This window comes from Neomonachus schauinslandi, chromosome 5 (genome assembly GCF_002201575.2).
Source record: "Neomonachus schauinslandi chromosome 5, ASM220157v2, whole genome shotgun sequence".
Lineage (NCBI taxonomy): Eukaryota > Metazoa > Chordata > Mammalia > Carnivora > Phocidae > Neomonachus > Neomonachus schauinslandi.
In genome coordinates this window covers 42,318,517-42,379,464 of record NC_058407.1, presented here as the reverse complement: position 1 = coordinate 42,379,464, position 60,948 = coordinate 42,318,517, and the positions used below count along the sequence as shown (strand labels likewise).

General features: G+C 39.8%; 2 protein-coding genes and 1 pseudogene across 2 annotated transcripts; 2 read left to right on the top strand and 1 right to left on the bottom strand.

The window, feature by feature from the left end:
• The first annotated feature begins 388 nt into the window (after positions 1-388).
• Positions 389-22,103, top strand: GLIPR1 (GLI pathogenesis related 1). Its single transcript, XM_021678562.2, has 6 exons — positions 389-651; positions 1,881-2,123; positions 11,856-11,968; positions 18,660-18,742; positions 21,647-21,673; positions 21,777-22,103. The coding sequence occupies exons 1-6, from the start codon at positions 460-462 to the stop codon at positions 21,929-21,931; spliced, it is 813 nt and encodes a 270-aa protein (XP_021534237.1). The 5' UTR covers positions 389-459; the 3' UTR covers positions 21,932-22,103.
• On the top strand, positions 12,655-13,284 carry LOC123324833 (annotated as a pseudogene).
• On the bottom strand, positions 22,006-37,158 carry KRR1 (KRR1 small subunit processome component homolog). Its single transcript, XM_021678561.2, has 10 exons — positions 37,007-37,158; positions 34,092-34,264; positions 31,876-32,010; positions 31,572-31,697; positions 31,397-31,480; positions 30,217-30,273; positions 28,305-28,475; positions 26,025-26,102; positions 25,825-25,918; positions 22,006-23,086 (listed from the first exon to the last, which is right to left on the bottom strand). The coding sequence occupies exons 1-10, from the start codon at positions 37,092-37,094 to the stop codon at positions 22,944-22,946; spliced, it is 1,149 nt and encodes a 382-aa protein (XP_021534236.1). The 5' UTR covers positions 37,095-37,158; the 3' UTR covers positions 22,006-22,943.
• Positions 37,159-60,948: the final 23,790 nt, after the last annotated feature.

Sequence of the window (60,948 nt, the reverse complement as noted above, 5' to 3'; positions counted from 1 at the left end):
ACACCCCATCGTGAATGAATTCTATGTCAAGTTAAGATGTTAGCCAGATATTCCAACCGATACGACTCTTACAAAGTTTTTGAAAAGCATTTTGCAAGACGTTTATGGAAGAAATATGTTTTTATTTAACCACCAGAACCTCCGTAAAAATTGAGACTGTTATTTCTGGAGATTCTAGAATTTCCCTTGGAAATATCCCCTAACTCAAAAGAAAGTCTGATGCAGCCTCACAAAAATCTATGTTATAATAGGTGCTGTGTTACTGAGAACCACTGCAAAGGCGGGGTTAAAAGCCCCAAAGTGGCGGCAAACCATATATGGAGAAACCCATTTCTTTAAACTTGTGATGAACTCATGTTCTGCTTTTTGTTTTTTTCTCGAAGCTGAAGTCAGTAAAACCGAGAGAGGCACCCACGTCAGGACCAGCCGTGGCTCTGGGGTCCACCCTCCCGGGGCTCCATGCCAGGCAGACCGAGCATGCGAGTCACACTTGCTTTGACAGTTTGGATCGTTTCTGTAGTTCCCAGTCACGCATATACAGCAAGCAGTTTGCCGGATATCGAAAATGAAGATTTCATCAAAGACTGTGTTCGGGTTCATAACAAGTTCCGATCAGAGGTGAATCCGACAGCCAGTGCTATGCTATACATGGTAAGGAAAAGAGCAGTATCCGTGGCATAAGTAAGTAAAAGACAACTAATGTGCACTGATGTGGGAGGTAAATCCTTGCTAACCCGGGATGCTCTTTCTTTTCATCGTGATTCATGCCTGCAGTAAATTCATAATCTGTGATCAAAATGAATCCGGTTCAGCTCTGTTGACTCATCTCTTGCAAGCAGGCTCAGCAAGTACATTTTATTTCTCTCTTGTAGATACTTCCTTTCCTCTGGTCATAGACAGATTTTTCTTTTTTTTTTTTTTTGGTCACTTTCTTCCCTGTTAATTTTTGAAGGTTTTGTTGTTTGTTTATGTTGTCTCTAAGTTTGCCTTTTTTTTTTTTTTTTTTTTTTTTTTTTGCTGCTGGCAGAGTATTGGCTTTCTCAGGAAGGCAGCATGACATCTCAAGAAAGGATGTAATTTTGAATCGGTCAGGCTCGGGTTTGGGTCCCAGCTCTGTGGCTGTGAGCAGGTTTTTAACGTGTCTGGGCTCTTTAGGGTAGGGCCTACTGTGCTTATTAAATTATATCAACTGTGTGAAACACAGCATATAATATTCTGCGCGTAATAGGCCCGCAGTGAAATGTTGATCTGTGTCCCTCATTTAGATTCTGAATTCCACAAAACTCCATCATCAGCTTTCCCACTGGCCCTATAGGGTAGCGGAAGACCAGAATGAGACCCCTATTCCAGTTGTCACCCTCATCACACCTCATTCCCTTTCAAACTCTCACTTTGCTCACTCCAGTTACATTGTTTGGTAAGAATTTTCATTCTTTTTGAATGGAAAGGAATAAGAGCTTCATTCAGGAGGCTGGCCACCCGGGGAGGAGGCCCCCTCTGGTCCAAAAGCCGGCTCTACACTTTCTGTCCACGGGGGGGGGGGGGGGGTTTTAAAGGGACAGGATGAGGTTAATCAGCGAGGGGGTGCAGTGGCCTGTAATGTTTCCTGATTCCCGTAGGTTTGGTGGTACCTATTTACAGCCTACAGGGCTTGAGGGTTGTGCAAGAAGTGTAATTCTTGTTCTGCGACGTGTGAGGGCTTCCTGTTCTCTCATTAATGGTAGGAGGCTGAGTCACCCGCTGATCAATCCGCTTTCTCATCTTCCAGTGTCTGCGCTGATCGCTCTTCAACTCTTTTTCCTCACTGTAGTTTGAAAGATCTTTACAAAATCCAATTTTCATTCTTGACCCTCCTATTGTTTAATGTTTTTTTTTGGCAGACGTGGGACCCAGCACTAGCCCGAATTGCAAAAGCATGGGCAAAAAACTGTCAGTTTGCACACAACGGACAGCTGCAGTCGAACAAGCTGCACCCGAATTTCACTTTCGTGGGAGAAAATATCTGGACTGGGTCTGTATCCATATTCTCTGTGTCTTCAGCCATTACCAAATGGCACAGTGAAATTCAGGACTATGACTTCGAGACTCAGAAATGCACCAAGGTCTGTGGCCATTACACTCAGGTAAGCATCTGCCCTGTATTCTCTTTTTTTAAGATTTTATTTATTTATTTGACAGAGAGACACAGCGAGAGAGGGAACACAGGCAGGGGGAGTGGGAGAGGGAGAAGCAGGCTCCCCGCTAAGCAGGGAGCCCGATGTGGGGCTCGATCCCAGGACCCTGGGATCATGACCTGAGCCGAAGGCAGACACCCAATGACTGAGCCACCCAGGAGCCCCTGCCCTGTATTCTCTTGAAACCATCTTTTCAAGGGTAAAGAGAAAACTGGAATCGGGTGTTAAGAAAGTATATAGTTAAGCTGGTGCACCTGAAAATATGAAAGAGTAGGGGTTGCAAGCTTCCTTCAAAAATAAATAAATGGGGTAAACTTCCATAGCAGGGGAGGTCATGCTTGAAGAGTTCAGTTATGTGCGTGAACCTAAAACGTGAGGCTCACCGATCTGGACAGACTTTGAATGTTTCGGTAACAGCAACCCCCCTGGGGGACTTTATTCCATTTGTGAGCCATCAGAGGATGTGGTGAGTGAATGGATTTTCAGGGATGTGTCCTCTATGGAATTGGAGGCACTTGATTTGGGACTCTAAAACTGGGAGACATAAGCGTCTCTGACAGAAGCTTCAATTCCATATGCTCCCATTCCTCCGAGCGTGGGCAGAGAGCCTACCGTGTGTCACCTGAGGACGAGAGAAACAACAGTGGAGAGGCTAGCCTGTAAGCTTGTGTAAACCATCCTGTGGCTATTCTGCCCCCCAAATCTACAGGATTTAGTCCCAGTAGCCACATTCAGAGGCTCCCATTGAGATTTTTTTTTTTTTAATTGAAGCTGGTTTGGTTTCCTAACCCTAATGCATGTTTGCAACACGTGGAAACAAATCCCTCAGGTAGACCATCTTCTATGGTCTTCTTACTCTGCTGCCTCCCTATCCCAGCCACATTTCATTTATTTACTTTTATTTCCTGGCATCTTTGTCAAGCCAATAACTAACGGTGCTGAACCCACGCCTGACTGGTTCTAATGTACAAAAATGTGTTGAAATGAGGTATGAGGGCAAAAACATTTCTAACAAGGTAGTTAACTTGGAATAACAGGTGTTTTTTTTTTTTAAGATTTTTTTAAATTTATTTATTTAACAGAGATAGAGAGAGAGCGTAAGTAGGCAGAGCGGCAGACAGAGGGAGAGGGAGAAGCAGGCTCTCCACCGAGCAGGGAGCCCGATGAGGGGCTCAATCCCAGGACCCTGGGAGCATGACCCGAGCCGAAGGCAGTCGTTTAACCGACTGAGCCACCCAGGCGCCCCAGAATAACAGGTGTTTTTAAAGAGTGCGATGTTGTTGGAAAAACTCTCAATGTAGTTCAGCCATATAGAGCCTCTGGTCTCAATACAGGTAAAACAAGGTTGGCATCACTATTTATTATTATGATGTGAGGGGAATGGAAGATTTCAGTGACATTTTCACCTCAAGATTATTGTAAGCAAGGAAGAGTTATCAAACCACGAGTAGCATTGGTCCCTTTCTTGAAAATATAAATAAGGTTCCTCTAGACTTATCCCATAAACCATTCATCTTGGCTTATGTGCACAAAAAAATGTAACCAGAAAGTTGATTCCATCAGAATCCTGCAAGTCCTCGAGGGCCAGGAAGCTAACTCCAGGTTGTTTACAAGTGGTACCTGGTACCATTAAACATTGTGCTGTTTAAATCTCCAAAAATAATTGTCAGTTTGAGGGTACTGACTCTCACTCAGTCCGTGTTTAAGCTTCTACCTTGCACGCGGTACTGTTGCAAGGCACTCCCTGGTCATATGTCTTTGTGCAGACGCCTGCCAAACAGAGCCTGGGGCAATGGCTTTCTGTCCTACCACATTACTGAGGAGTACAATCACCAAGAAGTCAAAGTGAGGAGAAATGCGGGGTGGGGCAGGGAATGAGGGACACAGATGGCAATGGCCCCTGACCCTTAGGAGGCGAGCTTCTGGGAGGAGAGACGTGTGTAAGTGGATGTAATGTGGCGCACGGTCGGCACATTGTGGAGAAACTGACAAGGTGCCATGTGGGCAAAGAGGACACGGCAACGTATGTGGCCAAAGGGAGGTCTGGAGACGTAGGAGTTGTTCATACAGCAGGAGCCAAATCAGTTGGTTCTTGAAAACTAAGTGAGAGTTTATCAAATGAAAAGGAAAAGGAAGAGAACTCCTGGCAAAATTAACAAGGTGTACAGTGGGTACAAATGAGCCTTGTACTTCAGAAGAATGGCTAGGAGCTCACCACAGCGAATATCTGCAGATCAAAGGACTGTTAAACTGAACACAGACTCCTAAACCATGCAAGTCAGTACACTCCACATCCATGATTCCAGGGACTAAAAACAAGAGGAGGAAACTTGATTTTACGTCATCTAGACCTGAGATTTCAGAGATGGCCTTCCCCAAATTAGCTGAGCTTACTTGTAAATTTTTCCCTTCCATCTAGGACAAAAAAAGGAGGGCCAACATTTCGGACCTGAGAAAACTCATTTCCTTGCATACGGGTATCAGAGCCCAAGCTGAGTGATCCTAACCTGTTCTCTCTTAAGAGACCACTACATTCTACTCCCAATTCTGAAGAGCAAGCCTTATCCTGGAGAGGAAGTCCAGGGCACCCTGGGTTTGGGATAACACAACCCGCAGCAACCACTTTTAAGTGTGGTACTTAGCTCTCCGTGGTTTAAGATCTCATTCAAATCTCACCACAAACCTGTCAGAGAGCCGCAATCATCCATAGATGAGTCAACAGGCTCAGGGAAATGAAGAAGTTGTTTTCCTAGACCTTGCGTCCTTGCCTCTGTGCACCTAATCTCAGCTGGTCTGCAGGGGACCCCCTGAGCACCAGCCCTAATCCCCCCGCAGGGTCCCATTTCTGCTCCAAGATGAAAGAAACTATCATGAACCAGGAGAAACTCGCCAAACTGCAAGCACACGTGCGCATCGGTGGGAAAGGAACTGCCCACTGGAAGAAGGTGGTGCAAAGAACAGCTACAGCAGATGATAAAAAACTTCAGGTCTCCTTAAAGAAGCTGGGGGTAAACTATCTCTGGATTGAAGAAGTGACTACGTTCACAAACCAAGGAACAGTGATCCACCTTCACAACCGGTAAGTTCAGGCATCCCTCGCAGCAAACACTTTCGCCATCATAGGCTGTGCTGACGGAAATGCTACCCAGCGTCTTCAACCCACCTGGTGCAGACAGGCTGCCTAGTTCAGGAAGATGGGCTGAAGCTCGGCCCACACAATCTGTGGACGGAAAAGCATCACTTGCTATAGGAGAGGAAGAGGAGGAAGTTCCAGATCTTGTGGAATTTTTTTTTTAAGATTTTATTTATTTAGGGGCGCCTGGGTGGCTCAGTTGGTTAAGCGACTGCCTTCGAGTCCCAGGATCGAGTCCCACATTGGGCTCCCTGCTTGGCAGGGAGTCTGCTTCTCCCTCTGACCCTCCTGCCTCTCATGCTCTCTGTCTCTCATTCTCTCTCTCTCAAATAAATAAATAAAATCTTAAAAAAAAAAAGATATTATTTATTTATTTGACACAGAGAGAGAGAGAGAACAAGCAGGGGGGGAGACAGAAGGAGAAGGAAAAGCAGCCTCCCCACTGAGCTGAGAGCCCGACGTGGAGACTCGATCCCAAGACCTGGAGATCATGACCTGAGCCGAAGGCAGACGCTTAACCACGAGCCACCCAGGCGCCCCTGGATCTTGTGGAATTTTGATGAGGCTTCCAAGAATGAAGCAAACTGATCTGACTCATCTTCTGAAGAAGATAAAACTTATTACTGTGAGCTGCTATTTTATATGATGACTACTTTTTAAAATTTTGTTCATGGATCTGATGAAATCTGGATCGCTAATATTTTTTAAGCCCAAGCCTCTTGGACACTGTAGCTCTTTTCAGTTTTTGCTTAGACACAATTCATTCTTTGCAGCTATTAAGCTGAAGAAGCCTCAGGATAAAGTTTGAAACAAGGTTAATAAAGATCTTTGCCTAGTGGAAGAAGAAGAAGAAGTTGTTTTCCCCGTGTCACAAAGCTGGTAAGAGGAAGGGCTGGGATCCAGATATCAGGTATCTGGTGAGGATTAAATAATAGGATTTAGATAAATTATCTAGTAAAGTGCTGGTACTTAGCAGGCATTAAACAAAGGTTAGATCTCCTTCATGAGCTGGGTTTTTTTGCCAATTATATTGGAAGAAGATTTTGACAGCGTGGTTAAAGATGACTTCACATTAAAATATAATGTTTTGATCCTTGCAAGAAATATTACCGGGAGATTCAAGACTGCTCAGTTGCCATTTTAAATTCTTGCTGGAAATCACCTCAAGTGGATATTATAACCCCCCACTTATCCTCATCTTCTATTAATAAAAAGCAAGTTATTTTCAGATTTTGGCTGGTGAAGGATGGTTGTACAGAGTAAAGACGATAGATTTAGATCCAATTACTAACTCATAAAGATGTGGTATTTCTTGACACATTAGATTAACACTTTAGCTCGGTCTTCACTAGAGATAGATTTGCACTGTTTAAGAATTTTGGCATATTAATATGGAAGATTAGATATTTTGCGATCAGCAGTTCGCCTTTATAAAACGGGAATAGTTTGACTTCAATATATGGGCGGGGCAACAGCTTCGGTTCGGTAGTGCTGAGAATGCCCACTAGATGGCACCATAGATCTCATTTTTGGTTTTAATCCCTGCCACGCTGCCACCTTCTTGAAATCGTTATTTTTACACTCTTACCAAACAAATGGAAGTGGGACATGTTTCAGCTTCTCTACCTGGTTTTATATATGTTGCAGTGTCACCATACTCGTGATAATAGGGCCTGATAATGAGTCAGAAGGACTCATACTGAGACTTGAAAGAAGATGGTGGGAAGGGGGCATTAGCTCCAGAGGAGAGACATGCCCCTGCCCCTAGGTTCCCCAGATGCAATGTTTTTGTTATAAAGATGTAGAAAACATCCTCACTAAATAGTGAAGGAAGCTAAGGTCATGGTCACAGAGTGAGTGGCTGAGCTGGAATATGAACTCCATCTTTGTAGCCCCAGAGCCCACAAGTTGAACCCAGAACCTGAATGCTCATAAAGCTTTTTAAAAAGAGACCAACCTGAATGGAGAATAAACTGTGGGACATCCGTGCAATAAAGAAGTGAGCCCAACAGTACGAATGGGTCTCAAATGCTTATGCTTCGTGCAAGAAGCTAGAGTGGAAAAACTACATTTAAACTGATCCCATTTATGTAATATTCTGGAAAAAGCAAAATGATAGGGACAGAAAACAGATTAGAGATTGTCAGGGGCCAGGGGATGGGGGGAAGAGCTGACCCCAAAGGAGCACAAGGGAACTTCTGGGAGCGATGGACAGTGTTCTAGGTCGTGAATATGGTGGTGGCTACACAACTATGTTTTTGTCAAAATTCATGGAACTGTCCACTAGAAAGGATGGGTTTTACTGTGTCTTAATTACAACCTGACTTTAAAAAAAAAAAGAGACCAATTAAAACAAAATGAATGGTAATTAACATTGCATACCCTTGGAAACTAAGAGACCAGAAAAGAAAAGTAAAAGACGGTAAAACAAAAGAAACAGCGTAAAGCATTAAAGATGTGTGTGTGGGAAGCCCAAAGATTAAGAATACTTGAGATAAAACAACACCTGAAGAAAGTGTGCAAAGACCAAAGGATAAAAAATATAAAATGATTTACCGAGGTGATGGTAAAAGGAAAACACAGACAACATTGCACCCAGTTAGCATGCATAATAATCACCTACAGAACTTATTAAAATATAGATTTTATTCTTTTTTATGGCTGAATATTTCTATATATGTAACACATTTTCCTGAAGAAAAAATTCTGCCATTTGCAACAACATGGATGGACCTGGAGGGTACTATGCTAAGTGAACGAAGTCAGGCCAAGAAAGACAAATACCATCTTATATGGAATCTAAACAAAAAACAAACTCTTAGAAACAGAGAATAGACTGGTAGGTGCTGGGGTGGGGGTGGAGGGGAAAAATGGGTGAATGTGGTCAAAGGCTCAAACTTACAGTTATAAAATAACTAAGTCTGGGATGTACAGCATGCTGACTGACCATAGCTAACAATATTGTAGTATATATTCGAAAGGTGCTAAGAGAGTAAATCTTACAATTTCTCATCACAAGAAAAAAAAAATTGTAACGATATGGTGATGGATGTGTTAAATAACAAAAATTCATCTAAGTATGTTAAAGATCTAATTGGCTTTATTAACTAATTCATGAATCAGGCAGCATCCCATCTAGCAAGCAGAGGGAGCTCAAGGGGCTACAGAAAGGGAAAGGTTTTAAAAGGCAGGACAGAAAGAAACAGAAAAAAGGATTATTTTGAGTGAGGTGATCTTCCTTTGGGGAGAAAAGGGTCTTATTAGGTGGTTTACCTCATCTTCCTTTGGGGGGATGGAGAGGTCCCTCTGACGGATTAGCTTATTGGTGCTGACCAGGAAGTAAGTCCCTGACTGATCCGTTAAGACTGCATTTCTGGGGATGCCTGGGTGGCTCAGTGGGTTGAGCTTCTGCCTTCGGCTCAGGTCATGATCCCAGGGTCCTGGGATCAAGCCCTGCATCGGGCTCCCTGCTCCGCGGGAAGCCTGCTTCTCCCTCTCCCACTCCCGCTGCTTGTGTTCCTTCACTCGCTGTGTCTCTCTCTGTCAAATAAATAAAATCTTTAAAAGAAAAAAAAAAGTACAATTAGGTTAGGCCTTAGGCCCCAGTTTGGTGACATGGTCTAGCATAAGTCATGCCATTTTAGGCCTGTGATTTTCTTTTTGACACATGTTAACAAGATTTATTATGGTGATCATTTCACAGTGTATAAAGTTATTGAATCATTATGTTGTACACCTGAAACTCACGTAATGTTATATTATCAGGGATATCTCAATTAAAAAAAAAAATACAGATTTCAAGGATAATTCCAGTGACTCTCATTCAGCAGGACTGAGATAGGCCCAGAAACCTGCATTTTAAACAAAGCTTCCAAGGTGAAATCACCTTGAGATACAGTGAAGAGAAATTTAAAACTTTTTATTTTATTTTATTTTATTTTATTTTAGATTTTACTTATTAATTTGACAGAGAGAGAGACAGCAAGAGAGGGAACACAAGCAGGGGGAGTGGGAGAGGGAGAAGCAGGCTTCCCGCCGAGCAGGGAGCCCGATGCGGGGCTCGATCCCAGGATCCTGGGATCATGACCTGAGCCGAAGGCAGATGCTTAATGACTGAGTCACCCAGGTGCCCCTAAAACTTTTTCAATAAATGCAAAAATGATTGGAAAGTATACGTACAAGGGTCAAACCTGAGGATTCATGGCCATAAAGCTAGGCTCTTGCCCTGAGCTAGAGGCCTCAGTTCTCTGCAGGGGATTCTGGTGTGAGATGAAAAGGCAACCCCCGACATCGATCAGGAAGGGAACCGGTCCCTTGCTGAAGGAGAGCACGCCTCGTCCTCTGGAGGGGAGCCCGAGCTGCCTTCCCATAGTCTCCCCAGCTGCCAAACCAAAGAGGACAGAAGGCAGAGCGCTGCTCCCTATCTGCGGTTTTGTCCCTGTCCCTCCTACCCCCCATCAGCCTCCCTAGCCACTCCCTCACCCCCGACCCCACCTTTAAGCCTTGGAGAAGCGCAGACTCAGATATACATCTCCCGTCCCACTATACTCTCTCCCTCAGGCGTGGTTTTCACTGATTTTTTTTTAAAGTAAACTTGAACTTTTTTCTGTAGCCACACCAGCCTTGTGTCAGTTCGGTGAGTCTTTCTCATCTTGGGTTAGCATAAACTGCCCTCTCTGGAAGACTTCTCCCGGCTCTTAGACCAGCTCACCAGGCTTCGGTCCAGCCTCACTAAGGCAGAGCAGGCTCCCGCGCTGTACGCTCCCTTAGCCCCCTCTGTTCCCCGCACCACAGTCAAACCCTTGCATGAAGGCCCCACGGCAGCTTTTCTCTACATTTTGTAAAGGCACCCACCGGCTCCGGCTCTTTCACCTCTGTATCCCCCATACTGGGCTCAATTCTTGTCACAAAATTACTTTTGAAAAAATGTGTAAAAGTAATTTAATATGCAATTTGGTATCACTGTAAAAAGGAGTGCATTTGATCGCTGGCTTATCTCCAGACACTAGCTCTTTAAAAATTTTTTTCTTTAGGCTTCTGTGACATCAAACACTCTTGGTTAAGATGAGCTGTATAATTTGTGGGGCTTCGTGCAAAAGGAAAATGTAAAGTTCCTTGTTCAAAAATCGGGGGAAAAGTGCCACTAAATGTGGGAAAGTATGTGACAATGTTGAACTAAACCAGGTACGGAGCCCTCCCGACCTATGCGACTTCACAGGCCCCTCTCCCTGAGGCCGGCTCCGCCCTTGGTTTCCCTCCTATGCCGCTCCACACTCCTTTTCAATATGCTTTGCTGGTTGATTTTCTTTTTCTCTTTATCCCATGCTCTCATTTACTTGTTTATCTATTATCTTTGCCTACGATCTAATCCTGTCCCGTGTCTTCCAGATTTCTATCTCTAGCCTTGCTCTGTCCCCTGAACTGTAGATGGTCACTTTCAGCAGCAAAGTCACTCCACACTTGGACATCTCAAAGGTCACCCGACCTGAACAGAACCCCTGTCCATGCTCCCACCCACCCTCCTCCTTCCCTACTTTTCCTAATCTCACAAGTGTTACTCAGGCCCCAAATGTTCCCACTTTCCCCACACTAAAGCAAAAGCAAATCCTTTCAGCTTTAGCTAGAAGCTGAACCATGAACTTGATGGATTCCCAGGAACGGGCCACCACCACCCAAGTGTGGGCCACCATCTTGTCTTTGTTGTACCACTGAAACAGCCTCTCAAATGCCCTCCCTCTTTCTTCCTCTGCTCTTCTCAGTCCATTGACTTCATAACAACCGAAGAGATCTTTCTGAGATGGGAAAAAGAGTCTATGCTCACTTGCCTATCAGATTCCCCGAGACCTGCCCCTCTGCCTCTTAACTCAATGCGAATGACTCTCCCTATTACCTGGATCCCAGCTCTGCTGGCCTTCTCTCTGCCACTCTCACAAGCCGGTTGCACCGCGAGACCTCCACGCCTCTGCTCCCTCGGCCCGGGAGGCTCTTCCTCCCACATTTAGGTCTCCTGCACATTCTACCCTCAGTGCGCCTCCTCCATGGCCCCTTCTCTGGACACCCAAGCTCAGCCCCTCTTCCCCAGCACTCACTATTTTATTTCAAGTGCCCAAAATGATCTTAGTATTGTGTATATGTTTATTTCACACACACCCCAATAATAAAATTCCAAGCCTTGTTTTCAACTGAATTTTGAGCACCTGAGTGCTCCCTGGTAACAACGGCTTTCCCTGCTGGAGTGAATACACCTCACTGCGTTTAGGAAGGCCTACTCATACTCAAATGTTCACTTTATTGTCTTTCTCTCTCTCTCTTTTTTTTTTAAGATTTTATTTATTTATTTGACAGAGAGAGACACAGCGAGAGAGGGAACACAAGCAGGGGGAGTGGGAGAGGGAGAAGCAGGCTTCCCGCGGAGCAGGGAGCCCGATGCGGGGCTCGATCCCAGGACCCTGGGATCATGACCTGAGCTGAAGGCAGATGCTTAACGACTGAGCCACCCAGGCGCCCCTATTGTCTCTCTCTTGCTACAAATCCTTATTTTCTTTCAGGTTGTCTGGGCAGACAGTTATAAAGTTGGCTGTGCAGTACAATATTGCCCCACAGTTTATGGCATTAACAGCTTAACCAATGTAGCGCATTTCATATGCAACTACGGACCAGGGTAAGTACCCAAATCAACCTCTTTCTAAACTTCTTTTAAATCTACTTTAGAAGTATTTATTTTCATTATAGAAAATTGGGATAATAAAGAAAGTGTAAAAAAGAAAATTAATATCACTATTAATTCCTCTACCCAGAGATCTACTCCATTAACACCTGGTACATTTTTTTTTAATATATGTGTGTGTGTGTGTATGCACCCTTTACAAGTGCTATATAAATACACACATACATACACAGCACTTGTTTTTAAGAGTGGCAAGACTAAAATGTTTTTAGGGACATAGATCAATGGGAAATGGTAATAACACCACGAAATTGGAGGATTGGTGTTACTTTATATTTATTGTTTTTTTTAAAACTTGGCATGTTTTGCACAATTTTCAAAAAAAGTAACAATTAAATTTCTCAATTTATGTAATTTATTTCATTTACTTTTGAAAGTTTTGGTTTTGAAATGGATACAGTTTTTCTTCCTTTGGAAAATAGGGTAGACCCATGACATGCCCCCACCTTTCTTTAAACATATATGTGTGTTTATGCATCATACACGTTATTGAGAAAATGGAGATCATACTGGAAATGCACATTTTCTACTTTTTACTTAAAATTATACCATGAGCATTTTCCATGTCATTGAATTTTTAAACATATGAATAATTAGAATGAAAGTACTCTTTCACAAAGATGGCGTTGAAGGTGAAGAAGGAAGCCTCTGCCCCTCCCAAAGCCAAAGCCAAGGCTTTGAAGGCCAAGAAGGCAGGGCTGATAGGTGTCCACAGTCACCAAAAAAAAGATCCACACATCACATACTTACTGATGGCCCAAGACATTGTGTCTCCAAAGGCAGCCCAAATATCTTCAAAAGAGTGCCCCCAGGATAAACAAGCTTGACCACTATGCCATCATCAAGCTCCCCCTGACTTAACGAGTTAGCCTTGATAAAAGCAGAAGACAACAACACACTGTGTTCACTGTGGATGTCAAGGCCAACAAACACCAGATCAAACAGGCTGTGAAGAAGCTCTATGACTTTGGGTGGGGGGATGGGTTAGCCTGGTGATGGGTATTAAGGAGGGCGCGTTCTGCATGGAGCACTGGGTGTTATACACAAACAATGAATCATGGAACACTACATCAAAAACTAATGATGTAATGTATGGTGATTAACATAATAAAAAAAAAAAGAAGAAGCTCTATGACTTTGACGTGGCTAAGGTCAACATCCTGATCAGGCCCGATGAAGAGAAGGCATATGTTCGCGTGGCTCCTGACCATGACACTTTGGATGTTGCCAACAGAATTGGTTACATCTAGGGCTTCCAGTTGGCTCAGTCAGTTAAGCGTCTGTGTTCAGCTCAGATCATGATCCCAGGGCCCTGAGATCGAGCCTCATGTGGGGCTCCCTGCTCAGCAGGGAGTCTGCTTCTCCCTCTCCCTCTGCCACTCCTCCCCCTTTGTGCTCTCCGGCACGCTCTCTCTCTCTCTCTCTCTCTCAAATAAATAAAATCTTTAAAAAAAAATTGGGGATCATCTAAACTGAGTCCAGTTGGTTAAATCTAAACATACGTTATTTTCACGATAAAAAAAATAGAGTAATACTTATAAAATGCTTACTATATGCTAAGCACTTTTTTTAAAGATTTTATTTATTTGAGAGAGAAAGAGAGGGAACGCACGCTTGAGCTGGGTGGGGGGGGCAGAGGGAGAGAATCTCAAGCAGACTCCATGCTGAGCACAGAGCCCCACATGGGGCTCTATCCTGAGACCCAGGAGATCAAGACCTGAGATGAAACCAGAGTTGGTCACTTAACCATCAGAGCCACCCAGGCGCCCCGCTGAGCACTTTTCTAAGTGCTTCATACATATTAACTTACTTAATGTTCATGAAAGGTCTTGAGATGGGTCGTCTTACCACCCCTGTTTGGCAGTTAAGAAAACTGAGGTACTGACAGGGTGAGTAGCCTGCCCAGGGTTCCACCATTGGTGACACTATTTCATATGTCACCAAGTCATAGCTGGACTGTGACCTGGGCTGTCTGGCTCCCGAGTCTGTCCTCTAGATGGACACAACAGCTCATCCTACTGAAGAATTTAGATTGTTCTCTGTATTTTAATATCTGATGAACAACCTTGTATAGAAGTCTTTGGTCGCATCGATTTCCCTACAATTCCTAGAAATAGTATACTAAGTGATACATGTGAACATCTTTAAGTTTTTAAAAATGCATATGGCCAAATTATCCTCCACTATTATTTATACCAATTTATACTCCTTCATTAGGACTGGGATTATCATTTTTTAATATTTTCCAATTTGATATAAAGTGTTATCTCATATTTTCTTTTGCATCTCGTAGACTACCATTGATTATACATTTTCATCTGATTGCCTATTTACATTCCTCCTTCTGTGAAGCATATGGTCTGCTCATTTTTCTACTAGAGTGATGTTCTTAATGGTTTATGGTAGTTGTTTGTATTTTAAAGCTTTTAACCCTTTGTCAAATACATAACATTTATTTTAGTATTATTTTTTTAAGATTTTATTTATTTGCCAGAGAGAGAGAGAGCTCACACAAGCAGGGGGAGCAGCAGGCAAGGGAGAGGGAGAAGCAGGCTCCTCGCGGAGCAGGGAGCCATATGCGGGCCTCAGTGCCGGGACCCTGGGACCATGACCTGGGCCGAAGGCAGATGCCCAACTGACTGAGCCACCCAGGCGCCCCAACATTTTTTTTCTTTGTTTCCCTTGAATTTTGTTTGGATTTTTCCAATCTTTGGGATTCCAAAAGATTTGTTAGAAGCCTCTCTCTCTTTCCCTGAAGTAATGCTCAGAAGAAATGTTTGATAGTTTGACTGAGTGTAGGTGGGAGTGAAAAGACTAAAATCAGGTGTCATTCAGAAGAGAACAACTTTGACTTAAAATCCCAAAGTCAGAAAATAGGGAAAACCCAGGAAAAACCAGCCAAAGCCATCAAGCCAATCAGTGGTGACTTTTCATGACATTTATATAACTTAATGGTTAAGATACGGGGTCTTGAGACCCACTACCTTAGTTCACTTACTGTGTGACCTTGGATAAGTTACTTAATTTCTCTGAACCTCAGTTTGCTCTGCAGAAGATCAGGATAATAAAAGCACTGACTACTTATCAAGTAGCTATGAAAATTACATGAGAGGGGTGCCCAGGTGGCTCAGTCGTTAAGCGTCTGCCTTCGGCTCAGGTCATGATCCCAGAGTCCTGGGATCGAGCCCCTCATCGGGCTCCCTGCTCCTCAGGGATTCTGCTTCTCCCTCTCCCACTCCCCCTGCATTGTATTCCCTCTCTTGCTGTGTCTCTCTCTGTCAAATAAATAAAAAATCTTAAAAAAAAAAAAAGAAAACTACATGAGAAAAGCTAGGTAAAACACCAGGTATATGTAATACCTGGCAATGGTGATTATTTGAGAAGTACTCACAGTTATTGTTATGATGAGGCACAAATGTGAAGTCTTCTGGCTTATACTCACTTTACTTGCTTTTAGAGTTCTAAACAATAAGTTGTAAAACTTAAAACCAGTTATAATACTTCTATAGAGTAACATTCATTTATTCATACAAATAATTCATACATTCGATTGATATTCAACAAATATTTGTTTACTGAGCTTCAAAAGAGAACCAGCCCAACACAGTCCCCACTCTCACGGAATTTGTATTTATGGGGCAGAAAGACAATAAAAATACAAATAAAATAACTGCATCATGATAGGAGTAATGAAGGAAATACCAGTAACACTGTAATCGACACTATCAATAGGCAGGACCTTACTTGAATAAAATGATGTACTTGAGTGTAGGCATGAAGAATAGAAAGGAACCAGACATGTGAAGAACTTCATGAATGGATGTCTGCTGCAGAAAACACCTGCAAAGCTTCTGTGGAGAGGATTCAAGAATGGACGGAAGTGCAGAATGCGTGGACCACTGAATGAGATGCGACTCGGGGAAGGAGGCAGCTCAGCCTTGCAGGGCTGTGTAGGTCATGGCAAATTTAACTGTATTCACATCACAAGAGGAATCCTCCAAGTATTTTAAGCAAGGGAGTGACAAGACCTGCTTTAAATTGAGAGATCATTCTGTATGAGCTGTGGAAAATGGATTGGAGGGTATGGGGTGGGGGGCACAGAGGCCAGTTAAGGATGTCCTCATTTTCTACTGCCTTCTGAGCTGGTTTTTCTCCTCAAAGGCCCCCATTCCACATAATTCTAAGAAGTCCAGTATCTTCCCCATTTTTCTGAGATTTCCTAAGAGTGGGGTGAGGATGCTTAATTCTCCTGACACCTGTAACTCAAGCTCTGGAGTCAGTCATTGTCCAGGACAGTTTTGACTCCTCCTCCTGGCCGCTTCAGATCATTCTGATCTGCATTTTTTTGAACGTAGACACAACTCTCCCTTCATTCTCCTGGGCCCCTCTGAGCTAGGCTATCTTGTGATTGATTAGTGGAAGAGAGGATTATAGCACGTTAGAGGAAATGACAACCCTGACCATCAGATCCTACAAGACCTAGTGTGCTCTGCCTTAAGGACCCTTAACTCATATTTATCTTTTTCTTTAAAGATCTATCTTTTCTCAGGGCGCCTGGCTGGCTCAGTCAGTAACCCTTAGACTCTTGATCTCGGGGTTGTGAATTTGAGCCCCATGTTGGACACGGATTACTTAAAAAAAAAAAAAAATCTGTCTTTTCTCTTCCTCAGTCCTGGGGCCCTGACTTTCTTTCTCAGGCTACCAGGGGAAACACTAAAATTTCTTGCTTCTTTATGGACAGGATACTTTAGGGCTCTTGGTCTCAATTGTTCCTATCCAGACAAATGCAGGCCATTCCAGTAGCGTATTTCTCCCGGGATGAATTCTGCCATTTCCCTAGAATTCGTAACTGCCTTGTCTTTAGCCTGGTTTTGAAACAGTAATTTCTTCTTCTTTATAGTTTGGAATACACAATTCAACAAAGAATGAAACAGCACAAACGATTTTATTAAAAACATTCTAGAACTTGACCACTCAATGAGTTTTGTGCTAACAATGAAAGATATCCCCATAATTAATGTGTATTTTGGAGGTCTTTTATAATTGTTATCAGAATATTCCTTTGACTGTTTTCCACAGTGTAAAGCAAGCATGAGGATAAACTTAGTTTCTGAAACAACCTAGATTAATTTGGAGCCAAACATGATTAGAACATATATTTGGTGTTGGGAACGAGGTGTTAATAAAAAGTAATGTCTCCTTAACTTTGGAGGTAAAGCTATAGTGTTAGGGGAGGGGAGTTGAGTCTATGAACTTGGAGTTAAATCTTTATTTTCACTAACCTCTACTGAAAATAACATTTCATTATGTATGAAGACAACACTTCAGCCCCATCGGCAATACTGTAACTCTGTGTTAGTACTACTTTTTTCTTTGTAAATGTCAGATATTCTCATAGCACATTCCATTTGCTGCAGAGATCTCAAAATATGGTTGTAATCTATCATTAAAGGTACTATCATTAGAATTCTTGCTAGATCTTATTTAATATTTAATAGAGGACATATTGCTATATCAAAAATATTTTTAACATTTTGATAACTATTTGAACTTACTCGGTTTCCTTTATAATCTTACAAACTTTATTTTATGCACTTAAAAACAAACTATTTTGGGGCACCTAGGTGCTCAGTCAGTTGTGTCCAACTCTTGATCTCAGCTCAAGTCTCTGTATCAGGATTGTGAGTTCAAGCCCTGCATTGGGCTCCACTCTGGGCATGGAGGTTACTTTAAAAAAAAAAAGTAAAAATAATTTTGAGAGTCCATAGGCTCCACCAGACTGCCAAAGGTACCATGACACAAAAAATTAAGAACTCCTTTCCAAAAAAAATGAGTGCAATGGCAGAGTTACTGAAATGCATGTACAGTTCTCATCATTTCTACTCTGAAGATATTCATGGGGATATAAAATGCTTGGATATTATTTCACTTTCTAGTGTATGACCTTGGTCAATTATTTACACTCTGTGCCTCACCTCTAACTATACTGGGGATAAATAAATAATAGTATCTTCCCCATAGGCTATTGTGAAAATTAATTCATTCAAGGATGCTTAGTACAGTAATTATTATCCACATTACATCTTTTATGTGAAAACAAATTTAGAAATTCCCCCTCTCATTTTTTTTTTCTTTTTTTAACCCAGCCAAATGACTCCTGTCCAACTAAAACCAAGGAGGCTTGCTAAACTGAGAGGAGTAAATGTGGGTCATGAGACCTTAGGATGGGCAGTTTTTTGGATGGTAGTGATCATACAGGCCAGACAGTTAAATAGAGCCAAGTGTTGCCCTGGAGTCAGACCAATCCAGATTTCCTTGTGACTCTGACACGTAGACATTGTGATTTTTGACAAGTTAATTTCTTAGAGCTTTAGTTTCCTTATCTGTAAAATAAAAATAAGAATAACCTCCAGAGTTGTCTTAAGAGTTAAATGAGAAGATGTAGGTGAAGACATAGGTTCATATAGACACATAGAATAAAACTCTATAAATATTAACAGGCTTCCACTTCCCTCAACCCTCGGAATCTGTGGACTTCCATCCTACATATTTAGTCAAAGATTCACAGTAAATTTCATTGGAAAAAAAATCCTCTCCTAATGGACAGCTTTTTTCTACTTTACAGACAAAGCTTTCAAAGGCCATACAGAAGAGGATCTACTTGCAGTGCCTGCCCCAGTGATGACAAATGTTTGGACAACCTCTGCAGTGAGTAAAAGGAAAAATCTACCAATAATACAATGTGTTTGAAACAACTTTCTCTGCAGAGTTTAGAATGCAAATGTTTGCTTTATCCTAATAGCTATTTTCAGGGAAGCTGGAGTCAAGTAGCAATCAAGCCGATGGCTTACTGTCCTGGGAATGAACATATATTCAAGGTAAATTTAAGGAAGCAACTAAGAACCTTCTTTTTTTAGCTCTAATCAGTACAACAAAAAATGACTATGAGGATAGAAACTGTAGACCCAAGATTTGCTCATTTCAGCAAGATCAAAAAAACTCCTGATTTGTAAACACTGATTTCTCATCTTCACTTCAGGTACAGCCACACTTTTTTGATCAGCTCTCTGAGCGGTCATTTCTCCCCTAGTTCGACCATTCACTTCACTCACAGCAGTTTTGTTAAAGCAACTCAGTAACATGTAGCAACGAATCTCTTCTCGTAGCATCAATGTATTAACTGAATTTTTCATGTTGCTACAATACTACAAAGCGTATTATTTTTTTTTTTCGCCCAAGTTAGGCAGTATAACATAGTAACGAGTTAAAACCACACATTTTTGAAACGGTATGCCCGGGTTCAATTTCCAGTTCCACCACTGTGACCTTGGGCAACTGTCTGAACCAAGTTCCTCAACAATAAAATGTAGATGCCCCCCCATCTTCTTCTTCTTTTTTTAAACATATAATGTATTGTTTGTTTCAGAGGCACAGGTCTGATTCATTGGTCTTACACAATTCACAGCACTCACCATAGCACATACCCTCCCCATTGTCTTATCACCCAGCCACCCCATGCCTCCCATCCCCCTCCACTCTAGTAACCCTCAGTGTTTCCTGAGATTAAGAATTCCTCGTATCAGTGAGATCATATAATACATGTCTTTCTCTGACTGACTTATTTCGCTCAGCATAACACCCTCCAGTTCCATCCACGTTGTTGCAAACGGCAAGATTTTGTTTTTTTGATGGCTGCATAATATTCCATTGAGGGGAAATTGGAGGGGGAGACGAACCATGAGAGACTATGGACTCTGAGAAACAAACTGAGGGTTCTAGAGGGGAGGGCGGTGGGGGCATGGGTTAGCCTGGTGATGGGTATTAAAGAGGGCACGTATTGAATGGAGCACTGGGTGTTATACGCAAACAATGAATCATGGAACACTACAACAAAAACTAATGATGTAATGTATGGTGATTAACATAATAAAATTTTAAAAAATTAAAAATAAAAATAAAAAATATTAAAAAACAAAACCAAAAACAATAAAATGTAGATGGCAGTATCTCTTCACAGGTTTGATGAAACAGATCAAGGAAAAGAGAAAGAAGTATCTATATTTGGAACAAGAACCTGGCATACAGTAGCACTCAATAAATACTACCTATTATCCATAAATTCATCCTTCCTGTACTCCCAAATGTTGAGTTTACTCTTGGTGTTTTATGCCCAAACTCTGTCACGTTTTTATGCCCACGAACAAACCTCATGTTTCTTCTTTAAAATCTGTGGTGAAAACTGAGACAATTATTTTAAATTATTTAAGGAGTAATTCAATTATTGCCACTGGTTAGCTATCTTTCCCAATGGATTCTAAATTCCAAACAGGTAGGAATTATGCCTAATTCACTTATACCCTAGTCTGGCAAATAAGCACTAATTTGAAGGCATGTTTCCTTCAAAAAATATTCCTTCTCTTTAAAAATCTAGATAATTAGTAATAACTTCACAATGACAAGAAGAAAGTTCCTGGAATTTTAGCTTTTGATCTTGGGAACTAGCTTGAAATGGCCTCTAGTCTTGCCGGATAAAAATTCAGAAAATGAAGGCTGTGATCCAATAAAAGCCCCCGGGCCCTTAAGAAAAATAAAGGGCAAACATGCTAATGTGCATGAGGGTAAACAGCTTTTAACAGATTCCATCTCTGACAAATTATGACAAATATTGGAGGAAAAAAATTCTTTCTGGTGCTTTAGGTACTTACTGTTGGCAGGTTCAATAAATACCCACGGAGGCCAAATCAGGATGGTTTTGCATAATGTGCTGGGTATGCGAATGATACATGGGATGATTTTAGCTAGTGCATGAATGTACATTTGTTTCAATATTCAAGAGTTGAATATTTAACATTTAAAAAATGTATATGTAAGAAAAAATGTAACTAACACAGCACATCCTTGATTTCATGGCATTAACTGCCCAAAACAGTTAAAGTAGCAGCAGCTTCCTGGTAACTCCCTACAAAGCCCCCTCACAGGGATGATGATCAGGGATGCTCACCAGCACCCTGGCCACGTCCTTGCTGGGCTGCGCCACAGATTTCAACACCAGCTGGCAAAGAACTGGTGTAGAGAAGGTACCTATTTAATTAGGAAACTATCAAGAAGGCTAAGGCAGATTGTTCTGAATGTCAAAATCCGAATAAAGCTCAGTGAAAAGAGAGGGATAATTATGACATTATGCAAACCAAATCCCTATAAGAGAGAGGTCATGGTCTCTTTATTACTGACTGATCATAAAACAGTATCATTCTTCTCAGGGAGGAACTTAATTCCAGGAAATATTTTAATAAATTGCTCACATTGACTATTACTAATAATTATTTTTATTCTTAAATTCTAATAGTTTGTTATTTTAATTGTATTTATTATCTGCTAGTTATGGTATGTAAAATTATTTTCCACTTATAGTAGTAGTATATAAAAAGTTTATAAGGTCAATTTAAAAATAACAAGTTAGTATAGTTAGTACAAAAAATCTTTAGTAACTAATGTTTGAAAAACACTAAGAAAGTAAAAGCAACAGTTAATGGTCATAATTAGAGACTTGGCTTTTTAAAATAAAATAAAGCCTCACCAGTACATATTTTTTTTCTTCTTCTGACTTTACAGCTAACCCAAAGCGAGACAAAGTCACAGGTATGTACATAAATCTTTCATTGTTCCATTAAGATCTATGTGAATTGTATTATTGCATTCTGAGAAACAACATTTAAGAGGATATTTTATGTTTGTTTCACAGGTTACTACTCTATTGTGCATCCTGACTGGCCAGTATTTTCACGCAACAGATACCTATCTCTCTTTCTCACTGTTAGTCCACCAATCCTAATACTGAGTGCTATAATGATCATTTGGGTCAAGCACAAATACCCTCATTTAGTTCTTTCAAACTAATAGAATCCACAAAAAAACCCACAATTCATTCAGATATGTGTTTTTTAAAAAATTAACAGGTGTATTTTTTAATTCTAATTTTAAAACATTTCAGAAAAAAATACGTTGCAGTAAACCCTTAATAAAAAAACTGTTCAACTTCCTATCTCTAGAATAAACTCATTTTTACTTTCCACTTTTCTATGAATAAGCATTGTTTTCAGGCTGCCAAAGCTATGACTTTCAGTAAGTAACCCAGCCTCTGTATGTCTCAGCTTCTAAAACTACAAAATGAATGTACTCGATTTAGGTGATTCTAGATAACTCCACTGACCCTCATTAGTAAAAACATTTCTACATAACTTGCTGCATGCTGCTTCAATTCTAAACATCTGGTCTCTCCACCCCACCCCACCCCCACCTTGCAATCTGAGGTCTTTGGTTTACCATTTTCTCAGACTCAGTATAGTAATTAAGGGATTTAAGGGGCCTTGCTTTTTTTGCTTATGGGTTGTTTAATCTTAAACATAATTTAGAATGAGATTATAAAAAGAAATAAGCCTAAATGTTTACTCGTTAGCAATAGAGAGAGCACTGCAAAATCTGCATTTATTTTGCTCAAAACCAAATGGTGGGACATGATTATATTTAAAGACTAACCAGTGGCATCAAACACTGGATTTGATGGATAATTACAATAGCCACATTCCAAAAATCTTTATATAAACAACCTAAAAATTACATCTAAAATCATGCTTAGGCAAAACACGCCAAAACAGATTAGGTGCAATATATACAAAGACATATGTAGTACTTTCTAGCATAAAGTTTTCCAAAAAACAGAGAATACAATAATTTATATTTATAAAGGACAGCTGTTTATATAAACACTGTTTTGAAGAATGACATAAACTCAGAAAAATGTGATCAGAGTATTCCTTCTCACATACAGGCTACTAATGCCCTAGTCTCTCAAAATCCTTTACAAAAGGAGATAGCTTAAACGGTTCTCATCCAGGGTTTTTTTTTAATGTTACTTTTTTTTCTTCTTCTTTTTTTCATCTGCTTCCATTTTAAGCTTAACTTCTTCAGCTGAAAGAGCTCCCAGTTTCTTATTCTTGGCTTTCTTAACCTTTTCCTTGATGGCAGCCACATCAATTTTATTTTCAGTAGAAGCTAAACAAATTAAAATGATATATGTAATTCTTTAGATTTTACCATAGAAAACATAAAGAATATGTATTTGGTACAATAATTTCAGAGTACTGTTAAAAGGTGAAAGGTCATGTTGTAAAATATAAAACACCTGCCTAAAATATAAAACAACTGCCTAAAGGAAAGTTAGACACTGAAGAGAAAACAAATCATAAAGTACTTTAAAAATACATTAGTGAAAGTACACATGAAAATGGCATATCAATAAAGGTACAAATGAAAATGGCACTATAGTTTAGCTTTTTAAACTAATTACTGACTTCAACAATATTAAAACTTCATTTTTCCCCTTAAATTGCATTTGAGATTAGTTTTACTTATATTCTTTCCCATATTTTAGAACTGCAAGAGTATTCATTAAAATGCCAATTTTCGGGGCGCCTGGGTGGCTCAGTCAGTTAAGCGACTGCCTTCGGCTCAGATCATGATCCCAGGGTCCTAGGATCAAGCCCCACGTTGGGCTCCTTCCTCAGTGGGGAGCCTGCTTCTTCCTCTCCCTCTGCCTGCTGCTCCCCCTGCTTGTGCTCTCCCTCTCTCTATCTCTATCAAATAAATAAATAAAATCTTTAAAAAAATAAAATAAAATAAAATGCCAATTTTCCATTCTGCACATTAAAATAACTTAAAATTACATTTCATGAAGAATATTAACATGTAGCCCTTCTAGCTTCCATAATTTTAATTAACTAATCATTAAGCTTTAGGTCAAAATCTACTTCATCTAATACCACACATAAAAACTTAAAAAAATAGGGGCACCTGGGTGGCTTAGTCCGTTGAGTATCTGCCTTCGGCTTGGGTCATGATCTCAGGGTCCTGGGATCAAGCCCCACATCGGGCTCCCTGCTGATGAGCCTGCTTCTCCTTCTCCCTCTGCCCCTCCCCCTGTTCATGCTCTCTCTCTCAAATGAATAAAATCTTTAAAAAAGACAACTTAAAGGGCGCCTGGGTGGCTCAGTCGTTAAGCGTCTGCCTTTGGCTCAGGTCATGATCCCAGGGTCCTGGGATCGAGTCCCACATCGGGCTCCCTGCTCCGCAGGAAGCCTGCTTCTCCCTCTCCCACTCCCCCTGCTTGTGTTCCTGCTCTCGCTGTCTCTCTCTCTGTCAAATAAATAAAAAATAAAAAATCTTTAAAAAAAAAAAAAAGAAAGCATGCTATTCTTAGCATGACTTGCAAAGGGTAAGCCAAAAAAAAAAAAAAAAAAGACAACTTAAAAATAAAGTTTTCCAAATATTAGTTCAATGAATGACTAGTAGTACTTTATTTAACAAGGTTTTGGTAATAAAGACAATGATCTGAGAGTATTTGGAGATTCTCGTAACAGAACCCAACCATGGAATCAATGCCAAAAGCTTGAACAACGGAGAAAAAAAAATGTAGGTTTTTCTCACCCTTTAAAGAGCAGTATTCAGAGCATAGGAGAATCACAAGATAAAACATCATCAAACTTCCCAGCAACTTGAGTAGAGATGTAGAGCCTTCACTATCATAAAATAGCTACATTTTTAATCATTATAAACGGAGATTAAAATGGCTACTAAACGACCTTCAAAGTAAAACTCACAGGCTCAGCAAACTGGAAATTATAATGACATTTTTAACTTTTACATAACCAATGATCTACATAGAAGAATACAGTATTTTTAGAGCTATTAACACTGATATAATATAGGATATTAAAATAGTAATGTTATGTCTGGTTTTGACCAATAAGTCAGGTACAATAATGCCAGTGACTTCCCTCCCCTCACTGTGTCACTGGCTACTCTGGAAATTTACTTCAGGAAGAGTACAAGTGTTACTAGTGGGAAAGAAAATGCAGAAGAGGAAAGGGTAGATCAAATGAGGCTAGGAATAGAAAAGATACAAAATTTTTCTGAGTGTTTTTTTTTTTTTAATCTTAGAGCATCGAGGAGGGAAGGGCAGAGGGAAAGAGAAAATCCTCTAGTGAACTCCTCGCTGAGCACAAAGCCTGACGTGGGGCTTGACCCCAGGACCCAGAGATCATGACCTGAGCCAAAACTAAGAGCCAGCCGCTTAACCAGCTGAGCCACCCAGGTGCCCCACTCTGACTTTTTAATAGCTCCTAAGATCTTGTTATTTTGATGGTGTCCTTTAGCCCACGGTGATCAGAAATCCATCATAACAATATAGGAATCAAACTTTAAGCCATGGATCACATAAGTAAAGAGAAGAAAAGCATAACCTCTGATAAGCTCTTTCTGAGAGGCATGATAACAGAGCTCGGGGATCTCACTGCTTTAGTTACTTTTAAATCTATGGAAGATTCACTGCTCTAAGTTCATAGCTTTCACAACAGAGAGTCCTTCTCCAGCAGGCAGTCTGCCTCTCCCTCTGCCTGCCGCTTCCCCTGCTTGTGCTCTCTCTCTGACAAATAAATAAAATCTTAAAACAAAACAAAAAAAACCCCAAAGTGTCCTTCTCCAGCACAATCAGAGGTCAGGAGAGGACTGTCAATCCAGGACATTCTTAAACAGGCATTAGCTGCTAATAAATTATAGAACACCTCAGTGGTCTCGTCCCTAGGATTAGTGATTAATGAAATGTCAACAGAACTGATGAAAGATATAGTTATGTCTTTAGTTAACACTCAGAGATTCAGACAAATTCCCTATGGGTTTACTTTTCAGCTAACAGACTTTAACATCAAAACAATAATTGGAAAACAAGCATTTACCTTCCTTTGGTTTCACAACTGGTTTTTCCTTAGGTGGAATAAAAGCTTTGTTTCTTTCCTCTTGTCTTTTACTAAGAGCTTCTGCTTGTTTAGCCTGCATTATTAATAAGAAATACATTAATAACACAATTTATCATTAAACAGGAATTCAAATTTCTATGAACTGTGCTATCAATGTTGTGAGCTAGACACAGTCTTACCTTTATGGCTTCCATTTTCTGTCGCTTCTTTTGACTTGCCTTCAGAAAATATTCACCACTAGCCAATTCTTTATCAATCTGTTGAAATCAGTATTTACAATTACATCAGAAATAAGGCAAATGAGAAGTCATCCCTAAGAAAGGCACAATGTCCTTGAGGTAAAGACAGTGAGGTCAAAAATTTATGATCAATTCATAAAGGCACTGACATAAAAAGGAGATGTGCTCTACGCTGAAGGGAATACAAGCAATAAGCATGGAGGTAGGAAAGAAGGTGATGTGTTCATGAGATATACAGCAGGCAGTTTTAGATGGGCTAGAAGATCAATGATTCAGAAAGGTGTGAGGGAACTAGAAAGATAATCTAGGGTAAGCTTGAAGAAACCTGAATGCCAGGTGAGAGGGTAGGCTATGATTCAGAAATGACTCCAGGTTTCTGAGAGAAAAGAAAGAGACCAAAGCAGCATTTAAAAGGTACAGAAGAAAGAAGAGATAAACGCTTGAAATAAAGTAGTGGCATGCAAAATGAAAGGCAAGAATTGTTAGGATTTGGTGACTAATTCAATACTAATAGAGAAAGCACTAGCTTATTCATTCAATATATAATTGACTTATCTCACACTTACACAGCATTATTATATCTAAGGCAATGTTTTAAAACTCTTAATAGTTACTAAGCTCTTTACAATTACTAATCATTTAATCCTCATTAACAATCCTTTGAAAAAGATGTTTTTATTATCCCCATTTTATGTATAGGGAAACTGAAGCACGGATGGGTTAAATAAATTGCCAGTCATGAAGCAAGTAACTGGCAGAGTAAGTCAACTGAGACATCACTGTTTTAAGAAGCTTAGCCATAGGGAAGAAAGATAAGACAATTATTAACTACAGGACAGGGCCATAAGAAGTAGACCAGGTGTTATGGAATGACAGTTGAGTAAATAAGATCACTCTACTTTCCCGCAACAAACAGTTTCTTTGTTTGCTTCCCTTTACAGAATAGACCTCATGAACCAACACTTCCATTGTTTTATCACCATGATCATTACTTCTTTTTCCCCTCTGACCTTTCATCAAACCTCTGAAATTCAAACTCCAAATACAGGGCTATGGAAAAGACAAGACAGTACACAGAAAGGGATGTGTTTACATGCTGAGAACAAAGCACTAGTAGAAAGGAAAGACTTTAAGATACAGCCAAGGGAGGGAATCATGAAATAAGATCCCTCAGGAGACAGGCTCAAAGACAGAACTCAAAGAACAGGTAAAGAAAGAATTGGTTCAGATGGAGAAAAAATAATTATAGGTGAGAGAAAAGGAAGCTGAAGGAATTCTCACTTGATGGTCTTAAATATTTCCATAAAATAAAATGAATGTCATCTGCTAGGAGTGAGAGGGTGCTTCAAGAATTAAGAGGACAGGGGTGCCTCGGTGGCTGAGTGGGTTAAGCGTATGCCTTCCACTCAGGTCATCATTCCCTTGGGCTCCCTGCTCAGCATGGAGTCTGCTTCTCCCTCTCCCTCTGCCTGCAGCTCCCCTGCTTGTGCTCTCTCTCTCTCTGTCAACTAAATAAAATCTCAAAAAAAAGAAAAGAGAGAGAGAATTAAGAGGACACACAGAATTACGAGACAATAGTGAGGATCTACCTGAGGTTGGAAACGTGAAATTATAGTGGATTTAGTCCAAAGATAAGATGTTCTCCAGCTATGTTTAGTAGCCACATTATGGGAAAGAAGCCAAATTTTAGGACTGATCAAGTTTGAGAGTTTTGCTGCACAGGTGTGAAAAGAAGGAAAAGGCAGCATACAAGAAACAATGATGGACAAGAGAGAAAAGGAAATTTGGGGGAAAAAATGAAGCCAGAAAACAGGTGATAAAATGAGAGGCATTCATAACTTAGAAAAAGGATGGATGTGAGAATTTAAGATTTCAAAACTGGAGCAGTCATATAGCACATGGTCACAGGAAAGATGCTAAAGCAGAGTGAGAGCATTAAGGGTTAAATCGTTAAAATTTTTTTCATCCATGGAACAGGCACTGTGGCTATAGGAGCACAACTGACAGCAACCACCTAGACATAGTTTACACTCCTACTATGAAGCCCCCACCCTCCGCGCTCACGCACTTAGCTCAAAATAAGCCTATTTACACTTACCTTTAGTTTCTTATACCTGGACACACACAAAGTCTACCTAAATTGCTCTCCATAAAGTTTCCAACAAAATAGATTAAAATGGTTTCCCCCTCATGTAAAGAAATTCAACATTTAATACTGACCTGACTTTCTGGCTGTGGTGGTGGGAATGGTGTGTACTCTTTCTTGACAGTTTTTTTCTTTGGTTCCTTGCGTTTATTCACATTCTTGTGCTTAAACTGTGGCAAAAATCTTTCCCAACTTTGTGATCTTAATTCAGAATCTTTTGCCAACTCTCGTTTAATCATTAAGGTCTTTAGTCATGGGGATATATGAACAAAGTAAGAATTTTTAATTTTATAAGCCAAGCATTTGTCAAACTAAAACATTACAAATACTGGTTCCTATAAATAATTCAATTAAAATGAGTAGTTCTCGGGGCACCTGGCTGGCTCAGTTGGTTAAGTGTCTGCCTTCAGCTCAGGTCATGATCCCAGGGTCCTGGGACTGAACCCTGCATCGGGCTCCCTGCTCAGCGGGGAACCTGTTTCTCCCTCTGCCTGCAGCTCCCCCTGCTTGTTTGTTCTGTCTCTGCCAAATCAATAAATAAAATCTTTAAAAAACAAAACAAGGGGCACCTGGGTGGCTCAGTCGTTGAGCATCTGCCTTCAGTTCAGGTCATAATCCCAGAGTCCTGGGATCAAGCCCCACATCAGGTTCCCTGATGGGCGAGGAGCCTGCTTCTCCCTCTCCAGCCCCCCCCTGCTGTGTTCCCTCTCTCGCTGTCTCTGTCGAATAAACTAAAAAAAAAAAAAAATTTTTTTTAATTAAAAAAATAAACAAATAAAAAACAAAACAAAACAAAAAAACCCGAGTAGTTCTTAATCTCCTCAGTAGGAGAAAACAATTCCATAAAAAAAAGTAATCTCAAACCAAGCATCAGAAAACCATTAGAAACTTAGATTAAATGCAGAACTGCCGGGTGCCTGGGTGCTGTCAGTTAAGTGTTTGCCTTCGGCTCAGATCATGATCCCAGGACTCGGGATCGAGCCCCAAGTTGGGCTCCCTGCTCAGCAAGGAGCTTGCTTTTCCCTCTCCTCTGCTTCTCTCCTCCCCCCTCTCTTTCAAAAAAAAAAAGGCAGAACTGTTCAAAGAAACTGAGATGAGACTAATGCAGCTTTTCAACCATTAGTTCATTAAAACCTTTAAAATTCAACTTAATAGGAGGAGAGTTCTTAATTAGCAATGTTCCCTGAAAGCAGGAAGTTTTTGGTAGTACTTTAATTATCACAGGGAAAGAAAAAAGTAAACTTTCTCTTGATCAGATAAAAACAATATTCTCATATTTCTCCTACTCCATTTGAGTTGTGCACACATTGGGACATCAAAGGATGCAAACCAGGCATCAGATACAAGACAAGCTCTCTTTATCTTTAATGTCCCAAGGCAACTCAAAATCATTCTTTCACCCCAATCTAAGAGTGACTTCATAACTTCATCAAATTTAAGTGGACTGCTTAACAAATACCCCTCACAAAATAGTTCATTACAGCATGGTCACATTTCCAAGTATAATCATGAATGCTGTGCACACAGGGATTAACATCTCTCTCAAAGAGTTTCTAATTTGAGCGTTAAATAAAAAGTTTTAATACAATCTGAAATATCCCAGACTCTACTTAATAGAAAAAGGCAGAATTCTGAAAGATCACATCTTTAAATATAGTAATAGGCCCATCATCCAAGAAAACCTGATTGTTATCATCTACAACCAACTCTACGAAACTTACTTCCTTTGTATTAGAACTATGTCATACATTATAGGATCCCCCTTCAATAGTTTTCAGACTGCACACCACAGAAACCTAAGTCTCCAAGGATGTAACTACAGGACTAGGGTAGAGTTGAGTGGGCTGAACTCTACCTCTAATTTACCCTAAATACTTCTACTTTATCTATTTTTTGCATTAGGCTTCCATAAAAGATTTAATTTCAAGAAAGGTTTCTGTAGCTAAAAGAAGTCTGACAACCACTGTTAGAGTAATATAAACTCACTTTAATGTTATAAATTGGATGAATATTCTTCATAGTATCTAGGACTACTTTTCGAACCTGAAATTTGCAAAGAAAAATGAATTAGTCACAAAGATTTTAACTAAGTGGAACTAAGTGAAAGGGGATTAATATACTGCAACATATCCTATGAACCGAGCAATGACTACCAAATTGAATATAGTAGTTCCTTCAACTGCTTTGAGTGACTTCTAGATCTTTCGTAATAGTAAACCTCTCTTGGACACAATGAAGTTTCTCAACTTTACTGCTAAAATATAACATATAGAACTAATACAACAATATTTTGGAACTGTGGAATTTAGGCAGAAGGCAGCTAGATTTAGAGTCAGAAAATACGTGCTCAAATAATGGGAATGCCACTTCATAAGGTAAAGTCCTGTTCCAGCTTTCTCATCCGTAGTATGGAAATAAAACTATCTCAAGGCTCTGCTGTGAAAACTAAATAAGATAATATAGTTAGACTTTACAAAACTATAGGGTATTCAATATACTTAAGTTATTATTGCCACATGAGAAAAGGGCAGATAACTTATGAGAAAGAGGTCTAACACAGCTGCTATTATGAGTCCTAGAAAGCAAACAAGACCTCATAGCCAGATCCAGACAACCAAAGCAGTTAACAGAAACCAAAATTGCTCCACAGATTTTCTCATAACACTAAATCTGACAGATAAAAAAGTTCATCAATACATTAAATAAACATTCCAATAAAATTCAGACAAAAATATATATTTTAAAAATGGTTTCAGAATCTGACCTCTACTGGTTTATATAGGTTACTGCAAATGACAATTATCACCATTTAATTCTCTAATCACTTGAGCACATGTAACTACATATTTCCCAAATGTGCTACAGACTAAAATCTTAAAAACCCACTTAAAATTTGTAGTGGAAAGAGGTATGATATGCAGACCTTCTAATTCGGAAATGGATACTCTTTAGTTGCCAAAGGTTGGCCATGTATGTTAGGATCTAGGAATGATGATTCCCTCAAACAACATGAAGCACAAAGTATTTACCAATGGGAAATCAAACAAAGCACATTCTAAAAAAAATAGTAATTGCAAAACAGTATGTTATCCAATGAACTATTACAACCAAATTACTTAATTTGTTCTCTGCTGAAAATTCACAGAAGATAGTAAACAGTACTCACCTCTTTTAAGCCACTAAAAGGTCCAATGACTGAAACTGTGTTTCCCTGAACCATAATATAACAGTTTGTTAAGAGTTCCAAAGCCTATATCAAAAGAACAGTAAGTTGAAATTCAGTACACTGAAAAACTAATGACAGAGGAAGACACTTAAGTTTTTCACTGATAAAAAAGTACCTTCAATGTAGATCCTTTGGGACCAATGAGACGTTGTCTTCTTTTTACAAATCTTTCTTTATTTCTTACTAAAGAACCTATTTTAATGATGTCACATGCAACATCATCCTGAAGAATTCGTACTGCCTTTTGGAAAAATGAAGAAAATATTCCATCAATATTCTTTACAAATGCATTTATTTTCAAGGCCCAGGCTAATGAAATCGAAGCAGAAAAATGAAAACTCTAAGAGGGAAGGATGCAGTGCTATATGTTATCTCTAATGTTGATGCAAATAAAGCAAATTTTGTAATTCTAAATTTACCTGTTCAAATGAAACACTCCTTGCTAAAAGTTTTATTAGGTCTCTGGCCCTAATGATGATATATGGATCAAAAGTCTTCTTTGTTGTACACACAGTCATACTGCCCTCAATCAGGTCCAGGGTTGCATTAATGTGCTGCAAAAAGGAAAGAGCAAATACACAATTGTCTAAAAATCACTTCAATTTTAGGTAATTATAGAGCCTATCCTAATCAAACTACTAATTACTGTAAATTAAGTTCTCATTCTATCAACTCCCTCCTTGAAGAAGCTGAGTAGTTGATATAAATAATGAATACTTGATTACTTTCATATTTCAAAGAATATAAGAAACACACAACTGAAAGCATTATATGTACTTTAGAATACTTTGTACTTATTGGAATAAAGATTACTTCTAGTTTAAAAAATATGTATCAATGCAAATGAAGCCATACTTAAGACCTAGAGTAAAAATGTAAAGCTACATATAGCTCCCCTATCCTGGACCCAGCTCTGACCTGCCATCTGTTCCTTAGGGTGAGAATGGACTTTCCCTTTCAAACTTCTTTCTCATTGGTTTGTATTAGCTAAATACAAAGTCAAAACAAATTCTCACAGGTTCAGAAAGAAGCAATAACTGGAAAATCATGCATTAACTCTTAGTAGGAAGAACCAGATTTCAACAAAGCAAATTAAAATGTCATTTTCTGACTGGAGCATACTCTGAAGAGTATTTCAATGTAGTGAGTGATGAACAATTCAACATAAGGTTGGGTCTCTATGAGTTTACAAGAGTCCAATCTCAGATATAGACAGCTGTAAAACAGCTTGCGGTTTGCTGAACCACCGTAATACCTAACGGGCACAAACAACTCCAGAGCAGTCACACAGTTGAAATATACATTTTATTTTATTTATTTTATTTTTATTTTATATCACCACCTAGTGTGTGCACATGTGCCCAAATACACACATATACATGAACCAAAAGTTTCATAAAATGAAACTTATCCTTACCATATGTGATACATTATTTTTTTTCTTTTTACTTATTTATTTTTTGGGTACATTCTTTTTTTAAAAGGCTCATTGTATCCACTAAATGGACTTCTTGCTCCACTAATGAATTTTAATCCACAGTTTGAAAAACAAAAACAAATATACTGTTCTAGGGAAATAGCAGCAACATCCAAGGGAAAGTTGGCCACATCCCCATCTTTCATTTAAAATGAAAATTAAGGGGCGCCTGGGTGGCTCAGTCGTTAAGCGTCTGCCTTCGGCTCAGGTCATGATCCCAGGGTCCTGGGATCGAGCCCTGCATCGGGCTCCGGGCTCTGCGGGAAGCCTGCTTCTCCCTCTCCCACTCCCCCTGCTTGTGTTCTCTGTCTCTCTCTGTCAAATAAATAAATAAAATCTTAAAAAAAAAAAAAAAAATGAAAATTAAGAAACCATCCAGGAACATGCCTCAACTTGAACTATACAGAAACATGGCAAGTATCACAGTATAGAAAAGGCATCCTGAAACTTGGGAGTTCACAGTTCAGTTTCAGAAAGTCCATGAGATCCCTAAATTTTAAAGGTATGTGAATTTTTCAAAGTAATCTATTACTGACAAAATTAAAAACAAGTGGAATATAAGAATAAAGCTTAGGGCGCCTGGGTGGCTCAGCAGGTTAAGCGTCTGCCTTCAGCTCAGGTCATGATCCCAGGGTGCTGGGATCGAGCCCCACATCGGGCTCCCTGCTCAGCAGGTAGCCGGCTTCTCCCTCTCCCTCTGCTGCTCCCCCTGTGCTCTCTCGCTCTGTAAAAAAATAAAAATAAATAAATAAATAATAATAAAAAAATAAAATAAAACAAAAAGAATAAAGCTTATATTTAGGCTGTTTAAAATACCAAGGGAACCAGGGGTGCCTGGGTGGCTCAGCTGGTTAAGCGTCTGACTCTTGATTTCGGCTCAGGTCATGATCTAAGGGTTGTGAGAACAGGTGCCATGTTCACCGCAGAATCTGCTTGGGATTCACTCTCTCCCTCTCCCTTTGCCCCTCCCCCCAATCACTCATGCACAGGACACTCTTGCACTCTCTCTCAAGATTTTTCTTAAACAAAAACAAAAAACAAAGGAACCAAATTAACCAGTTATGCCAGTACCTTAAAAAAAAAAATCTATCAGCATACATACTTAATAAGTAAAGGTATAAGAACAGAATCTCAAAGAAATATATAAAATGTGCATACATGTTCATTCAAGGCTTTCTGTACCAATGGCCAGCACTCTTTCAGGTAAGCCTCCCTATATTTTGGGAACAAAGTTGCAAAACTGCTCTCTTCCAAGAGTCCTCTGGGATTGTCCTCTTTGGAAAAAGCAGGTTCCTTCCAACCATCAGGAACAGTGAGGAGTTCTGATTCATCTGAAGAGGGGAAGAAACTTACACATAAGATTTTAGCCTTCTTTTGGACACTTTTTTGAACACTTATTTGCATACATTTACATGCTTCCCAATACTCTCCTTGTAGTTCCTGTTCCTATGCTCTTTAGTCAACAAAGAACATGCCCCGGTCATTATTATCAATACACTGTATTAAAATTAACTGCATATACTTCAGCCTCGTAAGACAAAGTTCCTTAAGGGCAGGACCCTCCTTGGATCCACAGTAATTAGCATATGCCTGACAGACAGTGGGGTACTCCAGAAACTTCTATTGCATTACACTATTAAAGATCCAAATACCCCTTTGTTTACATGACTATTTTCAATATAATCTTTTAGACTTTCCTGAATTGCAGCCTTGTGTGTGTATATATATATACATGCATATGCATATATATTTGTGTTTGTGTGTGTGCACACACACACATATACTTTCAGTTACCAATCACTGGTACAGGGTTTTAGACTTTCCAAAGAGCTTTCATATGCCTTATTTCTGTATACACCTTCATGACAACTGTGAAAGGTAGTAGGAAGAACCAGTATTATTTTCCCCGTTTTATAAAAGACGTTCTGTCCAAAAAGATTAGTGACTTGTCTAAGGGGACACAAAGGTGATTCAGTCTAGGTCTCCTTTTAATAAAACAAAATGTCTCCTAAAGGCCATATATGATCTCCTACATCATTTATTAAAACTCCTGGTCCTGGATTTTAGGAGTCTCTTAAATCTAACAGCTATGCTTTAATTCCGTATTCCTCAAGGGTATGACCCACAGGCCTGCAGCATCAGCATGAACTAGGAGTTAGTCAGAAATGCAGTTCTTGGACTCCAACTCAGACCTACCAAATTTGAATCTCTGGAATGAGCCCCAGGAATCTGTGTTTTAATAATCTCATCAGGAGATTCTTATGCACACTAAGTCTGAGAAAAGGGCCTTTGTTAAACTTGCTTGTAAACTTGCTTCTCTTTCTTATACTCACATCTACTTTGTTATTTCTGGTTCAAATCACAGAGAATTAGCTAGTCTTCATACATCACTTCCCAATATCCTTAAAAAAACAAAACCCCTCCAATTCTATAACTGTGATTACTTAAAATGTTTATCTTACCAAGTTTCTACCCAATTTAAACACTTCAGTGGCTACAAATTAAAAAACAAAAACCTAGCAAAGAAATACACAGGAGTTTTACAATAGAGGAAGTGCAAATAGCCCAAAAAACATGTGAAAAGATATGCAACCTCACTACTAATAAGGAAAATTCAAATTAAAACCCAACCAGACACCATTTCATACTTACCAAAATGACAAATTCAAAATGCAGATAATATCAAATGCTAGTGTAGATGTAGAGCAGGAAGAATTCTCATCCACTGCTAGCGGAACTGTAAACTGACACAACCCCTTTGGGAGTGATTTAGCATTACCTGCACATACCCTAACTTTCATGGATTCCAGTCCCACTTACATAATCTGAAGAAAACTCTTGAACATGCAAACCAGGAGATACACAAAAAGATGTTTATAGGAGCACTGTTTATAACAGCAAACAATGGGAACAATCCAAATGTCCACCAACAATAGAATGATAATATAAATAAGTGTATATTCATAGAAGAAAATCTCATCAATATCAAATGAAAAGAATAAACTACAGCTACAAGTATCACCTTGACTCAATAAGAAAAACAAAGTTTAGCCTAAGAAGCCAGAATAATGTCTACAGCCCTCTTGCATTCATATAAAATTCAAAAACTGACAAAATCAAACCACTTCGTGCATAGGTGGTAAAGATTATGCAGAGAACAGAAGATCAAAACGATTCAGGATGGTTACCTCATGTCCTGTAAAGGAAAAGAATTATGATCTGGGAGGTGCTCCTAGGGGGGTCGGGAGTATGGTAATGCTTTTTCTGCGTAATGGTTTTGAGTGCTCCTTTCTCACCTGTTGTGTTTATTCTTCAAACTGTACATAGACTGTACTCTATGTTACATAATTAAAAATAACAGAACTCCTTTAATACTTCCCTAATGTCTACAGAATGTGAGTTCAAGGTTTTTAACACTTCCAATAAGATGGTTGCTCGGGTCTTGGGCTACTTCTCTAGCCTCTCTTCCTGTCATTCATACTGAAGAAAATGTATAAAACCAGACTACAAAGGAAGACAGCAATTTACAAGTAGGGCAGTCTAAAATTACAGTACGAGTCATGTCGTCTAATATTTTAGCGGTTTGACGAACAGCAATGATGATAATGTTACAAAATTTCACTAACGGACAAACTAACGTTAAGAACACGCCAGATACCTTCTTCTCCTATCTGTCTCACTCCTTTATTATCAGCGCTCACTCATATATACAACGACCTCCTATTCCTACCCCATTCCATCCCCCATTTTGTCAACGACTTCCAGCCACCGCCACGAGCGTAAGATCCTGCGGCGCCCTCCACGATTTCTTAATCCCCTTCCTTTGACAGAAGACAAACTCTGCAACATCTTTACTTTGAAAAGCCTCTAGCAAAAGCGGTTAGGAACACGTGGCTGGCACCATACCTGCCAGTCGGTCCCGCAGGCTTGGCCATCATCCCCAATCCTCAACAATGGTAGGTACTCAACTTCACAGAACACACTAAGGCAGCGTTACACGTCCCCAGCCAGCGGAAGAAAACAATCATAACTCAATATCCTAATATCAGGTTTCAGTTCTCATTCAACCTTACCTCGGTTCTCCGGCTTCGGCTTCTTGGTACGAAATAATTCACTTTTCCCGTCCGCAGCGGCCGGCCCGTTGAAGGAGGAAGACGCCATCTTCAAATTGCTTCCGGTGTTACCGGAAGTGGAACTGTTCTTAAATCCTACCGGATTTTAGTCCTGAAAATCTGTCTATTCAAATTGAGTTCCGTAGAATTTAGACGCGATCTGCGCCATCTCCGTGCGTGCGTACGCTAAAGCCCGCGTTATTTGCACAAACTACAAGCGTTTCTCCTGCGTAGCCAATGAAGAGCCGGAGACGTCTTTCCCAGGATGCATGGCAACCACGGAGTTTAGCTGCATGCTGGGAATTGTAGTCCAGGACTATGGGCAAGGGGAGCCTGTCTTACCCGTAGTGTTCTCTTGGTCCCGGTATCTTACTTAGGACCCCGAACTCCAGAGTTTGGCTATATTAGCGCAATCGGTCTATCCTTGATGTCACTCAGTCATTCATTTGATAATATTTATGTGACTGTCAAATAAGTGCTAGGTCTAAATACGAAAATACATAATCCTTGACGGCAGGGAGTGACAGTAATAGCTAACATTTATTGTGAAACTACTTTTCGCCGGCACTTTATTTGCATTTCTAATTCTCAAACAACATTAAAACAAACAAAACTCCCTAAGATTAATAATTTTTTGTAGGATAATTTTTAAAAGTCTTTGTTTCTGGTGGTAATTTCCTAGAGTCTTGGTATAGCTCTTTCTAAGCCAGAAGGATAGTAACTAAGTGACACTTCTGAAGAGTTTCACCTAGCCTAAGATTTCCCAAATACCTCAAGATGTGAAGGGTGGCTCAGACGGTTAACTTGTCTGACTCTTGGTTTCAGCTCAGGTTATGATCTCAGGGTCCTGAGATCAAGCCACAGGTCAGACACTGCACTCAGCGCGGAGTCTGTTTGTCACTCTGCTCCTCCCCTGCTCACACATTCTCTCTCTCTCTAAAATAAATAAAATCTTAAAAAAAAAAAAAAAAAGAGGTATGTCTTGTAAGTGGCAGGCCATGATCGCATCCCTATATTCTTGCAATTTACTCAAAAAGCAATGACAAATCCTGGGGCACTTGGCTGGCTCAGTCAGTAGAGCATGCGACTCTTGTTCTTGGTGTTGTGAGTTTAAGCCCCAGGTTTCGTGTAGAGATTACTTAAAAATAAAATCTTAAAAAAAAAAAAGCAATGACAAATCCCTATAATAAAACAAATAACAACAGGGGAAAGTAATAAAGTAAGAATCAATTCCTTCAGTGTTCCCAGGAATCCTATGAAGCAGATTTTTATTACTGCTATTTTAAGGAACTCAGTCACTAATAGGTGGTGAGCTAGACATCGAGTCCAGGCAGTCTGACCATTAGCAGTTTCAGAAAGGCTATTAAAAGGATTAATTGTTACAAGTGTGTTGGAAGGAGGACTGGGTTTTCAGCCTCATAGCTTTTGAATTTGAGGGCATTAGCTCTTCTGTGGATCTCCAGCCTGCTGTCCCACCATGCAGACATTGGACTTGTAGTGGAGTTCATCCAAATAGCTGATAAGCATATGATGCTTAACCTCACTACTGTCTTAAAAGCGTGTAAACATAACTGTGAAATATCACTTCTCACCCACTAGACTGGCAAAAAATAAATAATAAATACATATATTTTTAAATGATAATCTGATGGAAGAAAGTGCACTCTCATACACTGCTGGTGAAAATGCAAACTGTCACTGCCTTTTTGCAAAGCAATCTATCAATATAAAATATACACATATTCTTCCACAGTAATTCCACTCCTGGAAAACTGTCAACTAGAAGTAAACCACCATTCCATTAGAATGTGTGTATAACTGTGTCATTTACTGCTTGTGTAGAAGCAGTTCAGTGAAAGGGACTATGGGGCCACACCCACCAGTAAGTTTCTTACCCATCCCTGTTCAGTTTCCTGTAACAGGAAAAATAACCTTAACTCTGTGACTTTATACATTAAAAATGCTAAAAAAAAAAAAAAAAAAAAAAAAAGCGCTTCACATTTGGTACATATTCAGTGTTAGCTATTATTTATTTAAGGTGGCAAAAAAGTAAAAGCATCTTGACTATCAATTAGAGATATAGTGAAATAAATTGATATTACTTCCATAGTGGTGAGATATTATGCAACCATTCATAAGAATTAATTAAATCTAATGAAGAGATTACCTAGAGGCATTGAGTGATAAAAGCCAAATACAGTACATATATAAATTGTTATGTTATTATTTATATAATTATCCCATTTTAAAAATAATTATCCCATTTTGGGGGCACCTGGGTGGCTCAGTTGGTTAAGTATCCAACTCTTAGTTTTGGCTCAGGTCATGAGATCGAGCCCTGAGTCGGGCTCCATGCTAGGTGTGGAGCCTGCTTAAGATTTTTGATCTCCAAGGGATGCCTGGGCGGCTCAGTTGGTTAAGCGTCTGCCTCTGGCTCAGGCAGGTCATGATCCCAGGGTCCCAGGGATCCCAAGGAACCCATTGGGCTCCTTGCTCAGCCGGGAGCCTGCTTTTCTCTGCCTGCCACTCCCCCTGCTTGTGCTCTCTATCTCTCTGACAAATAAGTAAATAAAATCTTTAAAAAGAAAGAAAAAAAGATTTTTGCTCTACCTCTCCTTCTGCCCCTCTCCCATCCAACTTTCGTGCTCTCTCTCTCTCAAAAAAAAAAAATTATCCCTTTTTTTTTTTAAGATTTTATTTATTTGACACAGAGAGAGAGAGAGAAAGAGAGAGCACAAGCAGGGGGAGCGGCAGGCAGAGGGAGAGGGAGAAGCAGACCTCCCGCTGAGCAAGGACCCCGATGCGGGGCTTGATCCCAGGACTCTGGGATCATGACCTGAGCCGAAGGCAGAGGCTTAACCGACTAACCCAGACAGGCACCCCAAATTATACCATTTTTATAAAGCAAACCATTCAATAAATATTTATTGAGCATCTATAATGTTTCAGGTTCTGTTCTAAATACTTTGTTCTATGTGCTAGATATAATAATTATATGTATGTATGTGTGTATATGTGAATATATGTTTGTATGTGATCATACAAAAAAAGATTTGGAAGGCTACACATCAAGGTTATAGCCTGGCTATCTTAGGGATGAAAGCAGAAAAGAAAAAGGAAGTAGGCAAAAAGATTAAAAAAATAGGTAAAAAAATAATCATCTTTAGAAAAATGTCAACAAAAGTAAAGGAGTTTGCATGAAAGCCTGGAAAACCTGGGAATCTAGGAGAGACCAAATTTGAGAAATATATTCAGCCAGTCTTGGAATGTTTGCTGTGCAACAAAATGTTTCATGTGTCATGGTGTTGGGATAAAATATGCTTGCAGGATATCAACCTCTTCCCGCAAGGCCCCATTTAGCAAACTCTATAGATACGGACAAATGACGTATGGCTTTGGCTGATAACCAGCTTGAGTAAATACTTAACCAACCTCTTTTTCTTCAGTTGTAAAAATGAGAGAGTTGAGTTAGATTATTGCTTCTTAAAATTTAGCCAACCTCAGACTCACATGGAGGGGTGACCCCATTCCCAGTTTATAGTTCAGTAGGCCTGGGGTAAGGCCCAAGAATTTGCAGCCTGGAAAACAAGGAATTATCCAACCCCAAAATGTCAGTAGTGCCAAGGTTGAGAAACTTGGGTCTACAGATATTCTTAATTTCTGTGATTCTACTTCAAAGGGCTAGTAAGGGCCTTATTCCAAACCAGGCATGCATTGAAAGTAAAGTTTTTTTCCCACTTTTTACCTACCTAGGGCAGAACTTGCCTGGTATCAAAGCCAAAGTTTCCAGATGGCTGTTCATTATTATGCTGGGCTCCGTGATGGGCAATCCTGCTCCATTTTCCTCAACTCTGCCCGTCATTCTGGAATTCTGTTGTCTCATTACCCAAACAATGATACTGGTACATACAGCGGATGCTTAAGGTCTAAAGACACTCATTACCACTTGAATATTAGTCTCTCTGGGCCCCAGGCCCACAGAACATTAATATTTCCTTGGGCCTCTCCTACTATTTCCAAGGCAATCTCCCATCTTTCTTTTCTTGATTGTTCTTATTGATAAGCAACTGCTTTGATTTAATTTTCAGTTATAATATTCTTCCCCCTAAAGGAAAGCTGGAACACATTTCATGATATTAGGTTCCACCAAAGCAACAGAAGGCTTTTTAATGCATGCATGAATATTCAAGATTTAATCAGTGGCATGTGAAATGTATTGATACTGCTGAGAATTATTATTTTATGCAAATAGAACAAGCAAACTACAGTCTTTATTTGTTTACATGACACCGGGGGAATATTTGAACTTCCCTAAGAAGCAGATTTCTAGTCATTTGTTAAATCTATATGCTTCTCCCATCCTTCAGACAGTGGTAACCACAGATGGCCCTTGATGAAATGAACTTTTTTTTTTTATGAAATGAGCTTTTTAGATTATGTATTTCAAACATTTAATGGGTTTATATTTAAACAAGTCATTTCATGATGTTAGTAAGATGGCAACATGGCTTCTCCATTGTTTCAAAATCTCAAATTAAAAGTGCAGTTATCTGATACACTTAGAGACTGGAAATTCAGATTTTAACACTACATTTTTGCTTTTGATTATCTATCAGTGATTTTAATTTCTTTTGGTTTCTGAGTCCCTTTACTAATGTGATTAAATCAATGGACTCTTTCTCCAGAAAAGTACATATATTTGGGTACACATATCATTTTACCCACAGTTTGATGGATGTTCACTTTTCTGTCACACTCTTTCATAAAACCCCTGCAGGATCAAGCCATCAGGTTAGGTTAGGGACCCTTGCCTTAAAGCAACACGGGAGAAGGTCTCAGACACCCAGATCTGACCTTATGAGCACTCAAATCCCCTGCTCTTAGAGTTCTCCAGAAGACACAGAATTAGAATTTTAGTATGCTTTAGTACTTGCATATAAGTATACTTCTCAAGATTCCTTTGATTGCAAATCATAGAAATTTAAATTAACAAGTAAAAAAGTGGATTTATTGTCCTACATACCTGGGAACTAGACCTAGGACCTCAACAATGTCATAGAGATATTCACGCTCTTTCTCTATCATAATATCTCTCTCTTTCTGTGTGTCCTCCCATCTGTTGGCTCTGTTTTTTCTGTGCTTTCACAAAAACACACTGTGTGTACTACAATAAGCATAGCAAGTTATGCAGAGGATTAATAAGTTTTCAGGTTTTACCCATCACCATCTCTCATTCCCATGCCACCAATTCATTAAAATAAGCCACATACTTAAAGAATTACTTAGCCCCAGTCATAAGATAGATGGAGGAATTATGTACTAAAATTTTTTGGGGTGTGTGTGTGTAATAACGCTCTATATTTGCTGTGAGGATTTTAAAATGTATTGATTGGTCTACTAGTTTGATTTATACTTCTCTAGGCACACGTGGTGATACTGAAAAGGTGATCTGCTATAATTGTGATGACTTGGTGTAACCCCTTTTTATAATAATTATTCTCTCATGTAGCATATTTTCCTACAGGAAATTGCTACATATTTTTTCTTTTAACTTTGAAAAGAATAAAAAAGGCAATGCAAGGAACAATGCAACCATCATCCAAGAATCCCTCTACCTAAATTTAATAAATGTAAATTATCATTTATCATTTTGGCCCCAGATTTACATTAATATTTGTATCATAAAATCTCACATATATGCAAAATGAAGTCACTCCACAGTCTTAAAGTTTCTCTCTTTTCTAGAAGCAATAACTAGATGTTTTGTTTTGTTTTTTTTTTAAAGATTTTATTTATTTATTTGAGAGAGAGAATGAGATAAAGAGCATGAGAGGGGGGAGGGTCAGAGAGAGAGGCAGACTCCCTGCTGAGCAGGGAGCCCGACGTGGGACTCGATCCCGGGACTCCAGGATCATGACCTGAGCCGAAGGCAGTCGCCCAACCAACTGAGCCACCCAGGAGCCCGATGTTTTGGTTTTTAAGAACTATTTCTGACTTACTAAAAAGCAGATAGACTAATATAACAAATGCTTTTGAGGTCATAATTAAATTTAAGGCACAAAATTATTTCCCGTTAAAGCCCCTGTCTACACCTCCCTAATCTCATTCCTCCCCCTTCCACCAGAAGTGACCACTATGCCCAAATAGGTGTTTATTATTTCCACGTATATTTTTGTTTATATGGCTACTATACACACACGTAATCTCTAAACAAGATAAACTGGGCTTTAGATATTTTACATATGACTTATTTACACACTATACATTAATAAACTTATATATAATTATATATCATATAAGTATTTTATATTAATTATATACATATAAATGCTGTATGTATTCATACAACTTGCTATTTATTTATTTATCTATTGAGAGAGAGAGAGAGAGAGAGTGTGTGTGTGCGAGCGGGGAGTGGAGGAGGGGGGCAGGGACAGAGGGAGAGGGAGAGAGAGAATCTTAAGCAGGCTCCATGCCCAGCAGAGTCTGACATGGGGCTTCATCTAGGACCCTGAGATCATGACCTGAGCCGAAATCAAGATTCGGAGGCTTAACTGACTGAGCCAGCCAGGCGCCCCTACAACAACTTGCTTTTTAATGGAGTAGTTTGTTTTGAGATTTACTCATGTTGAATCTATGTGATTCTAGTTCATTCATCCATGGTATATAACCTTTGAATTAGTATGTAAAAGACATGGGCAGCTTCAGTCTTGGATTCTTCCTTTCTCTCTCTCTCTCTCTCCCCACCCCGTGACAGCTCGCTCTGGGAGGACCCAGCTGCCATGTCTTGAGCGGCCCTGTGGGGAGATCCAAAAGGCAAGGAACTGAAGCCTCCGGCTACCAGCCTCGTGAGAGAGCTTGGATCACATCCTCCTACCTGGTCAAGCTTTCAGATGACCGGAGCATGGCTGACTCCTTGACTGCAGCCTCCTGAGGCTAAGCTGCTCACAAGTTACTGACCCTTGGAAACTTCATAAATGTTTGTTGTTGAAAGCTGCTAATTTCGGGGGTAATTTTTACACAGACATAACTGGAACAATACTGAAGCAAGCCTAAGCGTTCATCAAAATATTTATCAGATTTTAATTAGGGATGTGGACATGAAACTTTCTCAGGAGGAATAGTTTCCTTTGATTCTTGCCACTAGAGGGCAAAATGTTCATAAACGATGGCTTGAATAAAGAATTGAAAGGCTTTTTCTATTTCCATGGAACCTCAGGGGTTGGAGTGAAAAAAAGATAACCTTAGAGAACACCTGGTCCAGCTCTGTTAATTTACAGATGAGGATTCTAACACCCAGAGACTTTAACTGACTAGTAGAATGTCACACAGACTTGGGTCTAAATGTACAAACTCAGCTGCATTTAATAACATGCAGACTCAGTAACTACTAATCAAACCTGTTGTTTTTTAAAATCACTTGGTGTAGAATAAAGAGAGAAGGCTTTTTAGAAATCCTCTATTTCAACTAGCATATTAGTATTCTCAAGATCAAAAAACTTGTGATATAAGCATTTCCATTTATTGGGTGCCTATTATAAGCCACTTACCATACATTACGTGCTATGTCTTTTTGTCTAATCTGTACAACAAAACATTGAAACATATACTCATCAATGCAGTATCTTGTCCAAGGACATAGAGCCAAAAAGAAACAAAATGAATTTTAATCTGATACAGGTTAAATCTCATTACAATAATTTTGGGGGGCACAAGTCATAGTGTCTGATTATAACAGAAGTTTGTTGTTTCTGGAAATCACTGAGTATGTTAAGACACGTGAATGGCTGCCATATAACAATGGAAAAGAAAAAATGATTTTGATGACTCTCTTTTATTCTTCCCAGAGAGGGTTTTTTTTTTTTCCTCTCTCCCTCTTATTCTGTCTCTCTGCTTCTGTCTCTGTCTCTACCTAATACACACACACTGCCCCTCCCCTTCATTCTAGCCAACCAGCTGTGCGATGTTGGATAACCAACCTAGAGCTTCACTTTGTTGCACTTCCTTCATTTCTAAAATGAGAATACACCTACATCCTTCAAGCTCTCAAAGGGATGCTATGATGATTAATGAGGAAGTCTTTATGAATCTCATTTGATTTTGCAGAAGACAGGTGTTTAATAAGGCTGAGGAATCATTATAATGGTAATTAGTCATATTTTAGGACTGATGGGCAGGTATTTGGCAGTAGTGACTTGGCTGGAGCTGTTGCCACACCAAAGCAATGAAGTAATGTCAACATGTCAGCAGCATTGAGTTAGGTGCAAGGAGGGCATAACGTCTTCTTACACCACAAGCTGCTTTGTTCATCATCCCTGCCTGGCGCATACTGGTACATAGTCACAGCATATCCAGGGCAGTTAGGCAGGCAATCTTAGGAGAACCATCTCATTACTGTGATTTATAGTCTCCAAAGAGAGCCACCCTTGATGCCTTCTCTCTTCATACATGCATGCCACTCACACCAAGAGATCGAGCCTATTCTTCCTCGCCTTGAATCTGGTCTGGCCCTGTGACTGACTTAGACCAATAGGATGCTTGTGGGTAGGGCTTTGCTAATTCCAAGTCAAGGCTTCAGGAAGAGTGGCAGTTTCTGCTTTCTCTTACTTGGAAGAGAGCTGCAGGGTAAGAAGTTCAACTTCCCTGAGACCACCTCACTGCGCGGAAGCTTAAGCTAGCTATGTGAAGCAAGAGAGACAGAGATGTGGCTGGTGAGCTCTCAGATGTTCCAGTCATCACTGCTTATATTCTGGACATGGATGGATGAAGAAGCAATCATAGACATTTCAGCTTCAGTAGACACCATGTGGAGCAAAAGAATGTCCAGCCCGATTACAGAAACAGGGAAGTTAATAAAAATATTTGTGGTGTTAAGTCACTATGTTTTCAGGATGTCTGTTACACAGAAATAGATATTTCAAACAATTATCAACAATGAAAATAGGGTCAGATATCGCTTGATGCCCTGTCTTTGCTAAATGAAATAGTAGATTCCTTCAGAGAAATGAAATGAGGAAAAAAGGAGTTTGGTAAAATGGAGGGGGTAATTCATTTTTAGAGGATACAGTTTTTAGCTTCATAAAAGTGCTATTAAAATAGAGCATTCATTTCTTCCTTCACTCACTCACTCATGTTCCATAAATATTTGTGGAACAAATATATTATTTATTATACATCTGGTGCAGTTCTAGGCATGGAGTACATAGTGCTAAATGAGAAAGATAAGGTCCCTGATCTCATGGTGCTTACATCCAAATTGGAGAAGACAAATAACAACAACCATAACAAAAAGATTATTGCAGCTAATGATAATGTAATTGGGAGGTGGGTAATGTGGATAGCATTACCGTTGTCTTTCTAAGGTTGCCTTTCTGATGCATTAGCAATAAAGTAATAGGTTAAAAGGAAAAGGAAAAGAAAGAGAGAGAAAGAAAGAAAATGTTGCCCCTGAGCTGCTTGAAATTCAGTTTAATCATCTGCAACCTAATCAGCAGCTTCTTGATATGAGTATATACTCACAATTCAGGATTTGGGGAGCACCTTACCATTAGGGACTTAATGTCTGTAGCTTTGCTAACCCTGAAACAAATCTAGTAAGAGGGCTATTCTTCCTCCTACTTCATCAGCTTCAGGGGAGTTAAAGATGGGAGGTGCTAGCATTGGAGGACTAGGCGTGCTGGCCTGCGCCCTATTGACCCAGTCCGTGAGACATGGCCATTGCTGCACTCAAAGAAAATGTTTGAATTAGGAAAGAAACAAGGAAGTGTCTATTTGATAGTCCAAAGTAACTGTTAGTTTCAGTTACTGGTTTTCTTCTGAAGAAAGGGCATTTTTCATAAGAATATTCCAAATGGAAAACCACTCTTCTTTCATATATAGCATGGTTCTCTGTGCTGTCCTGTTAGTCTACTGCTGAGGCCCTTCCATATTCTTCTAAGATTAGTGGTGACTTTTTTGAAGGCAGGGACTCTGACTTACTTTTTTTGCTTCTTCATCCCTTCATATAATATTCTGCCCCTAGTACATGCTTCATAAATATTTGTTGAGTGAGCAGATATTAGATTAAAAGACCAGGGTATGGATTTGAATCCCAGCTCTGCAACCTACTGGTAATGTGTCTTCGGTCAAGTTACTTAATTTTTCTGCATTTCCATTTTCTTAATTGTACAGTAGGAAAACCAATATTTTACATGATTGGTTGTAATAAAAATTAAACAACCATACACATACATATTATTCTTACTATACACACACACACACGAATACATAGTGCAGTTAACAGAGCCTACATGTGATTGAAGCTAATTAAATGTAGTTTCTTTCCAAAGTGGTTATTTGCCTTTGGATAGAATTGTGAAGATCACTATAATCTGAATGTTTGTATCTCTCCCTCCCTCCCACCGCCCACCCTGAAATTCTTATGTTGAATCTTAACACACAAGGTGATGATATTAGGTGAAGCTTCTGGGAGGTGATTAGGACTACCCAGGTGAGCGGGATTAGTGTCCCTCCAAAAAAGGCCAGAGAAAGCTCCCTTGCCCCTTCCATCTTGTGAGGACACAGCAAAAAGACAGCTGCCTATGAATCAGAAAAGTGACCCTCACCAGACACTGAATCTACAGGCGCCTTGATCTTGGACTTCCTAGCCTCCAGAACTGTGAGAAATCAATTTTTGTTGTTTATAAACCACCCAGTCTATGGTATTATTATAGAAGCCCGAGCAGACTACAACCATCACTATTGCTAGAATTCCATTTAAATGTATTTTTATTTAAATGGTGACTTTCCAAACTCTGCTTTCATCTAAGATAAATTTCTTATCTGGCCAGTATTAACTGGCAACAGCTGAGCATCTATTATAATTTTTCAAGAGTCACTACTTTGGAAACTTATTATTTTTGAATTAATGATGTAATGATGAAAATTTGCTGGGGCAAAAGAGTCTGAGGTACAGAAAAGTTGCAGCAAACTCGACTCATTCTACAAGCTATAGGTCTAATGCCAGAAGAGCTAATCTCAGGACTTAAACGACCTACTTCCATTTTGACCTCCATCTATACTTTCTTTTTTTTTTTTTTAAGATTTTATTTATTTATTTGAGACAAAGAGAATGAGAGAGAGAGAACACATGAGAGGGGGGAGGGTCAGAGGCAGAAGCAGGCTCCCTGCCAAGCAGGGAGCCCGATGCGGGACTCGATCCAGGGACTCCAGGATCATGACCTGAGCCGAAGGCAGTCGCTTAACCAACTGAGCCACCCAGGCGCCCTCCATCTATACTTTCTGATTAAGTTCTTTCCAGCTTACCTTTCAACTGAGGCAAAAATCCTGGCAGGCAAAGCATCCCGTGATGGGAACTGAAACTATCCCCTCAAGCAATAAGGAATGCCATGACGCCAGCAAGACCCAGCGTGATGACTCCAAGACAATGATCAGCCTGCCCTTTCCTGCCCACCTGCAGTACCCACCGACCTCTGCCCCACACTTTCCTTACATAACCTGGAAGTATTTTCAGCGCCCTGGAGACAGTCTTCGGGAGGCTAGTCCCCTGTCTTCCTGGGGCTGTTCTCACTGAAATAAATCCCTTTCTTGTTTCACCACCACTTGTCTCTCTGCCTCTGGATTTTGTCAGTGGCTAAGTGGCAGAAGCTGGTCTGTTTGGGACCCCCCAGGGCCACGTGCCCTTGCACCCTTGGGACCCAGTTTCATGTTGTGGAAAACTCATTATAAAGTCCTACAAGGTAGGGGTTCTTGGGTGGCTCACTCGGTTAAGCGTCTGCCTTTGGCTCAGGTCATGATCGGGGGTCCTGGGATCGAGCCCCACGTCGGACTCCTTGCTCCGCGGGAAGCCTGCTTCTCCCTCTCCTCCCAACTCCTGCTCTCTCTTGATATCTGTCTCTCTCTCTCTCAAATAAATAAAATAAAATAAAGTCCTACGAGGTTAACAGCATAAGTGATACGTCCTTGTGATGAAAGATAGTTGGAAGGCAGACAGGCAGGCAGGGACAAGCGCCCACCTCCCCCCCCCCCCCCCCCCCCGCAAGAGGAAACCACCCTTAAAAGGATTTTACACCACCCAGGAAGGAGCCCTCCACCCTTTCCCATATGATAGGTGACAAAAATCTGATTGGATGACAGGTGCATGGAGGGTTAATCAGATTAAAACAGCCCATCAACAAGCCCATAAAAACCCCTAGACGCAGAAACTCTGGTGGCTACCCTCTCAGGTCTCCCCCACCCCACCTTCGGGAGCTTTGTACTACTGCTTATTAAACTTTGCTTTACCAGCCCTCAATAAACTTTGCTTTGCTGCCCACCTCTTCATCTGGTCTACCTCTTCAATCTTTGAAGCTATGTGACCAAGAACTGAGGGCCCCGAAGGAAAAGAAATCCTGCAACAATTTCAGCTCAGGCCATGATCTTGGGGTCCTAGGATAGAGCCCTGCAAAGGGATCCACTCAGTGGGGATCCCTCTACCCCTCGCCCTGCTCGCGTTCTTTCTCTCCTCTCTCTCACAAAGAAATAAATCTTTTAAAAATTAAAAAAGCTAAAGAAATAAACAGTACACAAAAAATAGAAATTCAGGGCAACACCCTCGGGTCCCCTCCCGCCTTGGGAGCTTTGTACTATCACTTTGCTATTGCTCAGTAAACCTTGCTTTGCTGCCCACTACTGTCTGGTCTACCTCTTCATTCTTCAAAGGGGCGTGACCGAGAACCGTGGGCACCGACTGTGCAAAAATCCTGCAACACTGGCATAAAAAGGGCCCAGGTAGAAACTTTGGGAAAAAAATGTGGGGTCTTCAATGAAAGGTAATAGAAAAAAATATGACAATCGTTTCTGTCCTTTTTTATGTTTACTATGTATTTGTGGAATAGGTAGGTGAGGAATTACTGATACAGACTTTGAAAAACTCGAATGAGAGAATTAATTTTTAGAGCATAAGCTTTATTTCTCAAGAGGAGAACACATAATGGCCGATTTACTAGTATTTTAAACAATTTATAATGAGATAAAATTATGGTTGGAACAGTCAGCTTAACACTAAGAGCCACTTGTTTTAGACTATAACTTAACAGGAAATAAAATGATAATATCCAATTTAAAGGATAATCTCTTTAAGTGGTTAGAAAACATAGCCTTTAAGAGGATTCAAACCTTTTCTTCTCTAACCACTAGGGAGAGCTTTATCTGTGCCAAGAGTTGCTGAAATAACCTTTCGATCTTTCAAAGTCTGTATCATTTCTAATTTCATGGTGCCCCATCCTGCAGTGAACATAAGGGTTTATAAACATATTTAGAAATAGCAACAACAACTGATTGCTCTTTCTGGAGTGTATTCTTACCTTGGGTAAGAAATGACAGATTCCCAAGTGCTCACATGCTTGGCTGACCAGGCAGTCTGCAGTCTGAGATGTTCTCTAGCCCCCAGCAATCTAGACAGTGATGTGGAAATGTTGGGTTCGGAGCCAACAGTCAAGAAAGAATTCTTGAGACGTCTTCGGTACAAAAAGTGTTTTTTGTTTTGTTTTGTTTGTTTTTTAGAGCACAGGGACAGGATCTGTGGACTGAAAGAGCTGCCCTGGGATTGGAGGAGCAACTGATTATATACTTTGGGGGAGGTGAAGACAAAGGAAGTTTCCAAAAGGACTTTCATATGCTAAAAGAGATTCACGGGCTGGCTGTTGTCAAGCTAATGTTGTTTTTTTCCCTCTAGGGGAGGCATTAACATTGAGACAGTATCCACATCGACAGCATCTCCGTTTGGAATAAAATTGAACAGAACAACTTTCTCTGTAACCTTAAAAACACTGAGACCATCTCCCAAGAGTAAGCCATTGAAAACCAGGTAAACAGCAGACCCCAAGGATATGGCAAAAGTTAAAAAGGTGTTTTTATCACTGGGCTCCAGCTGGATATAGGCTCTAAGATAGGACACTACGTAAACTGGTTATACATTCCATGCTCATGTGGAGAGCAAAGGCAAAAGAAGTGTAGATAAAATTAAATTTCCTTATATGCATCCCACTGACAAATACTCGAGACAGGCAGAGTGTGACATTCCTCCAGGAACTCCCAACTGTCTCAATGTTAATGCCTTGCTAGAGGAAAAAACAACCTTTCGACAATAGCCAGGCCTCCAGGATTCCTTAAATCTTCTTCTTCTTTTTCTTTTTTTAAAGATTTTATTTATTTATTTGACAGAGAGAGACACAGCGAGAGAGGGAACACAAGCAGGGGGGGTGGGAAAGGGAGAAGCAGGCTTCCCGCGGAGCAGGGAGCCTGATGCGGGGCTCGATCCCAGGACCCTGAGATCAGGACCTGAGCCGAAGGCAGACGCCTAACGACTAAGCCACCGAGGCGCCCCCTTTAAATCTCCTTTAACATATCAGAGTCCTTTTGGAAACTTCCTTTCTCTCTATGCTCCCAACTTGAAAGTATATAATCAGTCACTCCTCACAACCCCAGTGCAGCTCTTTTTGCCCACGGGTCCTGCATCGTGCTTTAATCAAACTACCCTTTATGCACCAATTAAAAGTCTCAAGAATTCTTTCTTGGCCATTCACTCACAGACCTCATTTGAAATCACATCGCATACCACCCCAGACGGCTCAATGAAGGGTCCTGAGGATTTACCACCACAGGTATCAGTATCATTAGCTCTGCATTTAAATTTTCACTCGGACTTTCTGGGTCTATATACTGTTGTCAGGTAAACAACATCTTCTCAGCATCCATCTCTCAACATCTTCTCTTCTCAGTACCATTTTACTGAAAATACATCTCTATTTCCATTTATTCACAGATTTACAAATAGGAGGGACTTAAATGCTCCCTGGTTCTGGGAAAGTAAGTTATAAAGGGGGTCAGGAATGGAATAGGTAGTAAAATCGTCCTTAGTCTAATACTGTATTGACTTTTTACCCAATTTCTGCTGATGACCAGAATAACAATGGCCTTGAAAATGCTGGTGACTGAGGAAGAAAGATCACAATCTCTGTCAAGTATTGCTTAGCACCTTTTGGACCACCTAGTCTTTATTCATTCTGTTAAAAAACAAAATTCAGGGACCCCTGGGTGGCTCAGTTGGCTAAGCGACTGCTTTGGCTCGGCTCAGGTCAGGCTCCCAGGGTCCTGGGATCAAGTCTCACAACGGGCTCCTTGCTCAGCGGGGAGCCTGCTTCTCCCTCTGCCTGCCACTCCCCCTGCTTGTGCTCTCTCTCTCTGACAAATAAATAAGTAAAATCTTAAAAATTTGAAGATCTAATTGACTTTATATTAAGTGATTCATGGATAGGGTAGCCTCGCGTCCAGTAAGGACAGAGATACTCCACAGAGTTGTACAAACCGGAAGCTTTTTATAGGAAAGAGGGTGAGAAAGGAAGTATTAGCAAAAGAAAAGAAAGGATTGTTTCAGGCCAAGACATTTTATTTTGTTGGGAAGGGAACAGCAGGGTTTTTAACATATAGATTACCTCACTAGTACCAATCGGAAAATTCCGGATTGACTGTTTAAAGGTCACATTCCTGGGATAGGTTGAAACTATAATTAAGTCTTGGTTTGCTGGGGGGTGGGGTGGGGCAAATGACTCCATGTGGAGTTTGTCATTGCTTTTTTTTTTTTAATAATTCCCTAAAAATATATGGAGTACCTAGTCTATCCCTGAAATTGTACTGGGCCCTAGAAATACTGCATTTAAGGAGACAGACATAGTCCCTACCCGCATGAGAGTTTACAGTGTAGGGTGAAGGACACTAAACAAATATTTACAGTAAAGTATGGGAAACACATGGTGCTATGGGAATACACAGTAGGAGTGTTCCTAATTTTTCCAACTGGTAAAATAGATAAGGGTACCAAAGCGGTCCTCATCAGGGTGTCCCAGTGCAAAGGACCTGATTTCCTGGTCTTCAGTTTCCTCAGATGAGATAAGAGGGCTTAAACTAAATGAATTCTAAAGGTCCCTTCTGAAGGCCGCTTTTAGGCAAACAGGCTTGAAGGGTGGGATGTAGAAAGGGGCCCCCTGGCTGAGTACAGACAGGCCCATCAGGCGACCCACCTCAAAATACCCATAGGCCCTCACTAACCAATGGGCTACTTACAAGCCCGCACAGTTACCAAAAAAGGGAGAATTCCAGGCATCGCCATACCTCCTCACCTTCCCCCTTTAAATACGGCCCCCACCACTGCCTCATTGCAGACAGCCTCTCTCCTCCGCTGTCCTGCCCACAGCTCCCTTGTGGTGTGCTGTATTGAAGACACTTCTATCTCCTTTGTTCTTCTCATTGCCCCACATTTGGGGGCCCTCCACCTGATTGGAGAGACACACCTTCCATTGGTAAGGTGCTAAAATTTTATTCAAACCTCCCCAATCCCAGATGGCATTTTCAAGGGATTTCTCTGAAAGAATAATTTGACTATTCCTTGGGGACTAAGTGCAAACAATAGTTACATCTTTGAACATTCCCAAAGAGCTGTGAAGCTCCAATTCAGAATCCTGAGACGCTCACTCACCTCTACGGGAAATACCCTGTGAATTAGGTCCCTGTGGTACGCCACGTGGTCTTCCTTTGCGTTTCCCAAGGGCCCCCTTTCTTGTGTGTGCACCAAGCTGGGTGAATACTACTACCTTCTGGTTCATAGTGAGCTGTCAAATGCCCCAAAAGTGCCACCTCAGAAGGTTGCATCCTATCATTTTTTTTCCCTGAAGTAACCAAGTGGATTAGCATGAACCCCAAATTATTCTAATTAGAACCTTCAGAACCAAAACGAGGGATGAGTTATATATACAATCAGACATGTAGAAACATCCTCAAGATAAATACACAAGAGACTTCCATAGTTGATGCTGTAGCATGGCTCTTTCAATACCATTTCCAACCCTTCTCTCTTCTACCTTTGAGGCTAGGCAATGAATATGTTCAACTCCCAGCCTTTCTCTTAGCTCAGAGTAGCTGTATAGCTCAATCTGGCCTATGACATATAGATGGAAGGCCCTTGAGACTAAGAGGGCTTCTTGCTGCTTGGAACGTGCTTGTGATGACTCGAAGCACAGCAGCCCTCATGAAACTGATGAGGTTTGAAGTAAGGTTCAAAGCCAACCACTAAGAAGGAATTCATGAGACGTTTTTGGTGCAAAAAGGGTGTTTTGATTAAAGCACGGGGACAGGACCTGTGGTCAGAAAGAGCTGCACTGGGGTTGTGAGGAGTGGTTGATTCTATAAGATTTCTATCCTATGGAGGGGAGGGTGATGTTAGGGCTCCAGGAAATTGAGTCTATAGGTTTCTGGAGATTGCTTTTTTCTTGTAAATCATGCAGACAGTTGCAAACTGATGGAGACTCCTGTCCTGCATGACTGTGACCTCTATCAGTTAACCATTTATTCCTCTTCCCTGTTCTTGGGCAGCCAGGGGTGCTGAGGAATGTCACACATAGCCCAACTGGTGGGGGGGGTGGGGGGAGGAAGGTGTCACTGGGTGTTTGTTAGCTTTGCCCTCAGCTTGCTTTTTGCTCCCTCGTCATGAGGATGAAAGTTATCACTAAGGTTGATGGAGCAGGAAAGAAACAAAATTAATTCTTTGATGATATTTTAGAGATGCTGCCTCAGCCTTGTGCAGTCTACACTAAACTTGGTATTTTAAATGTTTATTGGGTTTTTGTTTCTCACAGATGAATATCATCCCACTGATCAACGTCTGATAATAATGCTGATCATATGGGCGCCTGGGTGGCTCAGATGGTTAAGCGTCTGCCTTCGGCTCAGGTCATGATCCCAGGGTCCTGGGATCGAGTCCCGCATCGGGCTCCCTGCTCCTTGGGAGCCTGCTTCTCTCTCTCTCTCTCTCTGCCTCTCATGAATAAATAAATAAAATCTTTAAAAAAAAAATAATAATGCTGATCATATATAAAAGTTTCATACATAGAAACTTCAGGGTGGCCTTACTGTAATTAGCAGGAGCCTGAAGTTGATCAAAATATGCTTATATGTGTTTGGGTAGTATAAAATCATTTTGTTTTGGGGCACCTGGCTGGCTCAGGTGGTAGAGCACACAACTCTAAATCTCTAAATTGTGAGTTCAAGCCCCATGTTGGGCGTGGAGGCTACTTAAAAAGAAAAAATCATTTTGTTTTTTTCATAGCATTTTATCTTCTAAGTATGAGGTTTTGATCAACTATGTGATTGCTGTGCTATGTTTTGATTAAAATGAACTCTATGTGGCTCTTAGCTAATTCCAAAATTCACTTTCACCCTTAAATAACAAAACTTTGTCACAATTTAGAATATTTAAAAAAAGAAATATAGAATGCTACATTGATTTAGGGAAGAATGTAACAGAGACGTCAACATAAAAGAGCATTTTCAAAAACATGTCCACACACACTGCGTGTATGTATGTGTATGTGTGTCTCCCAGGATCACTAAATTGGAATAGAAAAAAACTTTTCATATATAATCTTCTAATTTCTTTTTTCTTTCTTTTTTTTTTTTTAAGATTCTTTACTTTTATTTTATTTATTTTTTTTGAGAGAGTGAGAGCCGGTGAGCATGGAGGTGGGGGCAGAGGGAGAATCTTTTTTTTTTTTTTTAAAGATTTTATTTATGTATTTGACAGAGACACAGTGATAGAGGGAACACAAGCAGGGGGAGTGGGAGAGGGAGAAGCAGGCTTCCTGACGAACAGGGATCCCGATGTGGGGCTCTATCCCAGGACCCTGGGATCATGACCCCAGCCGAAGGCAGACACTTAACGACTGAGCCACCCAGGCGCATTGGGAGAGGGAAAATCTTAAGCAGGCTTCATACCTAGCACAGAGTCCAACACAGGGCTCGATCTCATGACCCTGAGATCATGACCTGAGCCAAAACCAAGAGCTGGATGCTTAACTGACTGAGCCGCCCAGACATCCCTCTAATTTCTTTTTGATTGCATCCATTTAACAGGTATATTTTCCCAAAACATTGTAGGTCTACAATGAGCAAGTCATTTACATATTCATTAAGAAGTCATTCTTGCTGTAAGGGAGCCCTAAATCCAAAGAGAGTTCCAAAAACACACACTATGTTTCAAGTAATAAGGGCTATCCCAGAAGGAAACACAGAGCTGGGAGTAGGGGAATCCAGAGGGGTTTACAGCTTTCTTTGACAGATGCTGTGAGAGAGACAAGGGCTGCAGAGGAGGGGACCTAGGGGGGTTGAAAGTCTTGTGTCACATGGCAGAGAACCATTGCAGCCTTAATCTTTATTCAGCCAGACCATGTTTTCAATCAGTTGTACCATCACCGCCTTTGGGGCAGTTCTCTCTGTCCCATAGAAAGAAACTGCTAAATCTGGTTCACGGTGAGTGACCAGGAAAAGCCCATCAGTCCTTAGCAACCAGGTACCTCTTAAGCATGTGCATTCAAGGCTGCTGGCCTCCGTGTTAAACAAGGGACACTGAAGTAGGACCAAGAGAGACAAAAATCATTGAAATGTCCCTATTTTTCATGTGTCCTCTGCATCCTCATTTAAAAGAAAAATGTAAACTGTACTCTCTCCAAACATAAATTCAACTCTGGCGTCCACAACTTTGTGCTTTAATTTAATCAGTAAGTTATGTCTGTCCCCTCTGACATTTTCAGTGATTCAATTTATTAAGGGACTAGATTTATCTGCCACCAATTTTCAGTTCTATCCTGTCCATTTTCTGTACCCTATCATGTTCAGAGAAAGAATTACACAGGGATACAGATGTTTTACCAGGGCTGAAAACATGGTTTCATCATTCCAGCGATCAAAGTTTTTTACCAAGCATAGCTATAACACTTGGGTAATAAATGTAATATGTCCAGATTAAGGAATAAGAATATTTTATAAGAGTAATTTTTCCATTGCTTCTCTAAAAAAAGCATCCAATATAATGTTGAATAGAAATATCACACATTGTTTTTAAATATGCTCCAATTAATCAAATACACACACACATGCATGTATTTATTTGTTTTAAAGTTAATTTCTGTTTAGATATTGTTTAATTGTGAACTATTTCAGACATACGAAAATGTATAGAATAAATGTAATAGTCACCTAGTACTCATTACCTAAAATAACAGTTTGCCATGTTGGTCTTCAGAGTTCCTCACCCTTCTATCACTGTCCTAAGGTTGGTACTTGTCTTTCTCATATATATCTATATTTTTATAACATACGCATATACACATAATATCATACAGTATAATTTTGTGTGAGTTTAATTTATGTAAGTATTATATGGAACATATTTTACAACACACCTTTTTTACTCAATATTTTTGTTTCTGCAATTTATACATGTTGGTATGTACAACCGGTATTCATTTCTTTTAACCTCTAACATTATATGAACGTACTCTGATTTATTTTTTTCACTCAATTGATAGACACTTCTAATTGTTATTATTGCCACTATAATTGAAATAATGGACATGCCTGTATAATGTCTTCTTTTGCAATGTACAAGAATTTATCTGAAAGAAATACTTAGAAATGAAGCATAGAGTCATAGATGAAAGTTCAGCTTCAGCTTTCATAAATACTACCAAATTGCTATGCATAATTATTCCCTTTTTTCACAACCTCACCATGCTTAATACTCAATCTTTAAATTTTATCAATAGAATAGTCACAAAATGGTAGCATGCTGTGTTACAAACAACTTCTCACTGTATATAGCTTTTCTTTTTACTTTTTAAATGGTGTCCTTTAACTTTTTATATTTTAATATAATCTAATTTCTGTGGGTTTTTTTAAAAGATTTTATTTATTTATTTGACACAGAGAGAGACACAGCAAGAGAGGGAACACAAGCAGGGGAGTGGAGAGGGAGAAGCAGGCTCCCCGCTGAGCAAAGAGCCCGATGTGGGACTCGATCCCAGGACCCCGTGATCATGACCCCAGCCGAAGGCAGACGCTTAACGACTGAACCACCCAGGTGCCCAATATAATTTTTGTCTTGTTTAAAATTTTTTCCTTCTTCATAAAATATGATTATAAAATATTCCCTTTTTTTTTTTCCTAAGGCTTTCAGGGTTTTGTTTTTACATTTTCGCCTCAATTCCCCTTAATTGATTTTTGTGTTTGGTATAAAGTGGGAATCAAATTGTATTATTTCTAAGTAGAAAACCAGTTGTGCCAGGACTATAGACTGAACTGTCTTTTCTGGTGGCTCTGTAATGCTTCCTCTGTCATATTTTAGTCAGTGGGTCCCAGGTGACTGTTCTATTTCTTCTGTATCTTTTTTGGACACCTAAAATATTTCACAATTAAACAAAATCTAAGCAGAAATTGACTTGAAAAGTTTTCATCCATGGGCTTTCTATTTTGTTTCCTTGGTTATTTATCTATCCCTGTACTAACACCATGCTTTTTTTTTTTTATAGTAAGTATTGCTACCAGTAGGGAAATGTTGGGCATCTTGTCGTTTTAAAAAATTGCTTGGGTTATTCTTGCCCCTTTGTTTTTTTTTTTTTTTTTTAAGATTTTATTTATTTATTTGACAGAGAGAGACACAGAGAGAAAGGGAACACAAGCAGGGGGAGTGGGAGAGGGAGAAGCAGGCTTCCCGCTGAGCAGGGAGCCCGATGCGGGGCTTGATCCCAGGACCCTGGGATCATGACCTGAGCTGAAGGCAGATGCTTAACGACTGAGCCACCCAGGTTCCCCGCCCCTTTGTAAATTAAATGTATATAATCAGTTGTCTAATGTGTCTAACACACACACACACACAAACACACAGTTATTGGGGATTGGGATTTGATTTAAAATTAATTTGGCAGGAACTGACATCTATAGGATATTGAATTTTTCCATCTTTAAGCATGGTGTAATCTCCCCAGTTATTTATGTCTTCTTAATGACTTTACATAACATTTCTGAACATTTTTATAGGTATTCTGAAGTATCTAGCAATTGTGTTCCTTTTAAAATGATATCTTTTAAAATAACATTTTCTGTATTGTAGATAATTAAAATTGTAATTGACTTTTATATATTTTAATATTGTATGTAGCAAGCATTCAGGATGCTCTTATTAATTTATAATTTTAGTTGTGGAATCTCGTGGAATTTTAACATAATCAAAAGGTAGTCTCTGTATAATGGTGGTTTTGTTTCTTTCTTATTAATCCTTAACATTTTATTTCTTTTTCTTACCATGATGGTTTGGACATTCAATATAATATTGCATAGAAGTACCACACATTGTTTTTAAATATCTTCCGATTAATCAAATATAACACACACATGCATACATATATATTTGTTTATTTTAAATCAATACCTATTTAGATTGAATTACATGTTTATACATTTCTTTGCTCACAACTGCCCCTCTCACTCTATGGATTCAATTCTTTTCTTACTGAAATATATCTTTGGATAATTCTTTCAGTGTGGGTATGTGAGTGCTAAATCCCCTACCCTTCTTTATGTAATGTCTTTATTTTATTCTTACTCTTGAAGAAACTCCCTTGGATATAGCATTCTAGGTTCACATTTTGTCAGCATTCTATGGATATTATTCAGTTGTCTTTCTGTCTTTACTGTTGCTGATAGCAATATGACTATCAATTTAATAATTGTTCCTTTGTAGGTAATCTGTGCTTTTTCCTCTTGTTGCTATTAAAATTTTTTCTTTGTCTTTGGAATTTTGTAGTTTACAACAATTATCAATGTATCTATCAAAGGATTTTTTTTTTAATATGTAGGACCTGTCTGTTTTAAGTCTGTAAACTCACATTTTCATTAACACTGAACATCTTCATCTGTTTTCTCTTTATTTATTCCCCACTCTTTCTTTTCTTTTTGCAATTCCCCTTAAAGCTTTGTTGATCTCCACTGTGTCCTCCCTTTCTCTCTTTTTTTAATTAAAAAAATTTAAAAAAAATTTTTTTTAGAGAGCATGTGTGTGTGCATGCATGCATGTGCATAGGGAGTGGGGAAGGGCAGAGACAGGGAGAAAGACAATCTCAAGCAGACTCCATGTTGAGCATGAGCCCAATGCAGGGTTCGATCTAACAACCCTGAGATCATGACCTGAGCCAAAACCAAGAGTTGGACACTTAACTGACTGAGCCACCAAGTGCCTCCTGTTTTTCTCTTAACCACTCTTTGATATTTGGTATCTCTGTATGTCTCTATGCTTCATTCTAAGCTATTTCCTTAGAATTGCTTTCCAATTCATTGTTTCCCTTGTAGCTATATAATTTCTATACATTTTGCTTTTTTTTTCCTTCTAAGTATCTTTTATTCTTGGTTTCTAGTCCTTTTTTTTTTAAGATTTTATTTATTTATTTGAGAGAGAGAGTGTGCACAAGTGGGGGGGCAGAACAGAAGGAAAAGAGAGAAGCAGACTCCCCGCTAGCCTGATGCGGGACCCTGGGATCATGACCTGAGCTGAAGGCAGATGCTTAACCAACTGAGCCACCCAGATGTCCTGGTTTCTAGTCCTTTTTATCTCTTGAACGCATTGAGCATTTATTTTATAGTCTTTTTCAGATTGTTCTACTATCTCAAGTCCTCGTAGAGTGTTAATTCTCCTAATACTTGTGTCTATTAACTTTCCCACTAATGAATATTATCTGTGTAGTAATTTTTCCTATTGTGATCTCATTTTCAACTGAGGATTTTTTTTCTGCTGTAAGAGTCCTGAACATTCTATATTTTGAACTATTTGTACAAAGCTTCTACTAGTTGCCTCAAGGTGTTCATTGGTCCAGAATTACCTCATTGTTATTTTTCAACTTAAAGAATCCTGCACATAGCTAGCAATATACAACTGGATTTCACATCAGTATATGACATAGGTTTTTAGATTTTCCAGTAAACCTTTTTTTCCACTCAGCTTTAGGCCAAGACAAACTTTGTTGTCACTCATCTAGCAGCCTCTC

Bases quoted from the DNA above. Each gene is read 5' to 3' on its own strand.
- GLIPR1 (XM_021678562.2), top strand. From the start codon at position 460: ATGCCAGGCAGACCGAGCATGCGAGTCACACTTGCTTTGACAGTTTGG. The intron at 11,969-18,659 runs GTAAGTACCCAA...TCTACTTTACAG, and splicing joins ATATGCAACTACGGACCAGG to ACAAAGCTTTCAAAGGCCAT. The intron at 18,743-21,646 runs GTGAGTAAAAGG...CTGACTTTACAG, and splicing joins ATGTTTGGACAACCTCTGCA to CTAACCCAAAGCGAGACAAA.
- KRR1 (XM_021678561.2), bottom strand. From the start codon at position 37,094: ATGGCGTCTTCCTCCTTCAACGGGCCGGCCGCTGCGGACGGGAAAAGT. The intron at 28,476-30,216 runs GTGAGTTTATAT...CCATGACTAAAG, and splicing joins ATCCAATTTATAACATTAAA to ACCTTAATGATTAAACGAGA. The intron at 26,103-28,304 runs GTCAGTATTAAA...TGATTTCAACAG, and splicing joins CACCACAGCCAGAAAGTCAG to ATTGATAAAGAATTGGCTAG.